General features: G+C 37.2%; 1 protein-coding gene across 1 annotated transcript; it reads right to left on the reverse strand.

Moving 5' to 3' along the window:
• Nucleotides 1-44,549: 44,549 nt before the first annotated feature.
• Nucleotides 44,550-47,590, reverse strand: C1H2orf69 (chromosome 1 C2orf69 homolog). The gene is made up of 2 exons (XM_053690966.1): nucleotides 47,357-47,590; nucleotides 44,550-46,014 (listed from the first exon to the last, which is right to left on the reverse strand). The coding sequence occupies exons 1-2, from the start codon at nucleotides 47,588-47,590 to the stop codon at nucleotides 45,160-45,162; spliced, it is 1,089 nt and encodes a 362-aa protein (XP_053546941.1). The 3' UTR covers nucleotides 44,550-45,159.
• Nucleotides 47,591-72,089: the final 24,499 nt, after the last annotated feature.

A 72,089-nucleotide genomic window follows, 5' to 3' on the forward strand; every position in this document is an offset into this window, starting at 1 on the left:
ACTATGTTATTTTAAAATATGGATTTTAATTTGCTCCTGAGGGTTTTTCCTATTCAATATACTATCTGTATTATGTTCTAAAGAATGGTTTATCCTGATTCCCTTTTGGGACTATACTACTATTTCTATGGAAATTGGTAGTTATTTTTAGGATTCTTTAGAGTTTGAATATAACCTTAGTAGAGCATATTCATGTACTGTTTATATTTTAGCTCAGCCTTTATCTGTGGCTGACATTACTATTCTTTCAACCTTTTTTGTTGTTGTAGTTATAAGCAGTTTCAGATTCTCAAGTATATAACTCTGTTTATTTACTTCTGATGTATTCATTTTATTATGTTTACTATATCTATTATTATGATTTCAAGTATATTGTATTATCTCTAGCTTGTTAGGATAATAATTTGTTTGATTTCAATTATCTCCACTATTTCTGGAGGTTAAGAGTTTTTTCTGCCCTACTTTTAGTCCGGTGATGTAGATCAGTTGGTGAATGTCCTGACTACAAATGCTTGTTCTAGATCCAAGGGTCTTGGATTCATATCCTGGCAGGGTTTATACAACCCTTTGGCCTTTTTGAGGTCAATTTATTGTGTACCATTTTTTTGGGTAATAACAACAACTGTTTTTTTCAGCTGCTAATTTGGTTAACTCCGAGTGCAAGCACTGAAAAAGCGTTTTTTTCTTTATCCTTCTGGGAGAAAACGCTATAAAATTACTTGTTGTTCGACTGCATGAAGGTACGGTTCTAAAACCAGTTCTTCTGGTGGGGGGCAAATTAAATTGTTTTTGGATGATTTCAGTCCAAAAACTTTATTCTTAGGGTCTGAATAGATTTTTAGAATGAGACCTTCTATGGGAAGATTATTTGTTTCTTTCTCAGTACACTGTGAATTTTTTTCAGGAGTGTTTATACAAGTTATTTAGCAGGAACAGGGATTGGGTTTCTATCAAGTTCTATTCTTTGTCCCAAAGAAGAAAGGTTAATTCAGTCCAATCAAGGATATGAAGACTTTATATGAAGAGTCTCAACTTTCAAGTTAGGGACTATAAGGACTATTATGCCTTTTGCACAGTAAGGTCATTTCATGCCCATTAAATTTTACAGAACGTTTATCCTCATATTTTATTTAATGCAGACCATTTTTAGGAAAAAAAATTTAGATAAGCTTTACCAATTTGTCGCTTTTCCATTTGGTCTAGCAACAGCTTTATGAATCTTTTCAAAAGGTTCTGGGTGCCCTTCTTTCTGTAATAAGACAGTAGGGTATTGTGATGTTTCCTTATTTGGATGGTATCTTATTATCAGCTTAATCATTTATTTTATTAGAATCTCTCGTGAATCAACTAGTTTTGTTTCTTCAAGTCATGGTTAGAGGATTTTTTTTTTACCTAAGAGTTTTGTGAGTCCTCAGACAAGGGTCACCCCTTTTTGGGTTTCTAGATGGATTCTGTGTTCATGACTTTGTCTTTATTGGACAAAAGTCAATTGTATTTGGTGTTAGCCTGTCTAATGTACAGTCTAGAACATTCCTTTTAGTGGCTATGTGCATGGAAGTTTTAGGTCTCATAACTGCAGCTTCGGACGTGGTTCCCTTTGCTCGTTTTCCATCTGAGAACTCTTTTGCTTTGCAAACTGATTCAATGGTGCAGGGATTGTTTTCAGATATCACAGTTGATATTCTTAAATCCCAACACTCAACTCTCTCTGATTTGGTGCTTAGACTATCATTGTTTTATTCAGGGGGCCTCCTTTTGTTCATCCTTCCTGGACTGTATTCTTAATGGATGCAAGTCTTAAAGGTTGGGGAGCTGTCTCAGGGTCTCTGACAGCACAAAGGGTTTGAAAACTTCAAGAGGTGAGGTTTCCAATCGTTATTTTAGAACTCCATGCTATTTTCAGAGCTCTTTCAGGTTTGGCCTCTTTTAGGAGAAAACTTTTCATTTTTGCTTTCAGACAGACAATATCACAACTGTGGCATATGTCAATCATCAAATAGGGACTCGCAGTTACTTAGCAAATAAGAAGTATCTTGAAAATTTTCTTAGGTGGAATTCATCTCCTGTCTAATTTCTACGATTTATATCTCAGGTTTAGACATTTGGGAGATGGGTTATCTCAGCCATCAGTCTTTACATCCGGGAGAGTGGTATCTCTATACAGATGTGTTTTCTTAGTTTCCCAGGTACCTTTTCAGGTTCAGGGATCCTCAGACGGAAATGGTGGATGTATTAGCAGTGTCTTGGTTTTGCAACCTGGCTACATATTTCCGCCTCTGGTTTTTTTCTTCCAAGGGTGATCTTCAAGATCATATTGCAACAGTCATGTGTTTCTGATAGCATCAGCATGGCCTCACAGGTTTGGTATGTGGATCTTGTCTGGATTTCTAGTTGCCATCCTTGGCAAGCCCTCTTGTTTCAGGGGCCTTTTTTCCATCGCAATCTCAAATTACTAATTTGAAGGTATGGAAATTGATTAGTGTTTAGTCATAGAGGTTTCTCTGACTCAGTTTTTATCACTATGTGGAAGGCTTATAAGTCTGTTTCAAGGAACATGTATTATAAGGTTTGGAAAACCTATATTTTATATTGTTCTTTTCATAAATTCTCTAGGCATTCTTTTAGAATTCCTAAGATTTTTCAGTTTCTTCAGGATGGTTTGGATAAGTTTGTCTGCAAATTTTTTGAAGGGACATAAAATCTGTTCTGTTTTATTTCCTATAAAGATTGTTTAAACTTCCTGATATTCAGACTTTTGGTTTGTATCAAGCCTGTTCATTTATGAATTCTCCTTTCTGGAGTCTTAATTTGGTTCAAGGATTTTGCAGGCTCTTTCTTTTAAACCTATATTTTCTTTAAAGATCATCTACTTTCTTGGAAAGTGTTGTTTATTTTGGCTCTCTCTTCTGCAAGAAGAGTTTCTGATTTATCAGCTCTCTCTTCTCATCTGATTTTTTTAATCTAGATAAGTTTTTTGTGGACTTCTTTTTTTCCTAAAGTTGTGAATTTGAACAACATTAGTAGAGAAATTGTTGTTCCTTCTTTGTATTCTAATCCTAAAGAATTCTTTGAGAGTTCTTTACATCCTTTAGATTTGGTAAGAGGTTAGAAAGCCTCTGCCATTTCTTTGGCATCCTCATGAAAACTTTTGTTTTTCAAAGCTTATATGGAGGCAGGGCAGGTTCCGCCTCAGAGATTTACAGCCTATTCTGCTAAGTTCAGTTGCCATTTCTTGGGCTTTTTCAGAATGAAGCTTTGGATGATCAATTTGCAAAGCAGTATTTTGGTCTTCTTTGCATATGTTTATTGTTTTTTACCATTTTAATGTATTTTGCTTCTTCTGAAGCAGTCTTTGGTAGAAAATGTGGGAGATGAAATCTTTCCCAGAGTTTGATTACACCTATATGAAAATATACACCCTTGCTTTGTTAATTGCACCAATCTGTCAACAGCAGCTAAAAGGGGAATATGTTTTTTTTTTTTTAACAATGTTACATATTTGCCTGTATTGTACAGAATAGTTGGTTACAATTGTTAGACCTTCAAAACGATTTGGCTTTTTGGCAGTTCCCAACAATAGTGAACTATTATCTAACATATCCTCACATCTAGCCCTCTTCACAACATGGGCCTTCTAACCCCTCTGACAGAGTCTAGATTTTAACTGTGTTGCTTTGAAAGCATAATCAATCAGATCCGTGCAATTGCATTTCAACCTTAGGAATGGACCCTTTGCCACTGCATGGGGTACATGGGATGGGTGGCAGCTCCTAGCATATAACAGTGTATTTCTAGAGATAGGCTTCCTATACACACTTGATCAGAGTCAGACCACCTATGTTGAGGAAGCTAGAAGACAGTTAAATGACCCAATTAGTTATGAGACACTTGACCATAATCCCACATAAGCTTTTCAAAAACTTTCCCATTTTCTTCCATTATCAAATTGTGCAGCTTTTTTTATATGCACATTTTTTGAGGCACCCGCTTCTTCTGAGCAGGTGCAAGAGTTCACAGTGTATATGTATCTGTAATTGGCTGATGGCTGTCAGACATAATCTACTGTTCATTTGAATTTAAGAAAGTGGTGTTGCATTGTCTTTTTATGATGCATATGTTGATTATGCAGTTCTACTTTATTTAAATTGACAATCTACTTGGAAAATGTTATTGTGTAAAAATATAGATATTTTTTTATTACCCATTCTGCAGTTTTGCATAACCAATACTGTTATATTAATATACTTTTTACCTCGGATTACCATGTATCGAAGCCTCTGTAGGCTGCCCCCATTATCTCAGTGCTTTTTACACACTTTCATTTTAGCCAAATAGTGCTGGTTCATGAATAACTCCACAGTAGAGAGCACAATGTTTTCTATATCGCACACATGAACTAGCACTGTCTGGCTGTGAAAAGCTAATACAATGCACTGAGATAAGAGGCACGTTTGGAGGTTACATAACATTCACATTAAAAAATGTTTAGTTGGGGAAGGAGTCGACCGCCGAGCAAGTGAGGAGCTCTCTGTCCAAAGACTTAAAATTAGACATTTTCTCCATCTAAAAGATCAGAAGTCACCTACAAATACTAAGAATTACTAATAGACAATAGTAGATTCACATCTGCAACCACTATCTACCAGCTATGGACGCCGTGGACACAGCTACTGAGGTGCTTGAGATAACAGGGCTTGCACCGGACGTTTGCTAGTACCTACAACATTCCAGTAGAAATTTGGATGATCGGGACTGCATTCCGAGGTTCACATTTCTTGGTATATTTAACTAGCATTCAAACACTAAAGAGGGAATTATCTCTCGGAGATGACAGCTCGGCAGTGGCGCGAGTCGCCATCTTGGATTCCCGACACTTCGCTACATGCTTGGTGAGTTCTTCTATTCAGCACTCTACCCACTAGCTGGAACATCACAGAGTCTAGACATCATCCTCCCTCGATATATCGGGGTAAGAAGCAACCCTCCACTCACACTAATGATCTAGCCTACCTTATATATCACTAAATATGGAAGCATGCATAAGCAAAACGCAAGTTAATTGTCACATTAGAGTCCCAGTACAACACTCTAATACAGAAGCTGAGGTCCGATCCCAGCCCAGTCCAAAGCTGCTACGAGGAACATGGGACAGAGCCTAATGATAATGGGTCTCCACCTGATACTTCAGCCTACTATTATGATTTGGTTCAGCCCGCAGGAAATAATATACTAGAGGATCAGCTGGGGAAGGTAGAATATCTTTTTCCGTTAACTCAGGAGGACTCCTGGAATAATACTGAAGCCTGTCTTACATCAGACTTTCCATGTGAAACATACAGCCACTGGGACTTGATAATCTGGGACTTTCTCAGTTTAATGATGTCGCTGGGTTTACTGCAGTATTTACATCGATTTGCCCAGTCTGTATCACCACTGCTTATATGCTACTTTAAGACTGGCATTGGGTAATGTTCCTTAGGGCACTTTGTTTACTTATGGAGCTACACCCATGTGACACTGATCTTCTAACGGTTATATTGATGATGACTATAATGTCTGATGTTTAGTTCTCCCAATATGTGGATTTATTCTATTTAATCTACAGTTGAGCTTTATAATCGTTTCGCTCCCACTTACAACTGACATTTCGTTTGCATATGTTATGAATACTATTACTGATTCGTATTTACTTAATATCTTATGCTAGTTTAATGACAGCTCCCTTTTGAAATGTTACTTAGCGTTGCAATGTTATATGTCTACATCTTCAAAGCATACATGTGTTATCTTTTACACGTCAAAGATGTTACTGAGTTGTACATACGGGATATAATTATATAACCAGTAGCCTAGAAACTAGGGTTTCTTAGCTAGACAGGATTGATCTATTATATTATTCTATATATTGGAGTGTGTTGCTTGTGGCCAGAGTAGCATACTGTAGTAGATAACTTGATATCTAAAAGCTACCATTAAAGCTTTGCATACATAGTATCCCCTATCTGCTATTATCTAGTTATAGCTGCAGACATCTCTTACTTTATATCAACAGAGCGGAGACACCCTGACATTTCTAGTATTATAGGTACATATTTTACAAGATAGGCTGCATCATTACATTCACGCTCTTTCCGGTATTAATATAGCTTACATGACATTCTGTTACCTCATGTGTAGTAGTAGACCTTATTACAATTTAGATTTCATATTGTCAGTCACTCATTTTCATAAGCTTTACTCCGTTTTGAGTTTCTCTTTTTGCCACAGGTGTATACACGAGAACATTCCTACATACTGCTTCCCAGTTTGAGGAGTATAACCCGCCACTATATTTGTCTACACTCTCAATCACTCATGCTACTAACCAGTAAGGATAGGCTGATAGGTACATATCTAGGCTCAGGACATGTTTCACCATGGTAGCTAACTAACTGATGTGAGATAGTCCACTGGGTTTGAGTTTATATAATATAAAGTCAGAAGAAAATATGCACCAATGAGGCGTAGTATCTGCTGCAGTAGAAAATGTTTATTGTACAATCCAAAAGTAATGTACAGACAAAGTCACAGTGGAGAACGCCTGACGCGTTTCGCGCATGCGTAGATGCGCTTCATCGGAGGCTAATTAGAATCTGAATGTGACAGCTTTTAAACAAACATTCTACCAATCATATGTGAGTTTGAATATGAGCCAATGGTGTGATTGCCCAGTGTAGCTGTTATAAACATAAATCAGTTCAATAGTGAACGGAATATGTTATTTTTATTACCGCAAATTATAGCCGCACTGGGATGTCAGACCTGAAAGAATTCTTCTTCCTGGCTCCTATTAGACATACTTATATGCATATTAGATATTCAATATATTAACAAAAAATGTATACATTCTAAGATATCCGTAGTGACAGGTAATGAATCTCTAAGTGAAATTAACATATAGGCTAAAGACATATGATGAACAATTGTGTATAGTATAAATACTTATACTTAACGTGAAACACTTACTGTCTTAGATGATTACTACATAATGTCTGCCTAAAAAATAACTAGTCACTGCTAGTAAAACAAAACGGAAAAAATATAAAGGACATCCTATCATAAAAAGTAAATAAATAAAACTAAATACATGTACATCGCTCATATTCATAATAAAAAAATCAACAAAATACAAATAACATTCAACTAACTCACTAATTGGACATTCTATTCCTACATTGAATCATATAATGCCCTGAAAGATGATGTAGCCCTTGTCCTATGTGGTTAGGGCAAAATTCACTCTGATTAAGCCATTTATTATTGCCCGATAGTCTAATAGATTGAAACTTAGTCTAATGTCGATATCTAAGGTCAGCTAAACAAGGGGTCCTGGGTAGTCATCTCAAGTGAGTGTATAATCAGTAATAGAGGCTAATAGATAGAAAAATATAAAAATGAATATAGGGAGTGAATAAAATAAAATCTAAATATAAAATGTAAAAATGAAATGAATAATAAAGGATAAAGCAAAATAGTTCAGGGAAAGGAATGAAGGAATAAAGCATATAAAATATGTCATAGAAAACAAAGAATAAAAATGAAATTTAAAGTAAAACTAAGAATGGAGTTTAAAATTCAATTTCAGACTTCAAAGGGAAGACCCTAAGTTGTAATATGATGTATCAATGTATTGTGTGTTTTCAGCTTATATTGAGTGGAAATAAGAGGGGTCATAGAGATAAGATAATGGCCACTAAGATTTAATTGAACTAGCAAGACTTTATCCAATAGATAGTATCATTAAATGAGATTATATGATTGGGAGTGTGTTATGTATTCTATTTTTAAGTTTATGGTGGTATTCTCAGAGGTATTACTTATACAAATAGGTCTACATCTAATCTCCTATTTATACCGTGAGGGTATCTAGTATCTAATTTGAGTATCCAAAACACTTCTCTTTTGAGTAGTTTAGCTGTCTTATCCCCTCCTCTTGCATTATTTATGATTCTCTCAATGCCAGTGAATGAGAAATAATCAGTGCCTATACCATGTTGGCGAAAGTGTTTCGCTACAGGGGTCTTAGGCTCTTTTTCAGTTAAGGATAAGAGATGCTCCCTAATTCGATCTTTAAGTGGACGTGTCGTAATCCCAGTATATTGCTGAAAACAATATTGGCATGTGACCAGATAAATGACATATTGTGATGTACAATCTATCCTCTGTCTAATATTATAAGTTTCTTTTGTATTCATTGATGAAAATGTGTTAGTTTTTTGTGTGTATTCACAGCTTTTACATGGTCTGTGACCACACTTAAAAATAGAATACATAACACACTCCCAATCATATAATCTCATTTAATGATACTATCTATTGGATAAAGTCTTGCTAGTTCAATTAAATCTTAGTGGCCATTATCTTATCTCTATGACCCCTCTTATTTCCACTCAATATAAGCTGAAAACACACAATACATTGATACATCATATTACAACTTAGGGTCTTCCCTTTGAAGTCTGAAATTGAATTTTAAACTCCATTCTTAGTTTTACTTTAAATTTCATTTTTATTCTTTGTTTTCTACGACATATTTTATATGCTTTATTCCTTCATTCCTTTCCCTGAACTATTTTGCTTTATCCTTTATTATTCATTTCATTTTTACATTTTATATTTAGATTTTATTTTATTCACTCCCTATATTCATTTTTATATTTTTCTATCTATTAGCCTCTATTACTGATTATACACTCACTTGAGATGACTACCCAGGACCCCTTGTTTAGCTGACCTTAGATATCGACATTAGACTAAGTTTCAATCTATTAGACTATCGGGCAATAATAAATGGCTTAATCAGAGTGAATTTTGCCCTAACCACATAGGACAAGGGCTACATCATCTTTCAGGGCATTATATGATTCAATGTAGGAATAGAATGTCCAATTAGTGAGTTAGTTGAATGTTATTTGTATTTTGTTGATTTTTTTATTATGAATATGAGCGATGTACATGTATTTAGTTTTATTTATTTACTTTTTATGATAGGATGTCCTTTATATTTTTTCCGTTTTGTTTTACTAGCAGTGACTAGTTATTTTTTAGGCAGACATTATGTAGTAATCATCTAAGACAGTAAGTGTTTCACGTTAAGTATAAGTATTTATACTATACACAATTGTTCATCATATGTCTTTAGCCTATATGTTAATTTCACTTAGAGATTCATTACCTGTCACTACGGATATCTTAGAATGTATACATTTTTTGTTAATATATTGAATATCTAATATGCATATAAGTATGTCTAATAGGAGCCAGGAAGAAGAATTCTTTCAGGTCTGACATCCCAGTGCGGCTATAATTTGCGGTAATAAAAATAACATATTCCGTTCACTATTGAACTGATTTATGTTTATAACAGCTACACTGGGCAATCACACCATTGGCTCATATTCAAACTCACATATGATTGGTAGAATGTTTGTTTAAAAGCTGTCACATTCAGATTCTAATTAGCCTCCGATGAAGCGCATCTACGCATGCGCGAAACGCGTCAGGCGTTCTCCACTGTGACTTTGTCTGTACATTACTTTTGGATTGTACAATAAACATTTTCTACTGCAGCAGATACTACGCCTCATTGGTGCATATTTTCTTCTGACTTTATGTTTCCTTAGCGGTTGGGCTTACCGCTTCTTTGCACCAGCTACCTGCTTTAGCCACTCTTGGGATACAGAACCGGCTCCTTGTCCCTCTGGTTTATACCTCCCCCCCAGGAAATACCAGTTGGTTCAGCCTAAGTAACGTCACGGGTGACGCATTAAGGATACGTCTCTACGCTGGATCTCTCTGAAGCACGCCGAGAAGGGAAACACAGACTGCACCCCCTAGGAAGGGTTTCATCGACCCATTCGAGGAGAAGTACGGAAGTGTTCCCAGGCACCCCACCAACATAGTGGAGGGTAAGAGTTGATCTAATAACATTGTGAACTGGCATTTTCACCCGTGACCATTAGGCTCTGGGACATACTTTAACACTTTGAATGGGACTTCACCTTTTCCATGGGACAATGGACTCTGTACCAATTTGAGTGACTTTCTAAACTGACCGAGGTCCAAAACATTGATACACAGATTATTGGGACCTGAATTCCCCATGTTTATGTGCTTCGATACACGTTTAGAGCACTTGGGGATTTTTGTTCTGAACACACCTTTGCTTTGATGATTATTTGTTGAATATTGTCCTTAGTGTTCAGACACAAGTTAGCAATTAGTAGATCTGCATATTTAAGTATACCTGTTATTACATATTTGTTTATACTTACCTTTATACTCACTTACTTGTTTATTGTACTATTACTTATTTACTCTTCAGTTCAGTACAGACCGTATTTGCTTTACTGGCCTGGAATTATGGCCACTACATTAGTTCCCACAGGGGTAATAAATGAGCAAAAGAGAAAGCAAATTATGGCAACTGCACTGAAAGGACACAGTGAAGTTTTAGAATCTATAAGGGAAGACAACCTAGATATTGCATTTTCAAGCTTAGAAAAATTGAAATATAAGGAAACGAATTTATGGTGGGACATAGAATTCCTAGACTTATATATTTCTGAAAACAAAGTCCCAAGAGGACTTCGTATGAAGAAATATCCCTCTTTTGCCCTAGAAAACCCAGCTTTTATGGAGGAGTGGAATACCAACCTTACAAATTGCTCCATCATATGTATGAAACAACTGCTCAGACATAAAAGGGAAGAGAGGGACAACATACTAGTAGAAATTAACAAAACCTATAACTCATTAAAGAAATTTGAGTCAACACAAAAATACATTGACTATAAACAGCAACTAGATAGTACTATTGACCAACTAGACACTACTCTATCAGACAGAAAAGTGCAGAAATATAATAGGGATAAAAAAGATTATGACCTTGACATTGTTTATTCTTGGCAAAAGACCAGACCTCGAGGCAGGAGAGGGTCACAAAAGAAAAATTCAACAGGTAACAGTAAAAATAAATCACAACATAACAGAAATCAGACTTCTAGGAAGGTTACCTTTTCTAGTATTGAAACTGATAATTTAGACAGTGAAACTACTGAGACAACTTCAGAAGAACCAGACATAGTGCCTACTAATAGCACCACTACAGAAAGACAGAACTTGAAATCTCTGGTTAAACAACCACAGCAAACTAGCACCCCTAAGAAGGGTGAACACACCTATAGATACCCCAGCAGGGACCGGAAAAACAAGAAAAAGTAGCGACAGTGAATCTTTCAGACTTTGCATTATCACCACATCATGTTAATTTGTTGAATAAAGGTTTAAGTTTTGCACCAGCAACTAATTTTGATTTATTTGACACTCTTTTAGACACTAACAAATTGGTGAGAAAAATAGTATTAAAAAAACACTTTTTTAATTCTGAACCAACACCACAACCCACATTGTATACACATACTCCCACGGTAAACATAGGACTTCTCTGTTCTGACCTCACTGATATCACCACCCTCACGTCACTACAACAGCACTCTATCCGCCCATCAGGACAAACAACTAATACCCCTTACCACTACACATTTAAGGATAAATCACATTTTTACCCAGTACATGCACGAGATCACTTAATAGATTTATTTCAGAGATCAGTAGAAAAAGAACTGACTGAACTTAACAAAACTCTACACACCAATACACAATGCAAAGTGAAGGACAACCTGAACTATGGGGAGAGAAAAGCTCTCAAAGACTTAAAAGACAACCCCAATTTAGTCATAACCAAAGCTGATAAGGGGGGGGGCCATCGTCCTCCTCAATACCAGTGACTACTTGGAGGAAATAAACAATCAGCTTACAGATAGTGATCAATATATAAAATTAACTTTTAATCCTACCATATCTTTCAGTAAACAACTGAAAAGTCACTTAGACACAGCCAATGAATATGGATACATGACACAGGATTTAATATCTTTTCTATTGGTTGCAGCCCCTACCGTACCGAATTTCAAAATAGCCCCTAAAATACACAAAAACCTTTCTAAACCACCTGGAAGACCCATTGTGGCCAGCCAGGGTTCCCTGTGTGAGAGGCTTGGAGGCTGGCTGGACCACTTGTTACAACCACTTGTACAAACTTTACCAGGGTACATAAGAGACAGCAGCCACCTCATTCAACAATTAAGTAACATTAAATGGAAGAAGGGATATATTTGGCTTACAATTGATGTAGCTGCACTATATTCTAGTATCCCCCACACAGCAGGATTAACAGCACTGAATGAGATGCTATTAAGACACACTGATTTTGAAACAGGCTTCATTACTTATGTTGTAGAGACAGCAGAATTCTTATTGAAACATAATTATTTTGTACATGAGGGCAATTATTATCTACAGAAACGTGGCACGGCCATGGGCGCTAAATTTGCCCCGGCTTATGCCAACATATACATGGGGCATATGGAACTGAACATGATTTTTACAGCTGATTTCCCATACAAAAACAACATTATACTATACGGTCGCTTTATTGACGACCTCATTATAATTTGGGATACAACAAATAATGAATACACCATAGAACAATTCATATCTTATATCAACACTAACAATATGAATCTAAGTTTTACCTATAAGAGTGATGCTCAAATAATTGAATACTTAGATCTAAAACTCAGTATTGATGATTCTAATTCAAACATCATTACATCTACATATAGAAAACCGACCTCTAGGAATACTATCCTTAGAGCAGATTCATGTCATGTACCACACCTGAAAAAGGGGATACCCAAAGGACAATACCTAAGACTTCGCAGGAATTGTTCTAACCTAGATCTATACAAAGCAGAGGCTAAAGAGTTAACTGATAGACTCATTAAAAGAGGTTATAATAAACACAAACTTCATAATATCAATAAAGAAATTGAGAGATTACCAAGGAACAGCCTGTTTAACAAGAAAGACAGAGGAATCGACAATGACAATATTGTCTTTTCCACTAAGTTTAGTAATCAGTACTATAAAATTTGTAAAGTCATCAAAAGTAATCTCACGGTTCTAAAAAGTGATGACACTTTAAAAGAAATAGTATCCAAAGGGATAAAATTTGTAGCAAAAAAAGCACCTTCATTAGGTGACATAACTAGCAAGAAATTTTCAGAAAAATCACAACCTATAGACAATTGGCTAACCCCAAACCCAGGTTTCTTTAAATGTGGTCACAGACCATGTAAAAGCTGTGAATACACACAAAAAACTAACACATTTTCATCAATGAATACAAAAGAAACTTATAATATTAGACAGAGGATAGATTGTACATCACAATATGTCATTTATCTGGTCACATGCCAATATTGTTTTCAGCAATATACTGGGATTACGACACGTCCACTTAAAGATCGAATTAGGGAGCATCTCTTATCCTTAACTGAAAAAGAGCCTAAGACCCCTGTAGCGAAACACTTTCGCCAACATGGTATAGGCACTGATTATTTCTCATTCACTGGCATTGAGAGAATCATAAATAATGCAAGAGGAGGGGATAAGACAGCTAAACTACTCAAAAGAGAAGTGTTTTGGATACTCAAATTAGATACTAGATACCCTCACGGTATAAATAGGAGATTAGATGTAGACCTATTTGTATAAGTAATACCTCTGAGAATACCACCATAAACTTAAAAATAGAATACATAACACACTCCCAATCATATAATCTCATTTAATGATACTATCTATTGGATAAAGTCTTGCTAGTTCAATTAAATCTTAGTGGCCATTATCTTATCTCTATGACCCCTCTTATTTCCACTCAATATAAGCTGAAAACACACAATACATTGATACATCATATTACAACTTAGGGTCTTCCCTTTGAAGTCTGAAATTGAATTTTAAACTCCATTCTTAGTTTTACTTTAAATTTCATTTTTATTCTTTGTTTTCTATGACATATTTTATATGCTTTATTCCTTCATTCCTTTCCCTGAACTATTTTGCTTTATCCTTTATTATTCATTTCATTTTTACATTTTATATTTAGATTTTATTTTATTCACTCCCTATATTCATTTTTATATTTTTCTATCTATTAGCCTCTATTACTGATTATACACTCACTTGAGATGACTACCCAGGACCCCTTGTTTAGCTGACCTTAGATATCGACATTAGACTAAGTTTCAATCTATTAGACTATCGGGCAATAATAAATGGCTTAATCAGAGTGAATTTTGCCCTAACCACATAGGACAAGGGCTACATCATCTTTCAGGGCATTATATGATTCAATGTAGGAATAGAATGTCCAATTAGTGAGTTAGTTGAATGTTATTTGTATTTTGTTGATTTTTTTATTATGAATATGAGCGATGTACATGTATTTAGTTTTATTTATTTACTTTTTATGATAGGATGTCCTTTATATTTTTTCCGTTTTGTTTTACTAGCAGTGACTAGTTATTTTTTAGGCAGACATTATGTAGTAATCATCTAAGACAGTAAGTGTTTCACGTTAAGTATAAGTATTTATACTATACACAATTGTTCATCATATGTCTTTAGCCTATATGTTAATTTCACTTAGAGATTCATTACCTGTCACTACGGATATCTTAGAATGTATACATTTTTTGTTAATATATTGAATATCTAATATGCATATAAGTATGTCTAATAGGAGCCAGGAAGAAGAATTCTTTCAGGTCTGACATCCCAGTGCGGCTATAATTTGCGGTAATAAAAATAACATATTCCGTTCACTATTGAACTGATTTATGTTTATAACAGCTACACTGGGCAATCACACCATTGGCTCATATTCAAACTCACATATGATTGGTAGAATGTTTGTTTAAAAGCTGTCACATTCAGATTCTAATTAGCCTCCGATGAAGCGCATCTACGCATGCGCGAAACGCGTCAGGCGTTCTCCACTGTGACTTTGTCTGTACATTACTTTTGGATTGTACAATAAACATTTTCTACTGCAGCAGATACTACGCCTCATTGGTGCATATTTTCTTCTGACTTTATGTTTCCTTAGCGGTTGGGCTTACCGCTTCTTTGCACCAGCTACCTGCTTTAGCCACTCTTGGGATACAGAACCGGCTCCTTGTCCCTCTAGTTTATACCTCCCCCCCAGGAAATACCAGTTGGTTCAGCCTAAGTAACGTCACGGGTGACGCATTAAGGATACGTCTCTACGCTGGATCTCTCTGAAGCACGCCGAGAAGGGAAACACAGACTGCACCCCCTAGGAAGGGTTTCATCGACCCATTCGAGGAGAAGTACGGAAGTGTTCCCAGGCACCCCACCAACATAGTGGAGGGTAAGAGTTGATCTAATAACATTGTGAACTGGCATTTTCACCCGTGACCATTAGGCTCTGGGACATACTTTAACACTTTGAATGGGACTTCACCTTTTCCATGGGACAATGGACTCTGTACCAATTTGAGTGACTTTCTAAACTGACCGAGGTCCAAAACATTGATACACAGATTATTGGGACCTGAATTCCCCATGTTTATGTGCTTCGATACACGTTTAGAGCACTTGGGGATTTTTGTTCTGAACACACCTTTGCTTTGATGATTATTTGTTGAGTTTATATAACCCTAGCTAGCGTTTTTCTAATAGAGCGACGACAACTCATAACAATGTTATAGCATAAGATCTGCTCAAGATGCAACAGGCTAAACATATGCAACTAATGTACTTCTCTCTCTCTATAGACTTACAGAATAGCTTCATAAGGGCTACAACAATATGCTATCATTTTTATTTTTAGAGGCTCAAAAGTATTCACTTGTATAACATTCTAGCCGGCTCCGACCTCCTCCTCCCCCTTTTCCCCTTACTTAGAGCAGCTCTCGCCCGCTGAACCTCCCTTCCCCAAAAGCTATAAAGCCAACTCCCCCTTGCTTCAATCTTTTTTGTATAGTTACACTAATATATGTTCTTCCACTGCAATGCAGGGTTTATTTATATTCTTCATTTAATATAAAATAGAGGTTCCATAATTATCTATACAAAATTTCCTTAGACATACTAGCCTAATTTATTCTAGACTGTCAGACCTACTTACTAGTTACATGGCGTAGATTGCTACATCCTCACACAGACAGTTGGAATAATAGCCCAAATTATATGCTATATGGGCGCCAGGGCGTAGTGTCTTCTATGTGTCAAAGGTTTCCAGAATGTACGCCTAGAGTAATTTTTGACCTGCAGTTGTATTATGTTTATATGTTAAGAATGTATGTCTTACCACAATGTTATTATTATATATTGATGATTTTGTATGTAACATTTCTTTCGCACAACCTCAATAAAAAAAAAATTTGGAAATTGGAAAAAGAATCAGCAAGGAACATATACAGTTACCCTGAACATAAAATGATTATTAAGGAAACATTTAGGTTCTACAGTAACAGTACATGAACTAGCATTCTTAAAAAGACATAAAAGGACAATAATATGTCATTATTGCACCGTTGCTTAAACATAACTGTGTTTAACTCCTGTAAAGGGATTAAACAAATAATTAAAGTCAGTTCCAGAGCTGCAATGCACTACTAGGAGCTAGCTGAACACATCTTGTGAGCCAGTGACAAGAGACAATGTGTATAGCCCCCAATAACCATCTAGCTCCCAGTAGTGCATGTTCATATGCTTTTAAACAAAGGATATTAAGATAACGTATATTTGATAATAGACGTAAATTTAAAAGTGACTAAAAATTACATGTTCTATCTGAATCATGACATTTTAATTCTGACTTTTATCTCCCTATAAAGTACTGGTTTTTAAACCTGTCCTCAGGCCTCCCTAACAGGCCAAACTGAGGATATCTTTACTAGAGCACAGGTGAAATAATCAGATGATTAGTACCATGGTTATTTTACCTGCTCTCACCCACAGTAATCCTGAAAACCTGGCCTGTTAGGGAGGTCTGAGGACAGGCTTGAAAACCAGTGCTATAAAGGGTCATTAAACTGCTGGGTACAACCACAGGAGCATGGTTACTACTCATCCTATGCCTGCAGCTATCTTCAAATCTAATCTCTTATTTTAACACTTCAAAAGTGCTGGTTAGTGAAGTTCTGCATCTTCACAATGGATGCCCCATATTGGAATTTAAAGGGGCATTCCGATCAAAATACTTGCATTGGGAAAAATGCTTCTAGTAAAGGTTATCACTCTTTTCTCTATATGTGAAGCATAGATGTTCTCAGTACACCAGCATGTTAAGTACTGCAGCTACTCAGAGTGCCAGTGGGGTTTGTATTATGTCAGCAATTAACTAATTGAGTCATTACCAGATGGTACAAGCACCTTAGACTCTCTGAGCAAGTGTCATGCTTAAAATGCTGGTGCATAGTGCATACTTAAATACACATTTGCTATAGCTTTTATTACATGTATATTACAAAAATACTTATACTCAAAACTGAAATGCACCCATGTAGATTCCAATGTTGGCTAGAATGTCCCTTTATGTATTCTTGTACCCTGCAACAGCAGTAAACATTTACATTGATATTGTTATGATCTTGACAAGCCGTATCATGCACTTCAGTTTGGAGTGCACAATACAAAGCAAGAGCTGTACATTTTTGCAGAGGCTGCATAGCTCTATATTCTTCCTGTTTTGTTTTTTTATATATTTCATATAACTTTTAAATGTAACTATTCTGCTTTCTATTGTGCAAACTAATTGAAAGTGCTATGAAGAGCTGTCAAAAAGCCAGTAACAACACTGAAGTGTGAAAGCACACTGGCACAGGAGAAAATACGTGCATAGCAAGATGGCGAAAGTCAGTATAAAGATACAGAGCTTTACCTACAGAAAAATTAGTAACCATGATACTGTAGTTGTACCCAGCAGTCTAATGCCCCTTTACCTAAATGCTAAGACACATGCACAAAATAGTGTGGTAAAGACAAACAAAAACAAGGATTTCGGCAAATGTTGTAACAAACATTGTGCCAGCTAACTGAGATTTGTGAACATAGGTTGTGCAATGCAACTATATGAAGATGAACAGCTGCCATTGTAAAATAGAGAAAGATGGCACAATGTACAGAGAGTCAGATATTGCCTGACCATTGTGTTTTACAGAGCACAAGGTCTATGCAAGTAAGTGTAAAGTTGGGCCTGGTTTTGCAAAGCTCCCTGGTTTGGCAAGATTACCTAGGAAATAAGTCTTACCAGTACCGCTTGGTTCCACAAAGAATTTTAGAAAGGCAAATTTTAGCTTGAGAGCTGTTTATCTCACTATGCAAGGTTCTGTGTGTGACAGAGATTCCTACATTTAAATACAGGTATACCTCGCTTTACAGCGCTTCACTAATACAGTGCTAATATGGAGCTGACGTTCAACCTCCAAGGATTTTGAAACAGTGCTGTACTCATCTTGAGATTGCGAGAAAGGTGCCTGGCACCATTTTGTTATGCTCAGTTCACTTTGTTTACAGAATTGCAGTGCACTCTATGTTTTAGTGTTGTAGTCTCGCAAATTTTACTACAGTAATTTTCCCTATTTTACAGGTACTGCACAGTGTTTATTGAATACTGTGCTGTTAAAAGTGTTAAACTAGGGGGCGTGTCCAAGCAGCGGCACTGAGTGGTCGCATACTTCCAGGGCTCCAGAGAAATAGCATTAATCCGCCGATTATTGTTATACTACTACAGCATCTATGAGAATTGCGACTGGTCTTGCAATTACCAGCAACAGTTAATGCTCTTTATTACTGAATTTGCTGTATTTATGACCTAGGAGACGGAATAGGACAACTAAGGCAAACCGACAGGCAACGCACCCCCCCCCCCCCCTAGATTCCGGGGTATCTGGCCAGAGCTGGTTGGGTATAGAATCTTTACTGCTACCGAAGGATTCCCCAAGCCTTCATAATCATTAAATATCTGTACAATTGACTGCACGAAACACAGCACTAATCAGCAGCCATGTGGTCTGACAGTGCTTCCGGTAATACTGACTCTCTCTTTACAAAGCTGGAAACCATGCTGCAAGACTTGATAGACAGACTACCTTCTGAGCAGGATCTCCAAAACTTGGCTAATAGAATTGCCCCAGTGAAATATAACAAAATACCATTGCAACATCAGTTTGTAGGAGAACCTCTTGTGATATCACGGCCTGAAAAGGACATGCAACCTGAGAAACCACCAAGCAGAGTGATCACCCACCCAAGTAATAACACGATAACGCCACTGTTGATTCAAAGGCGAGAGCTTATCTTGAATTAAGTTTTGGTGGGCAATACTATCAAGTTATTCACCCTTCCTACGCGGCGTCTGTGGCGGCGTGGGGAGGCACAGCTAACCTACCTAGAATGGTGCCCATAGAGGAGATAAGCAGACCTCAGCACATACAGTGAAAGCTATTACAGCAATCTCCACAACGGATGAGAGGGGGAAACTGCTGTACATATCATCGACTCCAGAGAACAGCGACTCGACATACCGGCACCTAGAGACTGAGCTGCAGCCTGGGACGGTGCTGCTGCTTAGGGAGTTTAGGGGGGACTCCTGGAGGGCAGCTGGCCTCATGCTGTTGGATCTTCCGACATGTATCTCCATGCCAACCATCGGAACACACCCCATTCAGCTGGGTAGTTCAGTCAACATGCCGGATCGCCAAGGGAGCCGGTGTCTACAAACTTCGTCATCAAATGACATTTTTAAAGGGACACTTCGAACTTTTGGTATGCTACGCTCACTCTTATCTCTTCATACTAGCGGCTATCGGAGCTCTGCTTTACATACTAGCAGGCATCAGAGAGGAAGACCAGACATTCAAAATTCCCTAAATTGGAGCTAACTAACATTAAGGCACTGAACTCTTTGCAGATAAGTTCTAGGGACCGTGACCTATTGAACATTGTATAACTGCCAGACTGCTTTAAAGTTTTATTTTATGTCTTGTTTTTCACATGTTATGAGGTTCTTATATATGTGCATATTACGGTGGTAAATAGATATGTTTTAGAAAGGGTTTGTAGCAGTATCTCACACAAGCATAATTCCCAACAGCAAACTAAAACATAGCAAATCGCAATAATTATAGGGCGGGAATTTTAAGCATTTTGCTATAATAATGCTTAATAGTGGGTTGGGGATTCTTTGTAGCTTTCTACACCTAAAACAAGCAAGGGGCAATACGGTAACTTTCAAAAGCCTTATTGGTAGACACAGCGGAGCATGCGCTGTCTGGATGTGGGTGGCTCCTTCTCCCGCCGCCAGCGGCCGGGGTGGTGTGGGGACTGGCTAGCTCATGTTTGGTTTATTGCTCCTGCCTTAGCATAAAAATTTAACATCTATAACGTTGAGATTTAGCCCCGACTAATTGATGTTTAAAATAAACGCTTGACATCCCTATTCCTCAAAGCCCAGCCCACATATGATATGATAATGAAGGTGCGTTTGTATTTTAATCAATCAGTTCTGGTAACTTGCATCTAGTTTTATTTTTATTTTACACCAAGTTCATAATATTCTCCTTACAGATGCAAAATTCTGTGTTACTTTTCATAATTTCTTGTTTATTGTGTTTATGAAAATCCCTCAGCTTTCATTCATAATGTTAATATAGGACCAAAAGTGTCCAACCTTTTTCAGAGAATAGAAAATAAGGATTGCTCTTTTGTGAATACAAGTCTATCTATCAACTATGATGTAAATGTTTGCATAGCTGTATTCTATATTACCAGTTTTATTTTACTTTCTATGTAATGTCCTTAATACAAAAATAAAATATATATAAAAAGAAAAAAGTGTTAAACTAAACTTAACACAATTGCACCCCTAATATATGTTAGTTCAAACATATTTTCAAATTTGTAAACACACTGGCAAGTGAAAAGAAAGATAAAATAGTCTTGTTTCACTTAAAGGGCCACTGTAAGTAAATATTTTCTATGCCTGTTACTAACTAACTACCCCAAATACGCTTTTTATCAATAGCATTTCATTAACATATCTCTACCGTATATCAGAAATCTTGTCTGCAAATTTAATTGTTTTCCAAACCCACTCCGTGGGTATCCTTTGCTCTGTACCAATCCGTTTACAATACCTAGGTTTCAAAATGGCGCTTTAAACACAAAGTTATTGGTTTAAGTATTTTGAACACTCAGTGCTGAAAATAGTGGGCAGGATAACGTGACATCATCGGCGAATAAAAGATATAACTTTTAGAACGTTATGAAACTTCGTTTTGGAGAAAATATAGGTCAGTAGGTTTTAATTAATGTTTGTTAACTTTAATATGTTAGTTGTTTAGATTAAAAATTATAACAGAAAGTAATCCTTTAAGGCAGTCTTCACAGCGGGGCTCCGGTCCCTAACCCGCTGTATGAGCAAGGTATACATTTATAAAGTCTACCCCCTTACTCAAAGGTTTTGGGTGATTTCTCTGAGTTTGTGATCATTGGGCCCTTAGAGAAGAGACAAACACAAGAATGGAGCCTTACTGAAAACACTGTCAAAGAATAGAGTCCCACATGCATAGCATAAAGAAGGTACCAAGTGTAGCAAGAAGCCTAGTCTACTATAAATTAAAGTATTCAACAGATCTATTTGTTTTGCTCTGTAAAGAGTTTGACAGGGATTTAAATAAGGAACCAAATACTAGGTTGAGGCCCAAATGGCTAAAAGATAAGAAAACCTGTTTGAGAGTACTATAAAACCATAAACCATACACCATACACCATACACCATACACCATACACCATAAAAGGAAAAAAATACCAGCCCTCTCCTTCCTTTTTAGTGACTATATGCTAATTTAAATCATAGCCTGTGCCACTACAAAAATTGCCTATCACCTTTTCTTATTCCCAACGACCTTGAACATGTTTTAAGGCAGGCCTGAAATATATATTACCAAACAAGCAATACAAAACTGTCAACTGTTCAAATCAAATTTAAAGTGTAGGAAACTAGCACACCTTAGAAACAAATTTCCCCCCAAAAAAGTTAAAAATTATAGTCTTTGATATAGGTGGCGCAATCTGCTGTTCCTAAAGAATTTTAAAGAAGGGTCACAATGTGTATTCCAAAAAAAGTATATACATTTAAAACCAGAATTTATGATGTAACTTAAAATTGATGTTTATTCATAGATATTTACTAGATTACACACTTAAATTCTCTTAAAATAAATAACATATCTAAGCGTTAATATATGGAAGTAAACAAAACTAAGATGTCTAAAATACTGAAATGTTAATAAAACACCGGTGTTTAAAGGGACACTGTACCCCAAATTTTTCTTTCGTGATTCAGATTGAGCATGAAATTTTAACCCCTTAATGACCACAGCACTTTTCCATTTTCTGTCCGTTTGGGACCAAGGCTATTTTTACATTTTTGCGGTGTTTGTGTTTAGCTGTAATTTTCTTCTTACTCATTTACTGTACCCACACATATTATATACCGTTTTTCTCGCCTTTAACCCCTTAACGACTGAGGACGTGCAGGGTACGTCCTCAGAAAAAAGGCAGTTAATGCCTGAGAACGTACCCTGCACGTCCTCAGTGTGGAAAGCAGCTGGAAGCGATCCTGCTCGCTTCCAGCTGCTTTCCGGTTATTGCAGTGATGCCTCGATATGGAGGCATCCTGCAATAACCTTTTTAAGTAATCCGGTGCAGAGAGAGCCACTCTGTGGCCCTCTCTGCAACGGAGATCGGTTGCTCCCTGTGTTGGTGGGTGGGAGCCGGACCGGGAGGCGGGTGGCGGCCATCGATGGCCCTGTGGATGTGAAGGGGGGCGGGATCGTGGGCGGGGGTGGCTGGGGGCGCGCACGGGCGCGCGCGCACGGGAGGGTGGGGGCGGGCGCGGGCGCGTGCACGGGAGGGTGGGGGCGGGCGCGTGCACGGGGAGGGAGCGGGTGGGAACCGCTACACTGCAGAAAATGTGCAAATAAAAAAGATAAAAAAAAGTGAAAATTAAAATAATCAGCAAGGTGGTGGGGGTTTGTCTGTGGGGGGTGGGGGGGGGGGGAAGCTGCACTACAGAAAAAAAAAAACAAAGAAAAAAAAAGCACTTTTTATTGTAAACTGGGTACTGGCAGACAGCTGCCAGTACCCAAGATGGCCCCCAATAAGGCAGAGGGGAGGGTTAGAGAGCGGTTTTGGGGGGGATCAGGGAGGTTGGGGGCTAAGGAGGGGATCCTACACAGTAGCATATGTAAATATGCTAAAAAAAAATTCATTTTTTTTTTAAAACCCTTTTATTTTAGTACTGGCAGACTTTCTGCCAGTACTTAAGATGGCGGGGACAATTGTGGGGTGGGGGAGGGAAGGAAGCTGTTTGGGAGGGATCAGGGGGTGGGATGTGTCAGATGGGAGGCTGATCTCTACACTAAAGCTAAAATTAACCCTGCAAGCTCACTACAAACTCCCTAATTAACCCTTTCACTGCTAGCCATAATACACGTGTGAGGCGCAACAGGATTTAGTGGCCTTCTAATTACCAGAAAGCAACGCCAAAGTCATATATGTCTGCTATTTCTGAACAAAGGGGATCCCAGACAAGCATTTACAACCATTTGTGCCATAATTGCACAAGCTGTTTGTAAATGATTTCAGTGAGAAACCTAAAATTGTGAAAAATTTTACGTTTTTTTTAATTTGATCGCATTTGGCGGTGAAATGGTGGCATGAAATATACCAAAATGTGCCTAGATCAATACTTGGGGTTGTCTACTACACTACACTAAAGCTAAAATTAACCCTACAAGCTCCCTAAAAGCTCCCTAATTAACCCCTTAACTGCTGGGCATGATACACTTGTGGTGCGCAGTGGCATTTAGCGGCCTTCTAATTACCAAAAAGCAACGCCAAAGCCATATATGTGTGCTATTTCTGAACAAAGGGGATCCCAGAGAAGAATTTACAACCATTTATGCCATAATTGCACAAGTTGTTTGTAAATAATTTCAGTGAGAAACCTAAAGTTTGTGAAAAAATTTGTGAAAAAGTGAACAATTTTTTGTATTTGATCGCATTTGGCGGTGAAATGGTGGTATGAAATATACCAAAATTGGCCTAGATCAATACTTTGGGATGTCTACTAAAAAAAAATATATAAATGTCAAGGGATATTCAGGTATTCCTGAAAGATATCAGTGTTCTAATGTAACTAGCGCTAATTTTGGAAAAAAATGGTTTGGAAATAGCAAAGTGCTACTTGTATTTATGGCCCTATAACTTGCAAAAAAAGCAAAGAACATGTAAACATTGGGTATTTCTAAACTCAGGACAAAATTTAGAAACTATTTAGCATGGGTGTTTTTTGGTGGTTTTAGATATGTAACAGATTTTGGGGGTCAAAGTTAGAAAAAGTGTGTTTTTTTCCATTTTTCCTCATATTTTATCATTTTTTTTATAGTAAATTATAAGATATGATGAAAATAATGGTATCTTTAGAAAGTCCATTTAATGGCGAGAAAAACGGTATATAATATGTGTGGGTACAGTAAATGAGTAAGAAGAAAATTACAGCTAAACACAAACACCGCAAAAATGTAAAAATAGCCTTGGTCCCAAACGGACAGAAAATGGAAAAGTGCTGTGGTCACTAAGGGGTTAAATGGACTTTCTAAAGATACCATTATTTTCATCATATCTTATAATTTACTATAAAAAAAATTATAAAATATGAGGAAAAATGGAAAAAAACACACTTTTTCTAACTTTGACCCCCAAAATCTGTTACATATCTACAACCCCCAAAAAACACCCATGCTAAATAGTTTCTAAATTTTGTCCTGAGTTTAGAAATACCCAATGTTTACATGTTCTTTGCTTTTTTTGTAAGTTATAGGGCCATAAATACAAGTAGCACTTGCTATTTCCAAACCATTTTTTTCCAAAATTAGCTCTAGTTACATTAGAACACTAAATATCCCTTGACATGTATATATAATTTTTTTAGTAGACATCCCAAAGTATTGATCTAGGCCAATTTTGGTATATTTCATACCACCATTTCACCGCCAAATGCGATCAAATACAAAAAATCGTTCACTTTTTCACAAATATTTTCACAAACTTTCGGTTTCTCACTGAAATTATTTACAAACAACTTATGCAATTATGGCATAAATGGTTGTAAATTCTTCTCTGGGATCCCCTTTGTTCAGAAATAGCAGACATATATGGCTTTGGCGTTGCTTTTTGGTAATTAGAAGGCCGCTAAATGCCACTGCGCACCACAAGTGTATTATGCCCATCAGTTAAGGGGTTAATTAGGGAGTTTTTAGGGAGCTTGTAGGGTTAATTTTAGCTTTAGTGTAGTGTAGTAGACAACCCCAAGTATTGATCTAGGCACATTTTAGTATATTTCATGCCACCATTTCACCGCCAAATGCGATCAAATTAAAAAAAACGTTAAATTTTTCACAATTTTAGGTTTCTCACTGAAATCATTTACAAACAGCTTGTGCAATTATGGCACAAATGGTTGTAAATGCTTGTCTGGGATCCCCTTTGTTCAGAAATAGCAGACATATATGACTTTGGCGTTGCTTTCTGGTAATTAGAAGGCTGCTAAATCCTGCTGTGCCTCACACGTATATTATGGCTAGCAGTGAAGGGGTTAATTAGGGAGTTTGTAGGGAGTTTGCAGGGTTAATTTTAGCTTTAGTGTAGAGATCAGCCTCCCACCTGACACATCCCACCCCCTGATCCCTCCCAAACAGCTCCCTTCCCTCCCCCACCCCACAATTGTCCCCGCCATCTTAAGTACTGGCAGAAAGTCTGCCAGTACTAAAATAAAAGGGTTTTTTAAATTTATTTTTTTTAGCATATTTACATATGCTACAGTGTAGGATCCCAACCTCCCTGATCCCCCCCCCCCCAAAACCGCTCTCTAACCCTCCCCTCTGCCTTATTGGGGGCCATCTTGGGTACTGGCAGCTGTCTGCCAGTACCCAGTTTGCAAAAAAAAAGTGCTTTTTTTTCTTTTTTTGTTTTTTTTTCTGTAGTGCAGCTTCCCCCCCCACACAGACAAACCCCCACCACCTTGCTTATCATTTTTTTTTTTACTTCTAAGACCTTTTTTTAACATTTTTTATTAAAGATTTTCTGTAGTGTAGCGGTTCCCACCTGCTCCCTCCCCGTGCACGCGCCCGCCCTCCCGTGCACGCGTCCGTGCGCGCCCCCGGTCACCCCCGCCCACGATCCCGCCCCCCTCCACATCAGCAGGGCCATCGATGGCCGCCACCCGCCTCCCGGTCCGGCTCCCACCCACCAACGCCGTAAGCCACCGATCTCTGGTGCAGAGAGGGCCACAGAGTGGCTCTCTCTGCACCGGATGGCTTAAAAAGGTTATTGCAGGATGCCTCCATATCGAGGCATCACTGCAATAACCGGAAAGCAGCTGGAAGCGAGCAGGATCGCTTCCAGCTGCTTTCCACACCGAGGACGTGCAGGGTACGTCCTCAGGCGTTAACTGCCTTTTTTTTGAGGACGTACCCTGCACGTCCTCAGTCGTTAAGGGGTTAAGCAACTTTCTAATTTACTCCACTTATCAAATTTTCTTCATTCTCTTGGTATCTTTATTTGAAATGCAAGAATGTAAGTTTAGATGCCGGCCCATTTTTGGTGAACAACCTGGGATGTCCTTGCTGATTGGTGGATAAATCCATCCACCAATAAAAAAGTGCTGTCCAGAGTACTGAAACCAAAAAAAAAGCTTAGATGCCTTCTTTTTCAAATAATGATAGCAAGAGAACAAAAAAAATTGATAATAGGAGTAAATTAGAAAGTTGCTTAAAATTGCATGCTCTTTCTGAATTACAAAAGAAAAAATTTGGGTACAGTGTCCCTTTAACTATATTAAAACGGACATTTCCTAATATATGCTGCTTTATGTCTTCTTACTGCACAGTGTATTTATGTGTGCATATGCACACTGCTCAATGGTTCTCCGTATACAATAGATATTGATTACTATATCTATTAAATATCTATTGTCCGTTTGGGGGACTATATTGAACTCTGCTAATACAGCTATGAGCCCATAATCTAAAAGCTCTACTGACACCAAAGGCAATAAGATTGACATTTAAGATTTATTACGATCGGACTATATCTATTGGTTACCGCATTTATTTATCTTGAATAGAATAAGATACATTGTTTACTAAGTGATGCAGACTGATTGCATATATATATATATATAGAAACATTCGCCTAGATTTAGAGTTCTGCGTTAGCTGTCAAAACCAGCGTTAGGGGGTCCTAACGCTGGTTTTGGCCTACCGCTGGTATTTAGAGTCTTGTAGGTAAGGGTCTAACGCTCACTTTCCAGCCGCGACTTTTCCATACCGCAGATTCCCTTACGTCAATTGCGTATCCTATCTTTTCAATGGGATCTTTCTAACGCTGGTATTTAGAGTCGTGGCTGAAGTGAGAGTTAGAACTCTACCGACAAGACTCCAGCCGCAGAAAAAAAAAGTCAGGAGTTAAGAGCTTTATGGGCTAACGCCGGTTCATAAAGCTCTTAACTTTTTGCTCTAAAGTACACTAACACCCATAAACTACCTATGCACCCCTAAACCGAGGCCCCCCACATCGCCGCCACTCTGTTAAATTTTTTTAACCCCTAATCTGCCGACCGCACACCGCCGCAACCTACATTATCCCTATGTACCCCTAATCTGCTGCCCCTAACATCGCCGACACCTACATAATATTTATTACCCCCTAATCTGCCCCCCCCAACGTCGCCGCTACCTATCTACACTTTTTAACCCCTAATCTGCCGAACGGACCTCGCCGCTACTATAATAAATGTATTAACCCCTAAACCGCCTCACTCCCGCCTCAAAAACCCTATAATAAATTTTATTAACCCCTAATCTGCCCTCCCTAACATCGCCGACACCTAACTTCAAGTATTAACCCCTAATCTGCCGACCGGACCTCGCCGCTACTCTAATAAATGTATTAACCCCTAAAGCTAAGTCTAACCCTAACCCCCCCATAAGTTAAATATAATTTAAATCTAACGAAATAAAATAAATCTTATTAAATAAATTAATCCTATTTAAAACTAAATACTTACCTGTAAAATAAACCCTAATATAGCTACAATATAAATAATAATTATATTGTAGCTATTTTAGGATTAAAGGATTACTTTCTGTTATAATTTTTAAGCTAAACAACTAACATATTAAAGTTAATAAACATTAATTAAAACCTACTGACCTATATTTTCTCCAAAACGAAGTTTCATAACGTTCTAAAAGTTATATCTTTTATTTGCCGATGATGTCACGTTATCCTGCCCACTATTTTCAGCACTGCATGTTCAAAATACTTAAACCAATAACTTTGTGTTTAAAGCGCCATTTTGAAACCTAGGTATTGTAAACGGATTGGTACAGAGCAAAGGATACCCACGGAGTGGGTTTGGAAAACAATTAAATTTGCAGACAAGATTTCTGATATACGGTAGAGATATGTTAATGAAATGCTATTGATAAAAAGCGTATTTGGGATAGTTATTTAGTAACAGACATAGAAAATATTTACTTACAGTGGCCCTTTAATATTTATTTTACAGGCAACTTTGTATTTATTTTAACTAGGTACAATAGCTATTAAATAGTTAATAACTATTTAATAGCTACCTAGTTAAAATAATTACAAAATTACCTGTAAAATGATTCCTAACCTAAGTTACAATTAAACCTAACACTACACTATCAATAAATTAATTAAACTACCTACAATTATCTACAATTAAATCAACTAAACTAAATTACAAAAAATAAAAAAGATTACATGAATTTTAAACTAATTACACCTACTCTAAGCCCCCTAAAAAATTAACAAAGCCCCCCAAAATAAAAAAATGCCCTACCCTATTCTAAAATAAAAAATTAACAGCTCTTTTACCTTACCAGCCCTTAAAAGGGCCTTTTGCAGGGCATGCCCCAAAGAAAATAGCTCTTTTGCATTTAAATAAACATACAATACCCCCCCCCAACATTACAACCCACCACCCACATACCCCTAATCTAACCCAAAACCCCCTTAAAAAACCTAACACTAAGCCCCTGAAGATCTTCCTACCTTATCTTCACCACGCCGGGTATCACCGATCCGTCCAGAAGAGGGTCCGAAGTCTTCATCCTATCCGGCAAGAAGAGGTCCAGAAGAGGGTCCGAAGTCTTCATCCTATCCGGCAAGAAGAGGGCATCCGGACCGGTAGACATCTTCATCCAGGCGGCATCTTCTATCTTCTTCCATCCGGTGCGGAGCGGGACCATCTTGAAGCAGCCGACGCGGATCCATCCTCTTCTTCCGGCGACTCCCGATGAATGAAGGTTCCTTTAAGTGATGACATCCAAGATGGCGTCCCTCAAATTCCGATTGTCTGATAGGATTCTATCAGCCAATCGGAATTAAGGTAGGAAAAATCTGAATTCGAATTCGAGGGACGCCATCTTGGATGACGTCACTTAAAGGAACCTTCATTCGTCGGGAGTCGCCGGAAGAAGAGGATGGATCCGCGTCGGCTGCTTCAAGATGGTCCCGCTCCGCGCCGGATGGAAGAAGATAGAAGATGCCACCTGGATGAAGATGTCTACCGGTCCGGATGCCCTCTTCTTGCCGGATAGGATGAAGACTTCGGACCCTCTTCTGGACGGATCGGTGATACCCGGCGTGGTGAAGATAAGGTAGGAAGATCTTCAGGGGCTTAGTGTTAGGTTTTTTAAGGGGGGTTTGGGTTAGATTAGGGGTATGTGGGTGGTGGGTTGTAATGTTGGGGGGGTATTGTATGTTTATTTAAATGCAAAAGAGCTGTTTTCTTTGGGGCATGCCCCGCAAAAGGCCCTTTTAAGGGCTGGTAAGGTAAAAGAGCTGTTACATTTTTATTTTAGAATAGTGTAGGGCATTTTTTTTATTTTGGGGGGCTTTGTTATTTTTTTAGGGGGCTTAGAGTAGGTGTAATTAGTTTAAAATTCATGTAATCTTTTTTTATTTTTTGTAATTTAGTGTTTGTTATTTTGTAATTTAGTTTAGTTGATTTAATTGTAGATAATTGTAGGTAGTTTATTTAATTAATTTATTGATACTGTAGTGTTAGGTTTAATTGTAACTTAGGTTAGGATTTATTTTACAGGTAATTTGTAATTATTTTAACTAGGTAGCTATTAAATAGTTATTAACTATTTAATAGCTATTGTACCTAGTTAAAATAAACACAAAGTTGCCTGTAAAATAAATATTAATCCTAAAATAGCTACAATACAGGGAGTGCAGAATTATTAGGCAAATGAGTATTTTGACCACATCATCCTCTTTATGCATGTTGTCTTACTCCAAGCTGTATAGGCTCGAAAGCCTACTACCAATTAAGCATATTAGGTGATGTGCATCTCTGTAATGAGAAGGGGTGTGGTCTAATGACATTAACACCCTATATCAGGTGTGCATAATTATTAGGCAACTTCCTTTCCTTTGGCAAAATGGGTCAAAAGAAGGACTTGACAGGCTCAGAAAAGTCAAAAATAGTGAGATATCTTGCAGAGGGATGCAGCACTCTTAAAATTGCAAAGCTTCTGAAGCGTGATCATCGAACAATCAAGCGTTTCATTCAAAATAGTCAACAGGGTCGCAAGAAGCGTGTGGAAAAACCAAGGCGCAAAATAACTGCCCATGAACTGAGAAAAGTCAAGCGTGCAGCTGCCAAGATGCCACTTGCCACCAGTTTGGCCATATTTCAGAGCTGCAACATCACTGGAGTGCCCAAAAGCACAAGGTGTGCAATACTCAGAGACATGGCCAAGGTAAGAAAGGCTGAAAGACGACCACCACTGAACAAGACACACAAGCTGAAACGTCAAGACTGGGCCAAGAAATATCTCAAGACTGATTTTTCTAAGGTTTTATGGACTGATGAAATGAGAGTGAGTCTTGATGGGCCAGATGGATGGGCCCGTGGCTGGATTCGTAAAGGGCAGAGAGCTCCAGTCCGACTCAGACGCCAGCAAGGTGGAGGTGGAGTACTGGTTTGGGCTGGTATCATCAAAGATGAGCTTGTGGGGCCTTTTCGGGTTGAGGATGGAGTCAAGCTCAACTCCCAGTCCTACTGCCAGTTTCTGGAAGATACCTTCTTCAAGCAGTGGTACAGGAAGAAGTCTGCATCCTTCAAGAAAAACATGATTTTCATGCAGGACAATGCTCCATCACACGCGTCCAAGTACTCCACAGCGTGGCTGGCAAGAAAGGGTATAAAAGAAGAAAATCTAATGACATGGCCTCCTTGTACACCTGATCTGAACCCCATTGAGAACCTGTGGTCCATCATCAAATGTGAGATTTACCAGGAGGGAAAACAGTACACCTCTCTGAACAGTGTCTGGGAGGCTGTGGTTGCTGCTGCACGCAATGTTGATGGTGAACAGATCAAAACACTGACAGAATCCATGGATGGCAGGCTTTTGAGTGTCCTTGCAAAGAAAGGTGGCTATATTGGTCACTGATTTGTTTTTGTTTTGTTTTTGAATGTCAGAAATGTATATTTGTGAATGTTGAGATATTATATTGGTTTCACTGGTAAAAATAAATAATTGAAATGGGTATATATTTGTTTTTTGTTAAGTTGCCTAATAATTATGCACAGTAATAGTCACCTGCACACACAGATATCCCCCTAAAATAGCTATAACTAAAAACAAACTAAAAACTACTTCCAAAACTATTCAGCTTTGATATTAATGAGTTTTTTGGGTTCATTGAGAACATGGTTGTTGTTCAATAATAAAATTAATCCTCAAAAATACAACTTGCCTAATAATTCTGCACTCCCTGTATAATTATTTGTTATATTGTAGCTATATTAGGGTTTATTTTACAGGTAAGTATTTAGCTTTAAATAGGAATACTTTAGTTAATAAGATTTATTTTATTTTGTTAGATTTAAATTATATTTAACTTAGGGGGGTGTTAGGGTTAGGGTTAGACTTAGCTTTAGGGGTTAATACATTTATTAGAGTAGCGGCGAGGTCCAGTCGGCAGATTAGGGGTTAATACTTGAAGTTAGGTGTTGGCGATGTTAGGGAGGGCAGATTAGGGGTTAATACTATTTATTATAGGGTTTTTGAGTCGGGAGTGAGGAGGATTAGGGGTTAATACATTTATTATAGTAGCGGTGAGGTCCAGACGGCAGATTAGGGGTTAATAAGTGTAGGTAGCGGCAACGTGGGGGGGCAGATTAGGGGTTAATAAATATAATATAGGGGTCGGCGGTGTTAGGGGCAGCAGATTAGGGGTACATAGGGATAATGTAGGTTGCGGCGGTGTACGGAGCAGCAGATTAGGGGTTAATAATAAAATGCAGGGGTCAGCGATAGCGGGGGTGGCAGATTAGGGGTTAATAAGTGTAAGGTTAGGGGTGTTTAGACTCGGGGTACATGTTAGGGTGTTAGGTGCAGACTTAGGAACTGTTTCCCCATAGGAAACAATGGGGCTGAACGCTGCTTTTTTGCAGGTGTTAGGTTTTTTTCCAGCTCAAACTGCCCCATTGTTTCCTATGGGGATATCGTGTACGCGCACGTTTTTGAAGCTGTCCGCGTCCGTAAGCAACGCTGGTATTGAGAGTTGCAGTGGCGGTAAATATGCCTGTACGCTCCCTTTTTGGAGCCTAACGCAGCCCTTCTGAGAACTCTAAATACCAGCGTTGTTTAAAAGGTGCGGGTGGAAAAAACCACGCATAGCTAACACACCCCTTCTTAAGCAAAACTCTAAATCTAGGCGATTGAATACTTAGTGATGCGTAGATTGACTGCATAGCTAAATTGTATACGGAAAACCATTGAGCAGTGTGCACATGCACACATAAATACACTGTGCAGTTAGAAGACAAAGCAGCATATATTAGGAAATGTCAGTTTTAATATAGTTAAACACAGGTGTTTTATTAACATTTCAGTATTTTAGACATCTTAATTTTGTTTACTTCCGTATATTAACGCTTAGATATGTTATTTATTGTAAGAGATTTTAAGAGAATTTAAGTGTGTAATCTAATAAATATCTATGAATAAACATCAATTTTAAGTTACATCATAAATTCTGGTTTTAAAAGTATATACTTTTTTGGAATACACATTGTGACCCTTCTTTTAAATTCTTTAGGAACAGCAGATTGCGCCACCTATATCAAAGACTGAAAAATATATATATATATATATATATATATATATATACACATATATACATATATACATACATACACAGGCAGTCCCCGGGTTACAGACATCCGACTTAAGTACAACTCGTACTTACAAACAGAGACCTAGATTTGGAGTTTGGCGTTAGCCGTGAAAACCAGCGTTAGAGGCTCCTAACGCTGGTTTTAGGCTACCGCCGGTATTTGGAGTCACTCAAAATAGGGTCTAACGTTCACTTTTCATCCGCGACTTTTCCATACCGCAGATCCCCTTACGTAAATTGCGTATCCTATCTTTTCAATGGGATCTTTCTAACTCCGGTATTTAGAGTCGTTTCTGAAGTGAGCGTTAGACATCTAACGACAAAACTCCAGCCGCAGGAAAAAAGTACAGTAGTTAAGAGCTTTATAAACCGGCGTTAGCCCAGAAAGCTCTTAACTACTGTACTCTAAAGTATACTAACACCCATAAACTACCTATGTACCCCTAAACCGAGGTCCCCCCACATCGCTGACACTCGAATAAATTTTTTTAACCCCTAATCTGCCGACCGCCACCTACGTTATCCTTATGTACCCCTAATTTGCTGCCCCTAACACCGCCGACCCCTGTATTATATTTATTAACCCCTAATCTGCCCCCCACAACGTCGCCTCCACCTACCTACACTTATTAACCCCTAATCTGCCGACCGCAAAGCGCCGCCACCTACGTTATCCTTATGTACCCCTAATCTGCTGCCCCTAACACCGCCGACCCCTATATTATATTTATTAACCCCTAATCTGCCCCCCACAACGTCGCAGCCAGCTACCTACAATAATTAACCCCTAATCTGCCGACCGCAAAGCGCTGCCACCTACGTTATCCTTATGTACCCCTAATCTGCTGCCCCTAACACCGCCGACCCCTGTATTATATTTATTAACCCCTAATCTGCCCCCCACGTCGTCGCCTCCACCTGCCTACACTTATTAACCCCTAATCTGCCGACCGGAGCTCACCGCTATTCTAATAAATGTATTAACCCCTAAAGCTAAGTCTAACCCTAACACCCCCCTAAGTTAAATATAATTTACATCTAACGAAATTAATTAACTCTTATTAAATAAATTATTCCTATTTAAAGATAAATACTTACCTGTAAAATAAATCCTAATATAGCTACAATATAAATTATAATTATATTATAGCTATTTTAGGATTTATATTTATTTTACAGGTAACTTTGTATTTATTTTAACCAGGTACAATAGCTATTAAATAGTTAAGAACTATTTAATAGCTAAAATAATTACAAATTTATCTGTAAAATAAATCCTAACCTAAGTTACAATTAAACCTAACACTACACTATCAATAAATTAATTAAATACAATTCCTACAAATAAATACAATTAAATAAACTAGCTAAAGTACAAAAAATAAAAAAGAACTAAGTTACAAAAAATAAAAAAATATTTACAAACATAAGAAAAATATTACAACAATTTTAAACTAATTACACCTACTCTAAGCCCCCTAATAAAATAACAAAGCCCCCCAAAATAAAAAAAATGCCCTACCCTATTCTAAATTACTAAAGTTCAAAGCTCTTTTACCTTACCAGCCCTGAACAGGGCCCTTTGCGGGGCATGCCCCAAAGAATTCAGCTCTTTTGCCTGTAAAAAAAAACATACAATACCCCCCCCCCAACATTACAACCCACCACCCACATACCCCTAATCTAACCCAAACCCCCCTTAAATAAACCTAACACTAAGCCCCTGAAGATCTTCCTACCTTCCTGCCAGGTTCACCGATCCGTCCTGAAGAGCTCCTCCGATGTCCTGATCCAAGCCCAAGCGGGAGCTGAAGAGGTCCATGATCCGGCTGAAGTCTTCATCCAAGCGGGAGCTGAAGAGGTCCATGATCCGGATGAAGTCTTCTATCAACGGCATCTTCAATCTTCTTTCTTCCGGATCCATCTTGCAGACCTCCGACGCCAATCGGAATTCGAGGGACGCCATCTTGGATGACGTCCCTTAAAGGAACCGTCATTCGGCTAGTAGGCGTCGGGAGAAGAGGATGTTCCGCGTCGGAGTTCTGCAAGATGGATCCGGAAGAAAGAAGATTGAAGATGCCGTTGATAGAAGACTTCATCCGGATCATGGACCTCTTCAGCTCCCGCTTGGATGAAGACTTCAGCCGGATCATGGACCTCTTCAGCTCCCGCTTGGATGAAGACTTCAGCCGGATCATGGACCTCTTCAGCCCCCCGGTTGGGCTTGGATCAGGACATCGGAGGAGCTCTTCAGGACGGATCGGTGAACCTGGCAGGGTGAAGATAAGGTAGGAAGATCTTCAGGGGCTTAGTGTTAGGTTTATTTAAGGGGGGTTTGGGTTAGATTAGGGGTATGTGGGTGGTGGGTTGTAATGTTGAGGGGGGGTATTGTATGTTTTTTTTTACAGGCAAAAGAGCTGAATTCTTTGGGGCATGCCCCGCCCCGCAAAGGGCCCTGTTCAGGGCTGGTAAGGTAAAAGAGCTTTGAACTTTTGTAATGTAGAATAGGGTAGGGCATTTTTTTATTTTGGGGGGCTTTGTTATTTTATTAGGGGGCTTAGAGTAGGTGTAATTAGTTTAAAATTGTAATATTTTTCTTATGTTTGTAAATATTTTTTTATTCTTTGTAACTTAGTTCTTTTTTATTTTTTGTACTTTAGCTAGTTTATTTAATTGTATTTATTTGTAGGAATTGTATTTAATTAATTTATTGATAGTGTAGTGTTAGGTTAATTGTAGGTAGTTTATTTAATTAATTTATTGATAGTGTAGTGTTAGGTTTAATTGTAACTTAGGTTAGGATTTATTTTACAGGTAAATTTGTAATTATTTTAGCTATTAAATAGTTCTTAACTATTTAATAGCTATTGTACCTGGTTAAAATAAATACAAAGTTACCTGTAAAATAAATATAAATCCTAAAATAGCTATAATATAATTATAATTTATATTGTAGCTATATTAGGATTTATTTTACAGGTAAGTATTTATCTTTAAATAGGAATAATTTATTTAATAAGAGTTAATTAATTTCGTTAGATGTAAATTATATTTAACTTAGGGGGGTGTTAGGGTTAGACTTAGCTTTAGGGGTTAATACATTTATTAGAATAGCGGTGAGCTCCAGTCGGCAGATTAGGGGTTAATAATGAAAGTTAGGTGTCGGCGATGTTAGGGAGGGCAGATTAGGGGTTAATACTATTTATTATAGGGTTAGTGAGGCGGATTAGGGGTTAATAACTTTATTATAGTAGCGCTCAGGTCCGCTCGGCAGATTAGGGGTTAATAAGTGTAGGCAGGTGGAGGCGACGTTGTGGGGGGCAGATTAGGGGTTAATAAATATAATATAGGGGTCGGCGATGTTAGGGAAGCAGATTAGGGGTACATAGGGATAATGTAAGTAGCGGCGGTTTACGGAGCGGCAGATTAGGGGTTAATAATAATATGCAGGGGTCAGCGATAGCGGGGGCGGCAGATTAGGGGTTAATAAGTGTAAGGTTAGGGGTGTTTAGACTCGGGGTACATGTTAGAGTGTTAAGTGCAGACGTAGGAAGGGTTACCGCATAGCAAACAATGGAGCTGCGTTAGGAGCTGAACGCGGCTTTTTTGCAGGTGTTTGGGTTTTTTTCAGCTCAAACAGCTCCATTGTTTCCTATGGGGGAATCGTGCACGAGCACGTTTTTGAGGCTGGCCGCTTGCGTAAGCAACTCTGGTATCGAGAGTTGAAGCTGCGTTAAAAATGCTCTACGCTTCTTTTTTGGAGCCTAACGCAGCCATTCTGTGGACTCTCAATACCAGAGTTATTTTTATGGTGCGGCCAGAAAAAAGCCGGCGTTAGTTTTTCGGGTCGTTACCGACAAAACTCCAAATCTAGCCGAGAGAAAATAGAGCTTTATCGACAATCCTTCTTTCCAGGATAATCCAAAATACTGAAAATCCAATTGTCACAAGGACAGAAAGTGATGTGAAATTTTCCGAACAGGGGCACAGATAGCAAAACAAACTTTATCCTATGCTATCCAAAACTAAAAAAATGTTTGGCTAGAGTTTCACCTAAAAAAAGTGCCTGTTCCAACTTACATACAAATTCAACTTAAGAACAAACCTACAGAACCTATCTTGTTCGTAACCTGGGGACTGCCTGTATATATATATATTATTGGCTTTACATATTGTAATTCTTATTCATATTATACTAAAAGTAGAATACTTGGGACTCATTTTGTCTATTGTTTGTTGGATTATTGAAACACTATACTATGATGCAATCAGCAACGCTAGTCACACGTTCCAGCTGTGTAACTAGCGCTGCTGACTGGATCAGCAACAGTTTTTGCTCGGGACCAGCAGTGCTCTGTGGGTCCCATACAGTACTTCTATGTGTTTAGCACCTTTGCGGGGGTAAACATATAGAGGTGGTGCAGGGTCACTAATCTTAAAATGACATGCTTTAATGAGAGCATGTATCATTTTTTTTTTTTTATATATATATCTAAAAAAATGGCGCTATAATTAATAACAAATCTGGCAACACATTTTGTCTGTGTAAATTTTAATACTCACATGTGGGTGTTCTTTGTGGTGTAAAAACAAACAAATGTACAGTAAACACTACCTGCATACTGTCAGGGTATCTGAATGTTATTAAATATATATATATATATATTTTATATAATATATATATGGCTGTATACACCAAATGATTAATTTATTTATGAAACTGGTTACAGCAATTATATTTACTCTGCCAAATCATTCTTGGCTGTGTAAACAAACCCCCTCTCTCATTCATAAATGGTTTGTAGCAATAATTAATGTGAGACTGTATTTGCGGTTGTCTGCTGCCCCCCTAGGGGATTAAAACTGGTATGACAGCCAAATAAATTAACTATTGGAATACATACAGAGCCAGATGAGCCAATCAGGGAGGCATCTCCCAAATAACCAATGAGAGGGACAAGCTCCGCAAGCGCGAATCAGAGGCAAGCTCCGTTAAGGGCCAATCGAATTCAGGTCACCAATGATTACAATAAGAAAAGGGGGAGGGATATCACATGATATAACCTATCGCAAGGAGAAAAAAAAAAAGAAAAAAGTATTTTTGTCTGCTGCTGAACTCTTGACTGAAAACTGGGCTGCCATATTTGGGGCACAGTCACTTTAAGCAAAAGCCGAGACCATTTTTTTAAAATCTGATTGCAATACCTTTCTTTATATGAGGTGACCTGAATCTACTTGAAAAAAAAAACACATTTAATTTGATTTGTCGGTGATATGATTGTTCTATATTTTAAATATTTTAAAGCAAATACATTCATTATTGATACAATCTAATTGCAGTTAGATTTAAAAGGACACTTTGTATTTTAGCTTGCATTCATAGTCCTGTATAGTTTTAAGCTTGTCTTTTGTATGCTAAGTAATTTATCTTTGCAAATATATATTTTAGAATGTATCTAAATTGTAGATAATTAAGAATTTCAGCTTAGATAAATTGGCATATAAACTGGCTGTTTACATTAAGAATATATAGAACTTCTGGTGTTTTAATTAGAGTTGTATAGAATCATGTGTGGGCTAAATAGCTTAATTGTACTGGTCTGAAGGACAGTGGCTCATATCTCGGTATCTCATTATGGTATTTTAATGCAACTCTGATTTGGGAGATTATTGTGAGTAAAGTTAATTCTAAAGGTATATTTGGTTTGCTTTGTAAAGAATATTGCAACAGTTTACACTTGTATAGTTTGATTCATAATCTGGTTCCTATAGATATAATTTAATGTGTCTATAAATTTTAACTAATATAAAGAATTTAGGAATTTACATTAATAAATTGTTTTGTATATGCATTTTATTGGGGGTTAATTTTAAAGAATAAATATTAAATATATTGCATTATAACCCGGCTATATACGGACAATACATTTTGCTTCTGAACACAAATATAACCAGTGTCTTTGATGGAACAAAAGTCTACCTATAAGACAACATTATGAAATATAGAATTGCTAGAGAGAACCTTTTGTTTTTAAATGAAGAGATTCCAGGTAAGTTGATGCAGTTAACGGTCTAGTTTTCATTGCACACAATGTACTGGAGAGAACTAAGATTTATACAGTTTTGATTTCATTTTGTAGAATGGAACTATTTTTGGGCATTTTAAACATACACATGGGAGAAACGGAATACATGACATAACCCTTTGGCATCCAGTAACACTTTTCTGATTAATCCCATGGCAGTGACATAAATGCAAAAGCAAGTTATTTTACATTTAAATTATTACAGTAAATGCTGCTCATTCCACAAGGAAAGTCTGAGATTAACAGATGTATGGGACCCTCACCATTCAAATACCCCAGGTCACAGGTTTAAGCAGGGAGCAGTCTACACCCACATGAACCTTGTTGCACTACCAGCCACAATTCCTCACCTAGATTAGACACATTTCCATCCCTCTGCACCTAAGCAAAATCATTTGGTGTTATGAAGAAGTGATGGGTCAGCTTATACTTTATTTTAACCTTTATTAAGGAATTATTAAACAATACAAGATAAAAATGTACAATGAGATGCTATTACAAAGAGTTATTGGTTCAAAAATATAAAACAAACATCTAGGGTAGAAAGTCCTTCAAAATATGCCAAAATGTGTAGTTGGTCAGCTTATAAAATGAGACCGTAACACTTCTCCCATCACCAGGCCAGTGTTATAGACCTTATTTCCTGTTTTATGTTGGTTCTGGAGTTCAGCCAATTGGTGACAGCTTTAGACAAGCCTCTAAATCAGGACAAGAGGCACAATTATCAGGGAATACAAAATGCAGGACCCAAAGACATGGACTGGACCTAGCTGTCATCTATCAGACAGCTCAGATGACCTTGACTGCACACAAAGATGTAAATGGAATCTGTGGTGACGTCAGGTACTTGGAAAATGTGACTGCCATAAAAAAGCTTTTTCCCCCCAAGAATAATTTTAACTATGAGTTTAAAAACAAAAATTAACCAATGGAGTCTTTAGGGACAGAGTAATGTGTTTCCACTCTGACGATACATTATTCTCAAAAAAGTACTAAGGGCAGAGGAAGAATTGACATGGAGAGTAATGAATCTTCCCCATCCCAACATTTATAAATTACCCAGAAAATTAAATCTATATAATCACCTGTTATTTATGATGTTTACTCGCATCTTCTGTTTATATGTATAAGGGGAAACTTCTGAGCTCAATCAGAATACTGGTTAACTACTTTATGATGGAGGCGGACAAATTACAAAATATTCGGGACACACACACATCTTCAGGAATTATATCATATTAACAACACAACTTTTAAACTTGAAGTTACATTTACAACAATTAGCTCTTACCAGTTTGAAAAGTCCCAATGGCTACTTTTCTAAATTTGTTCTATCGTGCCACAAGCTTAGGCACTAACAAGTCATTCATTTTAATACATATGGTTCTTTAAATATGCCTTTTGAGCCAAAATATACAATATTACACTGCAGAAGTCTTGTGAAGTATTCAAAAGGTATGGGCACCTTATAAAAATCCAAAGGCCATGATGGATCTGATAGCCACTAGTGGTACTTAACTTGGTCACCTGCTCGATAAACTTAATTTGGAAGACAAATCGTTAAAGGAATTTACTATCATCTTGAGAGATCAAATTTTCTTGAAAGATATTTGGAATGTTCTTAAAGAAACAGTAAAGTCAAAATTAAATACAAATTTTCCAATTAACTTTTACCTATTTACTTTGTTCCTTTAGTATCCTTCGTTGAAAACCATGCTTAGGTAGGCTCTGGAGCAACAAAGCACTACCTATATGTCATTGTCTCACTCCATGTGCTCACCTGGCTCCCAGCAGTACATTGCTGTTACTTTAACAAAATATACCAAGAGAATGAAACAAAGGTGATAAAAGAATGTACAATTGTAAACAACTTACAATTTATTTCTGTGTCAATCATGAAAGAAAAAAAAAAAAAAGTGGATTACCCTTTAATTTGACAGTGGTGAATATCAAGATTTAGGTTCAAATCAGTTTGCAAAATACTAACTAAACAAGCAACTCATCTAAATAATAAATCAGTAATGTGCAATCCTTTTTCCAATATATACCATAAATATTAAAAGTAAAGTCGTGAAGTGGAGACCACAAAGGGTGTGAAATACTAAGATCTCTCCAGCTTTACCAGGGCCTATGTTATTTTAAGCAGCTGATTCCCTAAAGCTCAACCATATCTTCTTTCTTTGGTAAGTCTGCTACATAGACCAATACAGGTTTTGGTGGAGATGGGAAGGGCAGAAATACCCCAGTGATGTTGGACTACTTTGTGTCTACGGATTCCTCCAAAAATCTCTATCATGATCTGTAACTTTGCAATCCTACCAGTTGCCCTAGTCTTTTGTTTTAGGATATGCCGCATGCTCCCTTATTTTTGTAGAATGGTTCAAAGCAAGGATGTTTCTCTGTATACATGCATGACTTTGAATCTTGAAAACTAGTTATTTCCTGTGTTTCTAATAGTCCCCAAATTGTACTGGCCATGCCCACTTTATTATAGAGATCACAAAGTAACTTTAGCAGCTAATATATATTCAAACCTATTCCACACTATTGTTTTTAAATGTAGCTACCTAACAACATATTTCCCCCTAAAGTTTGGATGCCAGCTCCCTCCCCACTTTTAGCCATGTTTTAAAGAAAATTAATTTTGATCGGAATCATGAAACTTTTCTTTTAGATTAAGAAGATAAACTGCCTTCCTCTGCTTAGTCGAGTAATTGTTGGTTATCAGATAAATATGAAGGAAAAAAAAATAAAATAAAAATAGTACTGGTGATGACTGGTTCAAAATGAAAAATGTTCACCTAAGCTTGTGGATATAGTTTAGAACATTAGAACCTTCCGGGAAGTTCTCTATTATAGTACCGGTTGCTCCCATGTAATGCCTGTATATTTCATTGTGTGTCTTTTAAAAAAAAAAAAAAAAAAAAAAAATCACAATAAAGAAAAAACATTTGCAGCCACACACACACACAAACAATACAGGACACTGCACCAAGCATTCATTATCCTTCAGGCTACAGCACCGTACAGTCCAATATCCAGAACTTCAACTCACCTAAACTTCTACTGCAAAATCACTTATGAGCATGTTTGGATTATAAGAGGCAACTTTAAACCTTTATAGCTCAGCAACTACTGGTCATTTTTCAACTAAAACAACAGCACCTACTAGACAAAATATATCTGCATATCACATTTCCACCATACAGCAATAATTATATAAAGAGTGTTCAATAAACCAGGGCTCGACAAACCCTGGAGCCAAGGGGCCACTGGCTCCTAAAATTTTATCCCTGGCGCCTAACTTTTTGGGCTACTCTCCACACATCTGTATACAAATACCACTGTTTGGCTGCTAAAAGTATGTCTGATCCTAAATATTCTTACTGGCTCCTACATTTTCAACAGATTTGTCGACTCCTGAATATACCACTGTACATACTATGGTAAAATAGGCTGTGCCACAATAACAAATACTGACAATTCTGTTGTGATGCACGATGTACATATAAAAATGGACTTTAAAGCTCTCTGAGCACAATTACAAAAAATCATGTTATGTTGGTTCCTGTTTTACAATCAAGAATGTTTATTTTCATGTGTGAATGCTAATGATACAGAAACAGTTTGCTTTGTTGAACTAGACAAACATTATTTGCCTAGCACACAGTGTTCTCCACAGAAAATGCTGCCATCTGGGTGACATTATGAAGTAGACAGATGGGGGTAGATTAATACTTTGCAATATTATAACATTTTCTGTCATTAATAAAGGTTGTGTAAGCTATATAAAGATTAAAATTGCAAATTAATTTAATGAAAAGGTTTGCTACCAACACTGAAAAAAAAGAGTTAATCTTAGCTTAAAGGGATATGAAACACAAAACTTCTATTTTGTGATTAAGACCGCGCATACACTAAAAAAAAAAAAAAAGCTTCCAATTTACTTCTATTATCAAATTTGCCCATGGTATTCTTTATTGAAGGGATACCTGATTAGGTGTCTAATGCTCTTGCAAAAGGATAAAATGATTGCAAAACTGCGGCCATATAGTGCACCAGGCATGTTGCCCACTCCTGAGTTTACGTCCCTACTTTTCAACAAAAGATACTAAGAGAATAACAAAAATGTGATAATAGAAGTAAAATTAGAAAGTTGTTTAAAATTGCATGCTCTATCTGAATAATGGCAGAAGAAAAAAAAAAATTGTGTTTCATGTCCCTTATTATCTTAAATTATAGCCGGGTGATATGACCATTAAATAGGTCCTGAGGAGAACATTGATGCATTTTGATGCATTTTCAGAACCTATGATACCTCAATGAAAACAAAATACATTACACAAAATTAAGCATATAAAAAATACTGTGGAATGGTGCTAGCTCTAAAAGATGTAAACAATCATTTGTAATACCAGCGATATGCAGCCATGAAACTATGGTGTTTATTTAGAACAAGGTGAATGCCCCTTTTGGTTGCAGATTCCCTCATTTGAGCAGCCAACTGATATTTATGAAGCAGTGGTTTAAACCCTCTAAACTGTTTGTCATATGAAAAAAAAATCACCCCATGGCAATTGACAAGCCCGCTGTTGCACAACTGCGATGCAGAAGTGTTTACTTATGTAATGCTAATTATGGTAAACAAACACACTCCACTATTTGAAATTAAATGTGGTCATGTTCACAACATGTGAACCTTGCCTGTCCCCAAATTGATAAATCTAGACCTGTATATGCATAATGACAATGCATAACTTGTACAAAACAATCAATTTGTGCATTATAACCTCAGCCCTTAAACAATGTTTGAAGTTTAGATAAAGGCTTGACAAAGCCAGGCGCCAGAGAGCCACTGGCTCCTTAAAATTAGGCCTTGGCACCATGGGACCCCCCCCCCCCGACTTCCCACTGCATTTCAAATAAAGATACCAAGAGAATGAAGACAATTTGATAATAGGAGTAAATTAGAAAGTTGCTTAAAATTGCATGCTCTATCTGAATCACGTAAGAAAAAAATTGGGTTCAGTGTCCCTTTAAGCAGCCAGTCAAGATGCTTGTTCCAGGACAAGCTAGGGAGTGAGCATCTGGCATGTGCAGCCATAGTAATGTTATTTTCCTATTCAGTTTAAGTTCAGTGAAATCTCATGAGAGCACAGCAAAGGCAAAGCATTACCTCAGAACTGCTGATGCTGATTGGCTATTTTATTTATTGTTTTCAACTTGCAGCTGGACAGCAGCTGAATTATAACTGTTTACACAACACTTACTCTGGTAAGCTGAAGACATTTTTACATAGAGATGCTTTTTACATAGAGATGCTCAGGTGATATTTTCTTGTCAGCTTTTTACAGTTATGCTGCATCACTTTGAGGTGATTTAGCATATAAGTATTATGCCCCTTTAACAGAATGCTGCAATAAAGTGCAGATGGTTTTGCATCTTTCCTAAAAAAAAAAAAAAGCAAAAAAAAAAAAAAAGCTCTAAATTACTTCAAATAAATCATATCCACTTAGATCAAAACATTGATGAATATAGTAAGGATAATTAGTAGTTTATGTCCATAATTCCAACAGTCAGACTACAGTAATAATTTTATATCACATGCAGTAGGTGCATGCATAGATTCTCTCTTTTTATTGCAGTCTAATAATACATTTACTCAATATCTGTTGCATAGTATAATAAGGGTTTATGGTAAACATCCATTAAACATCCAAACCCTTAACCAAAGGAATCTGCTACGATGATTACTCCATTTAACTAGAATTCTTAATTTCTATCCTGCAAGTTAATTTCAGAATACATCATGAACTCTAAAATGATTTTCCAGTGATGGCATTTCATATGAAAAATGCACTTGGCTTTCAACCGACATATTGTTTTCTTTCAGCATCTGAACAAATTTTGAATGTTCCTTTCCAATCCAGGAACGCATTGGGTCCCGAATTTGGTATGGTGTTACATGAGTGTGAACTACAATTCCAGTTTCAGCAAAAACTTTCAGAATTTCTGGACTTGTGACCCAAGTATCGATCCCTCCAGAATGCCCTCCGTCCAGCCAATACATGTCCTTTATGTTATAAATAAAATAATGAAGATCTTTATGCTTTTTGGCATCTTCGAGTTCGTGAAGTAGTTGATTTAATACTACGCATCCTTTGCTGAATCCAATCAAAGTAATAGATACAGAATCTTTAACAGCTGGGAAACCAAAATTAGTAGTAGAATTATCAGCATGATGATTTGCAGAATTTTCTGTACAGTGATTTGTGATGTCCTTCTCTGAGGGACTGCCATATGTAGTGTAAGTAGCACCCATGTCACTCACAGGCAGATTGTAGTCTCTCTTGATTCCATACTTGCTAGTTCTTTCTATCAAAACATGCTGTGCCCTTGTAAAAGCATGTACTAGTAATGCATGAAGTTGTTTGAAGGCACCTAACTCAGTAGTATGATTTGGTGCTCCAAACATATTGCTGTCCACAAAGTTATCATAGCAGCTAAACTTGTGCAGGTGCATTCGGGAAGACTTCACAATCCAAATGTAACTGCTAGGGAAGCGATGAGATAGTATGCCAGCGATGTCTTCCAGGCTCCAGTGATTCCATCTGAAATTCTCAGCATGACTTAGCATAACATCCCGATAATTCTGAAAACAAGAAGCACAGATCTCACTGAGTACAATATATTTCCAAGTATGGGAGTGCTTACAAATGATGCTTTCTGCAATTAAAATAAATAAATCCTGATAAATTTCCAATATTTATCACTCCTAGAAAACCTAAATGATCTCAAAGTCAAAAGGGAACATAAACAGTCACATGCATATGGTTATATTAAAGGGACACTATACCCAAACATTTTCTTTTGTGATTCAGATTGAGCATGAAATTTTAAGCAACTTTCTAATTTACTCCTATTATGAAATTTTCTTCATTCTCTTGGTATCTTTATTTGAAATGCAAGAATATAAGTTTAGATGCCGGCCCATTTTTGGTGAACAACCTGGGTTGTCCTTGCTGATTGGTGGATAAATTCATCCACCAATAAAAAATTGCTGTCCAGAGTACTGAAACCAAAAAAAAGCTTAGATGCCTTCTTTTTCAAATAATGATAGCAAGAGAACAAAGAAAATTTGATAATAGGAGTAAATTAGAAAGTTGCTTAAAATGGCATGTTCAATCTGAATCACAAAAGAAATTTTTTGGGTACAGTGTCCCTTTAACTTCAAATCTGATCAATTTAGAGGGTTTTTTATAGTCTTTTTGAAAACTTTTGGAAAAGTGGCAGGACCAAAAGAAATTGTATTATTAAAAGCCTGGAAAAAAAATGTTAAATCATTATCAAGATGTTTTGGACACATAATACAAATAAGCATCTCTCAAAACTAAATGTAGATCCTTTTTAGTTTATTTTTAACATATATGGGTATGGTAAGAAAACACAAGAAAAGTTTTGGAAAATGTGAAATATATATGCTACAGCTATTTTAAATTTTTTGTGTTGGTACTACCTATGTAATCAAGTAAATAATGAGATTTAGTTTTTTGTCCCTTATTAGCCTAAAACTGTTTTAACAATCTGTGTGGAACTATGTATGTTTCGCATCCAACACCTTACTGAAGTTTCTTACAGTAGTCTTGTTTTACAATTATTTTAATAACAAAGATAAAGACATTACAAAAGTTTATATGTCTATTTCTGAAATGCTTATTTCTTTCAAAGAAATGTTTAGGCTCATTTTCACAAATGCTTTGTGTGATATAACCAAACTGATAAATAATGGGATTGTGGGGTCTTCAATTTATTTTTAAAGCCATTCATGAACTACAAGTTAAAAAGTAATATACACTTGTAAATATAAACAGACCATTTGAAAAAAAATGTTTGTAAGAACAGTCATTATTCAGTGATCAACCTATTCTATTGGACCAGTTGCACACAAACTTGAATGTTGTATTAGTTTCAATGTTGCCTAGCCATGGACGCACCTGCACATCACCAGGGAAGTACACTACATGATGCGGCCGCAGCACAGGCTCCCGACTCAGGCAAAGCAGCACATCATTCCGCTTGTCAGGCTCAGAACCTTGCACTGCTGGCAGCTTAATAACGGACGTAGGCACAACCACCGAGCTCACACCAGCACACATAGTGATAATCCCGGCTACCGTGTGCAGAAGCAGCCGGCGGGCTGAACAGAAGGCTCGGCTAAGGCAACGCATGGAGCAACGGTTACTAAGGCATGCCTGATCCTATCACTAAGGGCCGTACGCGTGACGCAAGCACGTTAGGGGCAGAGCTGCGATTGTGCAGTGACGTTCCCATAACTATAAAAGAGAAGCATGGAAAACGATTCTAATTCTAACTAGAGGTTATACGATTACGAAGTGCTTGATTTTTCTGCAGACTTTCTCATTAGATTAGGTTTATTCTCTTCAGGATACAGTGTCACTAACAGGCGTTTATTAGAATTAAATATCGCTCATTTAGGCAGCAACCATTGAGGCCTTTGAGGGGTGGTGTATTTTTAAATGTCATATAACGCAGGCTTCACTCTATTTAGAAGTGACTGCTACAAATCACCAAGCTTCACTGCATCTTTAGGTCAAGCTGTTTATGTGTATTTTGTGGCTGAATTACAAAAAAAATCTAAATATATGTGACTGTGAAAATATGCTCACTTAAAGGGACATAACATTCATATGCTAAATCACTTGAAACTGATGCAGTATAACTAAAAAGCGACAGGAAAATATCACCTGAGCATAGGGTTGCCACCTTTTGCCCAGAAAATTCCTGGACACCTTTTAAGTGGGCGTGGAAAGGGTGTGTCTAAGGGCGTGGCTTGGGGCGTGGCTTCTCACGGCCTCAAATTCATTATGAAATCAATATATATATATATATATATATAATATTATATTATATATATATATCTATCTTATTGTTAAAATCCTGTATTTGGATTTGCAGGCATTACCCAAAAACTTTAAAATTTTCCAGTCTACTTCAATATACATTATAAGGGTGAACTTTCCTTCAAAGACAAATAAAAAGAGACCAGAGAACCTTTTGTATATATTTAGACAGTATCAGCTTTATATTAATCACCTTAGCATTCTGTAGGTGTAATAAAGCAAAAACAATGCAAAAAATATATATATTTTTTTTTCCAGGGGGTCTTTGACTCCATACAAATCTTCCCGTTATTCAGGTAGAAGTTCCAGCCTTTAAATAAACTCAGTATTAACAGTCCTTAGAGAGCACTTCAGGACAGATTTTATAATCCCCTTTTTAGGGACCTTGTAATAACTCACTTCTTTAGGGCTTATTATTTTAGAACACAGAACACCTCTACCTCCACACCTGAACTCCCCTTGGGATATCATATACTGGGGCACACAGAGGGAACTGTTAGAAGTCAGCTACCTTGAGCTTACAACCCAGAACTTAGTGCAATTAGGATTACCACCGGAATATGTATTTTTATATTAGCACAATTGTTAGGGTTACCCACGGCACAGAAAACCAAATACTTGCGATTTCCAACATATGCTTGAGCGGGTCAAATTCCCCAACTTGCCATGTAGAGTTCTGTGTACTACATGTGTTGAATTCACTACCCCGTGTAGATGGGGTATATCTTCCCCTATACTGTAGATCCTAAACCTCCGTCCCGGCATGGATGCCACAATGCGGCCAACTTTCAGCAAGGTCTCAGCCTGTGCAACTTGAGTGGCCTTAACCACAAGCTTCGCCTCCAATTCAAACACTGACTGCTGTAAGGCCGGACAGCCCCCATTCCTGTCACTTCCTGTACTCACAGTATGGGGGGAGGCGCCCTGTTTACTCACACATGTCAGACTCACAAGATCTAAGTTTAAAATAATAAAATTAAAAAAAAATTGTTGTGTGTGACAGCGTGAGTGACAGGTAGCTGGGCAGGCCGGGACATTGGAGGCTAGTTCCGGGACACGGGACATACAGTCCCAGACCGGGACTGTCCCGGTGAGACCGGGACAGGTGGCAACCCTACCTGAGCATCTCTGTAAAAAAGGAAGATATTTTACCTCACAATTTCCTCAGCTCAGCAGAGTAAGTGTAAAAAGTTATACTCAACTGCTGCTCAGCTTCAGGTAAAAAAATAAATAAATGAAATAAACAGCAGCCAATCGGCATCAACAGTGCTGAGGTCATGAACTCTTTTACTGTGATCTCATGACATTTGACTTAACGCATGAGATTTCATTGTAAACTTCCTTAAGCTGAATAGGGAAATAAGATGAGCGTGCACGTAAGCTCGCTCCTTCCGCTGTCCCGGGACAGACATACTGATTTGTTGCTTAGAATGGGAAGTGGCTACTAGAGTTGCCACCCATCCCTTAAAATACAGAACACTTATAAGTTACACATGCTGCAGGGAGGAATATGAATAGTGCTATCCAGAAACACAATACATGTTCCTCCCTGCACACTCTGCAGCATGTGTAACTCATAAGTCTCCAGGAAAACATGGCTGAGGTGGCAACCCTAGTGGCTACTGAGAAACTTTTAGGTAAAATATATTTCTTTTTTACATAGAGATGTTCAGGTGATATTTTCTAGTCAGCTTTTTACAGCTATGCCGCATCACTTTCAAGTGTTTAAACATTTGGGTATTATGACCCTTTAAGGTCACTCTGCTGCTGTTGTGGTACAGTAGAAAATTTATTTTAAAATATAAAGCTTCCTGACTTGCATACCATTGGCAAGTGTTGGATTGGATCTCTAGTTCTACCTGCACCCTCAGTCTCATACAAAAGACCCTCAAAAGGCATATATCGCAACAATAAAGCACACTCACTGCTTACTGGACATATTAACACTCAGTATGTTGTTGTTCCTTTGTAATAAACAGTGATATACTCTGTAAAGCCAGCAGACAAAGCAGTGATACTTAGGAGGGGAGAGGGAGTCTGTTCTGCTCTCCCATCCTGACATTAACCCTTTTAATGTTATGTCTGACTGCTATATAGTTAACTATGGAAGCCTTGAACATACAACATCACTAACAATGGGAAATCACATGATAGAGCTACGTTCCATATAATACAGATAAATCAGCAATTGGGCATCAGTGGGTATAGTGGCGGTGGTCACGCAGCCCATGCTCACTAATACAATTCTCCCTCTGTGCTGGATGTTGTTTTTCGCTGCAATTGCTTTCAAAAGATTTCTCCAGCTAGAGAGATAACATAAGGATTAAACTAAATATTTGTCTCCTGCTTACCCAATCATCACCAACAACCACCTAACTTTTCTGTGATCCACCATAATTATACCATATAGAGAAAACAAAATATATGCTCTAGTTTGTTAGATAATGTAATTTTAGCACTAGTGATTCTGCAACTCTGTAGCAGTAGTTTAACTATGTGTTTAATTCCTTTGCTGGGGTTAACCACAGATAGTTGCAAGGTCAGTAGTGCCAAAATTACATGCTCTGATGAATTAAAGCATTTGATTTTTCAACTATAAGGGTCCTTTATCTAAAATAAACACCCAGGCACTGAATTAGTTTTGGCAAAATATAACATTGGTGGATTAGGTTCATACATTACATATTAGATTAGTGAGACAATGAAGCCTTAGCAGTTGTCAAAATATACATCCTATGGAAAAAATAATGTGAACAGTGTTGAGATCCACCCATCCATGCATGAGTGCATGCATGCTCCCCCTGAAGTTTTTTCTACTCAGATTTAGCAGTCCACAACTCCAACGTGCAAGTAGAGTGCCAGCCAACTCTGTTTGTATAGGTGTGCTAGCCTGCAGACTGTTCTGACCCCAGGCTTGCTATTTGCACCCATGTTTTAGTAACCGGCTAAGGATTTTTTAAACAACTGTTTGTTTTTTTGTGTTTGTTTTTTGTGTGGGAACCTGCATTTACTTTATAGGAATGTTAGCGGCCTCCTTACATTTAGACTTTAATTTAAGGGGATGTTGTTTGCCCTCTGCTATGCAATGTGCTTGAATGACTCTTTGCCATGAGGAAGCTCTCCCACTGATTTCTAACCCCTGGTGATTGGTCTTATAACAAGTATGTATTGAATTTTGAGTGTGTTTTTTTTTTTTTAATTTTTTTTTATTTATAAGAGTTTTATTAAACAGTATCAATACTTTACACATGTCTTGTACAGTGCTTCTTTACACGTTATAACTTTTGCTTTAGAAACAGCACCGAAACAAGAGTTCATATTTGACCCCAACCAAGAGGCTGCTTATGCCTCAATGTCCATAGTTTGTTGTGGATTTTAGTCTTGTCTGGATGGGTGCCATTTAGACGTAATAAACAAACCTTAACATCTCTACAAACCATCTTAAAAATAAAAATACAAATGAAAATTAATTTAAAATTAAAAGAGAAGTAATAGGAAAAATAACGGGAAAAGACCTGTCAGCTGCTTTAATAAATGTTAGATATGCTTCTTCTCAGTAGGGAAACATGCTCAAAGCTCAGGAAAGTCACCATCTCTCCACCCGTCCCGTCCCCCGGAGAACCTAGCCTTGACCAACTCTCTCATTTTGATTTCTCCAGGCTCCACAAAAGGTGGGAGAAGGAAATGAGAATACGATAATAAGATAAAATAAAAGGAGGGTACTAAACGGAACGGGGCGAGCTCCAACTATCTCTGGTCATCCATTAATGCTAGAATTGGTGTTTGCCTGGACAGGGCTATGACGGTTCACTTCTTCCCATAAAAATCTCATGTCGGCTAACATTGGTAACCTTCCCCTTTTGGTATAGCCATACTCTTCCAAGATTAGTAAATCTGTTACTTTGTCTGTCCATTGTGATAATGTCGGTGAGTGTGGAGTTTTCCAGTGTAATGCTATTAATGATTTAACACCTGTCAAGCCTATCTGAAGCAAAGCCAATCTCAGCTTGCAAGCTAATTTTGGCAAGTCGTTTAACAGGGCAACTCTAGGTGTCAAGGAGATTTCTCCCCCTAGCATCTGTCGAAAGACTCCCTCAACAGCTCTCCACAAGGGTTGGACTTTGGGACAGTTCCACCACATATGGAGGTAGGTGCGGTACCAACGTGACAAAACTTTAAAATTGAGCTCCAATGCCTGGGGGGACAAAGATTTCTTTGTGTGTGTGAAAATTGCTTTCCACTCATCTATTTGGATATCAGTCTCTAGCTCAGTGTGCCAGTGTAGTGTGTATGAGGGGAGCTTTGACCACTGGTCACTTTGTATTATTTTCCTGGCTAGACAGTGAATGTCTTGCCAGTCCTTCGGTGTAGCAGTAGTTTTCAAATGGGGTAAGTTCTCTCATGTATTCGTGTTTGAAAGGCGAGGTGTGTACAAAATGCGCTAACTGTGAATATTTTAGCCATCCAGTGTATCTGCCTCCCATAATGTCCGTTAAATCCTCTCTCCTCTTAAGTCTACCTTGTATGGTAAAGTCTCTTAGCGGCGTGGTGTAATCCCACTCTCTCAGTCTCGTCTGGCCTATATCTAAACCCCCAATCAACTCGGCGTTTCTCGGAATAGGAAACAATGGTGAGCGAATGCTCGAAATGTGTTTTTTCTGTTTTATAATCGAGTCCCACGACTCAAATATTCTATGATGCACTGCCTGTTCTGTAAACTGGGGCGGTCTAAGTTCCCTAGGGACCCAACACAGGGCTCCCACGTCTGGGACTTTAAGAACACAGCTTTCAGTTTGCTCAATTGTTTTATGACGGAAAAATTCCGTCATATGTCCTTAAAAGGTTAAGGATATTCAAGTCGATTGCTACCCATGCTTTGGAATCTACAGATCTGTGCCAGTCAATGACCCTTTGTAATGTTATTGCATCTAAGTAGTCAGAGATACAGGGCAAGCCCAACTCCCCCCCCCCCCCCACCTCCTGTGTTCTTTATAAGCTGTCTCTGTTTACCCTGTGTTTAATTTTCCCCCAGATGAATAGATTAATATGTTTTTGTATTTGAGCTATAAACCATTTAGGTACTGGGATTGGGAGTGCTTGAAACACATACAAGATCCTGGGCAAGACAGTCAATTTAACACACTGACACCTACCCCACCAAGTGATCGGTTTTGCTGCCCAAGTATTGAAGTCTGTCTGTATTTTACGGGAAAGTGCCAAGTAATTCTCATCAAAAAACTATGACATTGGGGAGATTTGGATACCCAGATACTTCAGGGACTTGTCTTGGAGTTTAAGGGGCAAATGTTTTTTATATAGTTGAAGACTACGCTTGATAGTGATATATTTAATATTTCGATTTATGTTTGTTAACTAGGAAATTGGAATAGGTGCCAAAAGTGTCTATTTCTTTCAATACATTTGGAATGCTGGAGAGAGGATCCGCAAGAGAGAATAGGATGTCGTCTGCATACATAGCAATCTTTAAATTGTGTGGGCCTATGGGAATTCCTTTTATATTTTTATCTAGTCTAATGTATGCAGCCAAAACCTCCATTGTAAGGATAAAAAGTGTTGGGGAAAGGGGGCAGCCTTGCTTCGTTCCATTATGGATGTCAAAAGGTGTCGATAACATCCCGTTCGCCTTGACAATTGCAGTGGGGTGAGAATATAGACTAAATATGCGCTTTATCATTTTGGGGCTGAATCCTTGAGACAACAATGTTTCCTTGAGGAAATTCCAATTTATTCGGTCAAACGCCTTTTCGGCATCTGTCCCTATGAGGATAGCTGGGATCTTATTGTGGATAGCATACGATGTTAGTGTAACTGCTCTAATCGTGTTGTCCCTGGCCTCCCGTCTAGGAACAAAACCCACCTGATTTGTGTGGACCAAAGTGTGTAAATTCCCCTTTATCCGGGTGGCCAGGATTTTACCCAGGATCTTGACATCTGTGTTTAAGAGGGATATAGGTCTGTAACTGCCTGGATCAGTCGGGTCTTTGTTAGGTTTGGGGATAACAGATATATGCGCCAACAACATGTCCCGAGAGAGTGTAGAATCGTCGTCGAGGGCATTATATAGACATAGTAAGTGAGGGGCCAAGATATTCCTATAAGCTTTGTAATAAGCGTTAGTAAAACCGTCCGGACCTGGGCTCTTCCTAGAGGGTAAATCCTTTATTGCCTTAAGCACTTCTATAAGTGATATTGGAGTCTCTAGAGAGTCCTTTTGGGTTTGATCAAGTGCTGGCAGATTTGCTCCTTTTATGTATGCCTGCATGCCGATTAAGTGGTCTTGTGAGTGGTCGTTATCTGACTTATAGAGTTTTGAGTAGAATTTACTGAAGTGATTTGCTAATTGTTTACTATCATATAAATGTTGGTGCTCTGTCGTAATTAATTTCTCGACCTGGGATCTAGTAGCTGGGATTTGAGTAGTCTAGCAGCTAACAGTGGGCCAGTCCGATTTCCTTCATACGCATATAGCTTCCTAATATTAAGGGCTTTTCTCTGTGCTTCTCTCATTAGTATGTTGTTAATGTCTTTTCTAGTTTTTACCACTAGTGTGTATGTCGTAGCGTCTGATGGTGTGTTTTTGTGTTGGAGTTTCAAGATGCCCAACTGATCTGTCAACTCTTTTATTTTTGCATTATATGTTTTCCTTCTATGTGCCGAATGTTTGATGCACTCTCCCCTTAAAACCGCTTCCCATATAACATTGGGTTGTACGTATGGTGTAGAATTGATCTGAAAATACTCCTGTAGGGATTTAGTTAAGGTCTCTTTTATAGCTGGGTCCTGGAGAAGCGAGTTCTCCATTCTCCATATGAATGGGGTGATAGGCTGATTAGGCCACTTAAGGTCAATACTGATCTGAGAGTGGTCCGACCAGGCAGTCGGTTGAATATCTGAATCTGTGGCTATGGCAAGGTGGTTCCTGTCAATTAATAGATAATCTATTCTAGTGTACACTGCCCAGGGGTGTGAGTAAAGAGTGTAGTTTCTTTGAGTATTATGTTATATTCTCCAGACATCTATCAGACCCAACTGTGATAGACATTTGTAAATCGCATTGGGGGGTCGTGTCTGTGGTAGTGGCTTCCTTGAGGGGGAGTCCAAGGTGGAGTCTAGAATGGTATTTAATAGGGTTGCACCGATACCATGTTTTTATGACCGAGTACAAGTACCGATACTTGTTTTCAAATACTCGCCGATACCAATTACCGATACTTTTTTTTTAATGTCATGTGACAGTTTACCAAGCACAATACAGATTAATTATTTAAGATTCCTTCTTTATAATTATAAAGGGCTGTAATTCAAAAGACATTATGAAATAATAAAAGTTTTATTTGTCACAAAGTTCACTGAACATGTTTATAAATAAAAAAATATTACAATAAAATATTAAATTTAAAGGGGTGATACAATTGGGTTGTAGGGCTGTTATATAACATCAATTTGACATTTGTATGGAGGTTCGACTCTAAGCTGAACAGTCTTTCACTTTCCACACTACTGCATGGTGCAGAAAGATATTTTTGGGCCATTTTAGCCAGAGCTGGAAATCTGTTTATTAACTGACCAGTACTTCAGGGGTTTGTCTGAACGAGGTACAGTGATCTCTCGTACAATAATACAAATAACAGCAATTTGTATTGGCAGAACAGTAGTAAACAATTTTTAGTTTAGTCTCCACTCCAGCTGAAAATTAAATGGGAACATGCAGTTTGAAAAAAAACACCACAAGATAGCATATGGGTAGGAAGTGGAGGTATCGGTTTAAGTATCGGTGCATTTGCATGAGTACAAGTACTCATGCAAATACTTGGTATCGGTACCGATACCGATACTAGTATCGGTATCGGTGCAACCCTAGTATTTAACTCCCCTCCCAAAATCAGGGTCCCTTTTTTGTTGTCATTTATTAATTTGCAGAGTTGTTGAAGAACTTGAATTTGTTGTTGTTGGGGGCATACACATTCACTAATGTTATCGGGTTGTTAAATAGTGTGCCTATTAAAATAAGTACTCTACCCTCTCCGTCTGTAACCTTATTTAAAAGTTTGAAGTGTATATTTTTGTGTATTAATATTCCTACTCCATTAGCTTTTTTATCTTTTAGGGAGCTAAAAAAACCAACAGGATGTGATTTTGATGAAAATTTAGGCTCTCCATTCCCCTTAAAATGGGTTTCTTGTATAAAAATAATCAAGTCTTTATGACTTGCAAAACACTTAAGGGCTATTGAGCGTTTAGTGGGTGAGTTCAGTCCTTTCACATTTTGTGAAATTATCGTTAATGTATTCTCAGTCATTAGTGGAGGTGTCAAATATATTGGTTAGATCTTACCCCTTGAGGTTGGTGTATGTAGAGAGGCGGTAATTCTTCATAGAGAATACAGTCGGCCAGAGGGGGGGGAATGAGGGAGAGACAGGCTGAGTGATGTGACCTTTTTCTTTCCCTGAGAGCAAAGCTGACACTTAAAAAAAAAAAAAAAAAATTAACATCATAAAGTAACAAATGGAACACAAATTAATAATAACATTTAACCAAACGGGTTGAGTGACCGTGTTTGAAAGTTAGAGTACAATTCAATGAACATTCCGAGTAAGTACCCGAAAAAGTTTGCAGAAGGAACCTGAGGTCTCTGAGTAACCTTGTGGGGAGGGGAGAGGGTGGTTAAGGTTCAGGTAGGGAAGAAGGTAAAGGAGGATTATAGGAAGAAAGAAGGGGGGAGTGAGCAGCTGGCTGAAAAGGAACAAACAAAGGGAAAAAGGATGAGTTGAGTAGAAACTAGAAAAGGAAAAAGTCAAGGACAAAAAAAAAAAAAGCCAACTCAGTCACGGGGCAGGTCGCCCAGATGGGTTCAAAACAGTGGGTGGTGGATGATAAGTGGTCTACACGTTTAACATATCACATTCTAAGTTGTTATAGAAAAAGTTTGCTACTATATGTTAAACCTCATTATAAGAGCCTTTATAATAGTGTCACACATAAAACCTGCTTGGCAGCTAAACCAAATATGTCCCAGATGATCCAATTTAGAATCAGCCGGAACAAGAAACTTCTGCTGTCAATCTGCAACTTCACTTAACTGGTGAGAGGAGATCTAGAGACCATGGTTGCTTGCTTCAGGTTGGATCCTCTTCTTCTCTACATTGAGTGGAAGGACTGAGTGGTGTATTCTTTTCTTTTTTTGGGAATTGTCCATTCCGGACGTTGTGGCCTGGGTGGTAAGTTTATGCTTGCTTTCTTTGAAGAATCTGGATCTTTCAAGGATGGAAGAGAAGGTTGAGGAATATCAAGCTGCTTACAGAACACTTCCAAGTCCTCCGGGTCTCTGTAGGTGATAACTTTGTCTCCTTTTGCCACCTTTATGGCGAATGGGAATCCCCATCTGTAAGGGATATTCAAGTCTGTTAAGTGTAAAGTCAAGTAACGTGCCTCCTTGCGTTTTGCTAAAGTGATGTTGCTGAGGTCTGCGTATACTTGTATAGAGTGCTCTCCGAAGGTAATAGGTGATTTCCTCCTTGCTGCTTGCAAAATTCTTTCTTTGTCAGTGAATTTGTGACAACACAGGATAATATCCCTCGGAGGAGCTGTATTTGCTGGTCTTGCCCTCAGGGCTCTGTGTGCTCTGTCTAATAATACTGTTTCATCTGCTTTCAGGTCTAATAGATACTTGAAGAGGTTTTGGAGATAAGATGCAATCTGAGCTTGTTGTATTTGTTCAGGTACTCCCCTAATGCGGAGAATTTGATGTCTGCCTCAATTATCGAGGTCTTTGACTTGTGCTTGCAATTGCAGTATTGCTGTGTTTTGTTGCTCTATTGCCATTGCCATATTATCTGAAGTTTTAGAGGTGTCTTCTACCTGTTCTTCCAGCTGCATTACTCTATGCCCCAGTGCAGTTACTTCCCTTCTTACTCCAGCCAGCCCCTCTTTAATGGTTTGGTTGACCTGGGACATGAAGTATGTAAGATCTTCTTTAGTGGGCAGTGACTTGATATCTGCTTTTGTAAGGGGAATTGTCTGGTCCTCTCTGCCCTGTGAGCTGCTCTCCATATTGTCACTATTATCTTCAAGTGTAGTGCCCATAATAGAGGCATTTAGCCCTTCCTGGGGTCTGAAAAACGCATTAAGCTTATTTGCTGCAGGAGCCGATGATTTAGATAACTTGTCAGCTTTTTGCTTGTTGCGTGAGGCCATGGCTCTTATTTGTTTTATATCGGGGTAATGAGTTCTTCTGATACTCCTAGAATTAAGTGATTGGAGTGTGCTCCCTTAATTATATCTAGTTGTAGCAACAGTTGCACCCTGGAACAGAGTCCTGATCGTGTCTTAAGTTACTTTCAGGGTCTTTTGCGGCTAATTCCTAGCAGGCCTTGTTAAGCTTAGGCCGCAACCTCCTAGTATTATGATCTCAATTACTCTTTATAGGAGCGGTTTGCTTGTACAGTGTCTTATCCTAGCCCTTGGCTGCAGAATATGCTAGTGGGTTATCTCTTAAATAGTGATTGTCTGAAAAAGGCTAACCGGTAGCCATCCAGCAAGTCTCGTGCTGCAGGGTTCACGCTGTCTCTGGGCCACCCTCTCTGTGATATCCCTCTACTTGCGATTGCATTGTGTGGTGTTCAGGTGCGGTATACTTGCGTGTGGCTCCGTGGACAGCTGCTCCCTTTTTCCGGCAGCCCTGTGTATCAGATACTCCTTCTAGAAGTTTCGTGGTCTCTAATGCCAGGATTGCGCTGTTGCGATGTTGCTCTCATCTGGCGACTCTCACTGCTAACATGGCAGCTTCTGTATAGGCCGCAGTTTCTGTCGGGCGATGCCGGTGCGCAAATTTTGTGATTTCTGCACCAAATTAGTTTTGTTTAGGGTTCAGTAGGCTTTCGTCACCATTTCACTGTGCTTTTGAGGCTTTTTATTGCCTGGGGACGACCCACTTCCGGAACCTAAGGTCTCCAGAGCTTTACAGACATGCGGCCATGTTCTTCCCTAGCCGGCTCCGCCCCTCTTGAGTGTGTTTTTTAATGAACAATGCAGGGCTAGATTACAAGATGCATGCTAACTGTTGCTTGCAAGTGAAAATGGATTTATCACGGCTGTTTGCATGCATCAAGTTTTTCGCTTGTACTACAAGATTAACGTAAACACTATCGCTTGAGTGCAATTGATGGTAACGTGCGTCGATTTAGCGCAACCTCAGAGCTCTGGTTAACTTTTTCGCGAAACAAAAAAGTGTCACAAAGCACATCTAAAATTCATTACAAAGTACAGTTACACTCAGAATAATACAATCTAATAAAATTATTCTTAAAAGATATTGTACAAAAAAGTTATGAGGGCTCAAACATTATGAGGTCTCAGGTGTTAAAAAAAAGAAAGACAGGCAAAGGGCTTTAACATAGACATACATACACATGTCTAAATATGTATGTATATATGTGTGTGTGTATATATATATATATATATATATATATATATATGTGTGTGTGTGTGTGTACATATGTATTTATATGTGTATATATGTATTTACAGACATATACACATACAGTATAAACACATAAATACATATGTAAACATATATATATAATACATATGCAAATATGTAAGTGCAATGGAGCCCTTTGCATTTAAGTAGATGAAAACATGAAAAGCATATTTATGCAATGTTCATATTTAATAAAGGTTTTAACTATGTATTTACTGTAAATATTTCACATTCCAATGTTCTGCACATATCAGAATATGTTCTAAGTATTTCTAAATATATGTTCCTATATATATATCTGTATATATCTATACCTATATATAATTATATACAGTATATAGATATTTATATATATAAATATATATTTTACCAAATACCATCAGATATATACAGTATAGAAACATGTATTTATAAATGTGAAGAACATTGTGATGTAAAATATTCATATAATTCCTATATGGTAGCATTCTGCTGTAAAAAATTGAGTTTGAGATTCCATTGGTTATAGAGCTAAGTCTAGTAGAAACCTAAAGAAAAGCCTACTTTATAAATGCATTTTGAGAAATGACAAGATGTAATATAAGCATAAGAAATAATAAAAATGAACAGTATTTTACACTAATTATGTTTATGATTGACATACAATAGCTTATGTTTAAGAGCAAGCTCTAAAACGTTACTACATTTCATATTGTGTATACGGAATTTTGTGGCGCTATACAAATAAATGATAATAATAATAATAATAATAATAATATTGGTAACAGTGAAGCATGATCGATCATGTTGGTGCAGGAACAAACATAACATTAGGGTACGAAGACTTGTCTCTGCATGTCTGGCTATGCCCAAACCTGCAAGTGTATGGACACAGCTTGTCAGTGTGTTGGCTGCATTCTTGTGAGTTAGATGCTAGGAGCTGAAGTGTGTTAGCTTCAATTTATGAAGGAATAGATTTTATCCAAATATGGAAATACATTGTTCACTTGGGTGTTTTACAAATGAACAGTGTCATAAGCAAAGCAATGATAATGTTTCTCCTGTGATAAAAGCAGTAAGTGACTACAGTTTAGATGAAAAATAGTTACTGTGTTCAAAGGTAGGATGTGATGTTACATCAGTTTGTAAGTACCATGAAAACAAATTTCTCTTGAAATATCAACACTTATTGGTAATAGTTGTAATCTCTTGGAATATCACAGCAAACATATTACAAAAGCACTATGAGAAATTTGATTAGAGCACATATCAAAGGAAAAGAACTATCCTCTAAAACTTGTCACTGGTAGTTCACTGTGTCCCACCTGCTACAAAAAAATGCTTGTGATTGAAAAAAGAAACATGTATGGAGCAAAGAGAGAGAGAACTATGTATTACCCAAAGATTCTCTATTTATAAGGTTGACTCCACTTGTGCTGCTCTTCGTGTAACCCCTGCATCAAAGTTTAGGAAAATAAGTACAGATAAAAGACAAAGTGGTTTGAGAGCGAAAGTAAAAATGATTTCTGAAGCTTTGAAAAGAAAGCTGTAAAAATTGCTTGATGAGATGATTCCAGGGTATAACAGTGCTAAAACTCTGACAATAGAAAAATATGACAGATTAATTAAGGTTCTTAAGGAAAAGTGTGCCATAGCAAACAAAGTTAAAATGCTCAGTCTATTACCAAGCTCATGGTCCTGGAACAACATCAGAAAGGAATTCAATGTCTCAAAATTAATCTTGAAACTAAGCAGAACACTAGTGAAGGTACAGGGGATCCTTCCCAAGACAGGAAAGAGTATCTATTTTTCTGATGCACCTGCAAGCCAATATAAAAAACAAGAAGAATGTTTCCAATCTGTTTAAGCATGGGAAGGACTTTGGTATAAAAGCCAAACGGAACATCTTCACAACATCCCATGGCAAAAAATGAATGTGATGGGGTTGGAGGCACAACTAGGTGGGAAACAACAAAAGCCAGTTTGTAGATTACAATAGAGGGTCAAATCCTCACCACTGAAGACATATTCCTCTTTTGCAACAAGAAGATTAAGGGGTTTACATTCATCTATTTCAAAAGCAAGGCAGTAACTGATTTTTATTAACTGAAACTCAAGGACAGGTTTGATAATTGTGAGAGAATTCCAGGTACAACATTTTTCACTGTTTTGAAGCATTATTAGAGAGTACTATCAGATGATTCTTTACATCTGCATTGCAAAAGTTTGAAGAGCATGCAGTGATGAAATTTGTCCCATTGGTCCTATTAAATAATGACAGTGTCACTTGTCGTTATGATGACAAGTGGTGGATAGGCTTGACTGATGGCATTTTATTGAGGAAAACTGTTATTTTTTTGTAAAACATGGACCAAGAGAATCATTTAATATATCTACTGTGGACAAAGCATGAGTTTCCATGAACAATGTTCCCCGAAAACCGACACCTGCTGAGTTGACTACTACCACCGTACACTCCCACAACATATCCAAGAGACTGAGTGAGGGAATCCCACAGCTTCTGATCAAACATGTAAGTTTAAATTGTGGTGTGTCAATCATAAACATAATTAGTGTAAATACAGTTCATTTTCTATTATGCTTATATTACATCTTGTCATTTCTCATGAATAATTAAAATAGGCTTTTCTCCAGTTTTTAACTACCTCTGTAACCAGTAGAATCTCAAACTTTTTACAGCAGAATGCTACCATAGATGAATTATATCTGAAAAAAAAGCTGGTTCCTGTCTGGTCCCCCACCTCTTTCAACCTGAAAGAGAGGAGAAATTTTAAAAAATTGCACTTTCTTGCTCCCATAAAAATAAAATAAAAGAAGCCTTATACCTGAAATGTTCTGCAAGCACACTTTACTTATCTAGGTGCCCCTAAACAAAATGTAGGAGACTCTAAGCCTTCCCATTAGAAATTGACCCTAAAAGTGGAACTTTCAGCAAATTTCTTCATTACATTTGGACTTAAAGGGACAGTCTACACCAGATTTTTTAATATTTAAAAAGATAGATAATCCCTTGATTACCCATTTACCAGTTTTGCATAACCAACACTGTTATATTAATATACTTTTTACCTCTGTGATTACCTTGTACCCAAGCCTCTGCAGACTGCCCCTTATCTCAGTGCTTTTAACAGACATGCAGTTTAGCCAATCAGTGCAGACTCCTAAATAACTCCACGGGAGTGAGCACAATATTATCTATATGGCACACATGAACTAGTACTGTCTAACTGTGAAAAACTTTCAAAATCCTCTGAGCTAGGAGGCGGTTTTCAACGGTTTAGAAATAAGTTTGAGACTACCTAGGTTTAGCTTTTCAAAAATACTACCAATGTAACAAAGCAAATTTGATGATAAAAGTAAATTGGGAAGTCGTTTAAAATTGCATGCCCTATCTGAATCATGAAAGTTTAATTTTGACTAGACTGTCCCTTTAAGTTCTAAGTCTAAGGAATCAAAAATGTGCAAAATGTTTATATATGAATATGTACCTTGTAATATGATCTATAGATCAGTTTTTGTTCCAAAATGCTAGGAGCATCCTGAGGTGAGATATTGAGGTTTCTGTAAACATCTGAATAACCAAATTTGGCATGCGGCCTGACACAATATGGCTGCTGTGGTTAAACCAAGTGAATTAAAAATAAAAAAAACTTGTGGTTTTGCAATACCAATACATAGATGTAATCACAAAAAAAAAATTAGGAAAATTAAAAATGGTCAAGCAACCAACTTTACAATTATTGGATCACTTGAGATGGACTGACTCATAATTGTGTCTTGTTTTTTTTATTCCGTGGTTGCACAAGAGACTTAGGGGCCTAGTTATCAAAGGTCTTGCGGACCTGATCTGACAGTGCGGATCAGGTCCGCAAGACCTCGCTGAATGTGGAGAGCAATACGCTCTTCGCATTTAACATTGCACCAGCAGCTCACAATCGGCTGCCAGCAGGGAGGTGTCAATCAACCTGATCGTAGTCAATCGGGTTGAATTCCGGCGATTCCTGTCCGCCTCATCAGAGCAGGTGGACAGGGTTATGGAGCAGCGGTCTTTAGACCGCTGCTTCATAACTGCTGTTTCTGGCGAGTCTGAAGACTCACCAGAAACACGGACCCACAAGCTCCGTTTGGAGCTTGATAAATGGGCCTCTATACATTAACTGTTGTTTGAATAGCACCTTATCTTTTGTCATATCTCATCATATTGACGTTGCTAAGGTCCAATATGTGGATTTTGCAACCCGAACAACACTTACAAATCAAAGAACATTTGTCAACCTATGAGCATTTATAAGTGATTAACGATATACATCACTATGGTTTTGACATGTGTATTGTCATCAATATTGTTTTCTATTTTTGTTAAGACATTATTATTATATTAATTCCTCTTGTTTCAAGTCAATCTATTTTCCTATGTTTTTTTCACCTTGTAGGGAATTTTTCAACCACCCATGCTTACCTTAGTTTACCTTTTTGTCATCTCGTTTTTTTTTTTCCATATTACATTTTATCTGCATGTACAGAGAAATTGAACCTTGTGCCTTTATGAAGAAGTGGCACGTCAACCTTTTTCTTTTATCCAATTGCCCTTTCAAATAGGAGAGGTGTGATTATATTAGTTAAGCTATGTTAAGTACGGCAACAACTTAAACAAGTAAGCTTTCTTTTACTGACCATGTACCATGTTTCATCAAGTTGTGAGCTCTTAATCGTTTTATACTATGGGAGAATAAACTTTGTTTTATATTGATGCTTACGGACTCTTTTACTGAAACTAAGTACACAACCCATGAATTATCTATCCAGAATAGAACCTTTTTTTGTTCACTGTTTGTGCCATATTTCAACCAGCTACTATGGAAAATAACTTTTTTTGTCTATGCCTTCTGTGCCCACACACCAATGCATCCCTAACCTTCAAGGTGTGCACCAAAGTCAATGGTCCCTGCTGCATCTGTAAAGATCTGCAGTTGCTGATTAGAGTATAGATTCTGCCAAACTCTTATCCAATTGAAATGGTATAGCTGCTTCCAGTCTTTTGTTTTGTATTCTTCCTACTGGTATCATGCAGCAAGCAAAATTTTATAACCCTGATGTGGACTGCGCTTTAGTGAAATATTTGTTGTTTGTACCAAGGAAGACACTTGTTTCAGACCTTCTTACTAAGCACAGTTTATAAACTAAATCTATCTATATACCAAGGAACTTGTTGTGGGACATGCTTCTTTTTCTCAGTTATAGGGACCCAATTCTTCCTTTGTGACCATTCCCCTCTCTAAACTACTGGCTATCATTCATTTTATGATGGTACTACTTTGTGTGTATATGTGTGTATTATATATATATATATATATATATATATGTATGTATGTATGTTATAATTTACCCAGAAACTTGTAACTGTATTGTTAGAAGGCCTCTATTTGAATATCTGGTGGCTGAAGGTGCTGTGTATCAAACTAAATTAACTAATTATTCAATGAAGTTTATGGAAAAAATATACCATATAAGCACTCAAATGTTTCCTAATATATATGTGTGTGTGTGGTGTATTAAAACATAACTTTAAAGGATTAGAAAAGTCACTTAGTTTATAACCTCTAGATCGTCATAGAACTGCAATATAAATACTTCCTTAATGTAAAGTTATTATTTAAATCGTTACCTTCTATTTTTACATTTCAAGCAGCCGTTTCACGCTTCAGTCTATCGATAGCTGACAGCCCCGTGAGCAAGCAAGTCAAATGGGTGTAAGCTATCGACCAATCGTTGGTTTTCCTATAATGTGTGCAGTGAATATCATGATGGCAAAGCGCGATCCCGTTCGCATGCGCAGTAGTATCTCCACACTAACACTACCACACTAACCGCTGTAGAGAGAGTGAAATATTTACTCCTACTACTGAAATCAACTAGAACAGAATGAATGATGGGATTGAAAATGGCGATGCGCACTCCGGAGTGCTATATGTAGAGCCATCTGTGAATGGCTTTGCATAATGAGGTAAATGGAGGGAGTGCAAATGATAAAAAGCATAAAGCGATTTTTTATTATTAAAACTGAAAAAAATGAAAAAGACAATATATTATGAATATGAAGGTATATATCTGTTGGTTTGAATGCTTTAATTTTTTTTCAAAGGTTTACTGTCCCTTTAATATTTCAAGAAAATAATTTGGTACCTAAGGGATTACGACTATTGAAAGATTGCACCGTTGAATTGCAAGATAGTTTGACTAAAGAATGTTATGAAACTTTACAAGCGGTATCATTTAATTTAATGAGGATTATTATTAAATCGAGAAATCTCTCCTTAGCTGATTTTGAAAAAGAAATAGAGAAGTACAAAAACAAGTTAGAAAACTTGAATTCAATTTAAGACAATCAGATATGATAAAAAAAATAGGTGAATTAAAAGAAATTATAGGATTCAAAAACAAAAAAATTAGATAGATGATTAAGATTATAAATGTGAACCTCCTAACTCAACAAGTGAAAATATAGAAGAAGATCCTGTGGTTCCATTGTGTAACCAAGATGTAACTAAAAATGATAACATGGAAAAAACTAAATAAAGTTTATAAACAGACAAACAGCCCTAAAGAAGTATTTAATAGTCAAAGAAGGTAATATACTTATTTTGGAAACAATTACAAAAGATCTGATAGTAAAGGGGCATTAAACACTAAATAAATGCTAGATGGAATGATGCAGTCAAATAAAATATGTCTGTGAATAACATGAAGATGCATTTTTTTAAGTTTCATTAGCTGTTTAAATATTGACAATATAATTGTAAAGTTTTAGTGTCTATAAAACAACGAGAGCTGCCATGTTGTAACTTACAGTAGGTTACCTTCTCTGCTGTGGCCAATTAGAGACCGTTATAAATAGGTCACTAGAGTGCAGCCAATGGCTGCATGGAATATAACAATCTTCTGCACTTCTATTTCTATCAGGAACTGAAAAACTCACAGCAGTTTCAGAATGGAATTACAGGAAAAGGGGACAAAATAAATAATGAAAGTATATTGTAGAGTTTTATATATATATATATATATATATATATATATATATATATATATATATATACGATTTATCATTTTATATTACTATCTCAAAGTGTTTAATGTCCCTTTAATACTAGAGTCCTTAGTACAATCCAGCACCAAATTTATGTAGGTGTGCACACCAAAAGATTACTGCATACCTTGAAAAGTAGATAAAACATCCAAAGAAAGACAGCACCACCATGAATTCAAGAATACACTTTTATTCCATTCACCAGGAGCAGGTATAATAAAGCAAGACTATGTTTCGGGTAACATAACCTTAGTTATGTCTATGTAACCCGAAACGTACCAAAAAGTTTTAGAACAGGAACAACGAATAAAAGAGAGATTAAAAATGGGGAAAAAAGCAAGAGAGGGTCTAGGGGAGGAGGAAGAAAATGGGACTGTAAAGAGAATTAAATAAATGAAAAATTTGTTTTTAACTAAAGTAATAAGAATTTAAATTCGGAACAATATAACATTTTAAAAGGAGGATTATCCTACGACTAAAGTGAATAAACTAGACACTTTAATTAATGTAAATAGATTCCTTAGGAATTTAACGTTTAAATAAAATTTTCAAAAAAATCCAACAGAAATAAATATTAATGAAAGCAACCTATCAAATAAGAAATAATTTTTTTTTTAGACATATTGATTTTAAAGCTAGATCTCCCTTCTTTTCAACCAATGATAAGAGTAAGAACATTGAGATGTTAAAAAAATAGTAAAAAAGATAAAGGAAATTGAAATATAAATAAGATTAAAAAATAGAATTTGTCCAAAAAAGAAACATACGTTTTTAGAAGATTACAGCATGATAAATCCATAGTGATAAGAAAGGCAGATAAAGGTGGAGGGATAGTTATACTTAACATCAAAGATTATTTTAACCCCTCTCTCTGCCGCAATCTTGCTAAAAGTAGCAAGATTGCGCTATTTCTGCATGCCCCACGAGTGGGGCCGTGCAGAAATAGATGTGCAGAGTAACCAATGCACTCTGCATCGGGCAGAGGTGGGTGGATCGTTGGTGGTGTGGAAGGGTTAGGTTGGAGGCGAATAGGCGGCCCATCGTTGGAGTAGGACAGGCGGGGGTGGGATGCTAGGCTACAGAAACAAAAACTCTAAGAGTGGCAGAGAGGGGACGAGTAGAGGGTAGGGAAAGGATCTTGGATGGGGAGGGGGTAAATGAGGGAGTGGGGGAGTTGGGCAGCTTCACTACAGAAAAAATGTTTTTTTTTAAAATAAATTTAAAAAAATAGAAAACTGGGTACTGGCAGACAGATGCCAGTACCTAAGATGGAGGGAATTGGTTAGAAGAAGGAGGGTTAAAGAGCTTTTTGGGAGGGATCAGGTAGGTGGGAAGGTAAGGGGGTAGTCCTACAATAATACATTTTTTGTAAAAAAAAATTAAAAGGTGTAAAACTGCATAATGGCAGACTGTCTGCCAGTACTTAAGATGGGGGTGACTATTGGGGGTGGGGGAGGTAAGATATCTGTTTGAGAGGGATCAGGTAGGGATCAGGTGGTAGGAAGTGTCAGGTGGGAGGTTAATCTCTACACTAAAGCTAAAATTAACCTTAAAAGCTACCTGATTAACCCCTTTACTGCTTGGAATAATAAAAGTGTGGTGCACAACTGCAATTAGCGGCCTTCTTATTACCATAAAGCAATGGCAAAGACATATATATCTGCTATTTCTGAACAAAGGGGATGCCATAGAAGCTTTTACAACCATTTGTGCCATGATTGCACAAGCTGTTAAATAATTTCAGTTAGAAACCTAAAGTTTGTGAAAAAAGTAAGTTTTTTTTTTTTTTTTAAATATACCAAAATGGGCCTAAATTAATACTTTGGGTTGTCTACTAGAAAAAATAAATATAGTTTTGATAGGTAAAATAAAGGCTCTATTTCTGTTTAAATGTAGTGATGGCAAAAATGCTAAAATGGTCTGGTCTTTTGGGGAAGTTTTAGTCTGAAATGCCTGGTCCTTAAGGGGTTAACCCTTTCCAGTCGTATGTCGAAATATATCCGACGAAGGACTTTAAAAATTGCGGTCAAATGTCCGATATATTCGGACATGACTTTTTCAGACTGGAGTGTGGCCACAGAGCGATTGGCTGCTTTCAGCACTTATCACTCCCACATAAACTGCAGCCGCTCAAAATTAGAGCTGTAGTGATAGGGGACGGGAGAATGATGTACGTCCCATGCTCTGTCTGATGCATGCGGCCTGCCGCATGCCCTGTAGTGTACAGCCTGCAACACAAGGGGGAGGGGGAAGCTGAGCTTTCTGGAGGCCACCCACACAAGATAGAAGCTGAGACTCCTGCGCTCTAAACTTGGATTGCAATTTGTATTATAAACATATATATATACACATTTATAAACTTTGATTGTATTAGATATTATATATATTATTATTATATATTATTATTATTATATATATTATATATTATTATTATTAGATTATATATATATAAGCAGCTGTTCTATCAGAACTAAACTAAGAAAATAGGTTTATAAGAAAATAAACCTAAAAGTATGTGTTTTTCCCCCCTAAAACTAATTAAGATCTGCCGGCGCACAAAATGAAAATTAATAGGACCGGAAAGGGTTAAGGAAGCAAACAGATTATTAGGTAACAAAGACACATAAAAAATGTAAATCTAATCCTTTAAGAAAACAGCAGGTTAAATTAGAGAATAATTTTAAATAGGCTTATAATACAGGAGTACTTTCTTGAAACGAATATGACTTTATATGGCTAAAGTTTCCTAAGACACCTGTCTTCTATTATCTTCTAAAGATACACAAATCTTTAACAAACCCCACTGGAAGGCCTGTAATCTCTGTGATTCCATCTTAAACTTCTAATGTTTCCGAATATATTGATAATATATTATAACCATATGTAGTCAATCTGTCATTTTTGAATGTTTTAAAATAAATTAATTGTAATCAAGATTATTTAGATATAGACATAGAAGTCAAAGAAGGGTGATTAGTTACCAAAACTCAATTCAAGAGTGTTGATGCCAACAATTATGTAAATAACTATAGTTGTCACCACAGGAAGTGGATTGAAAATATATTTTGAAGTCAGTTTCCTAGAATACAATTTTATTTTACTTATCTGCAAGATTATGAGAAACAAGCTGATATTCTGGGAAAATATATAATAGTGAAAATATAAAAAAGCTAGGGAATTCTCTAAGGAAAAGGAACAAAATAATTTCTTAGAAATTAATATTTTTCACAATTCCAATAAAAATGAGGACAACTTTAAAATACCTTTTATAACAGAGTATAATATACATCATACGTAGATAAGATCAATTATTAATAAATACTGGCATTTGATAAGAAGGGATCCATACATTGTAGATTTAGTAAATGACCACCCTAGTGTGGTTAATAGAAAATGAGTATAGAAAGAGATTTTTAATGGGGAAGAAATTACAAGGTTTTTTCCATGTTTAGGTTGTAAGGCCTTTAAATTTAGTAATAAAAAAGACAATGGTATTTATTCTACCACTGGAAAAGAGCTTATAATTCAAGAGTTGTGTACTTAATACAGTGTCCTTGTTATAGGCAATATTTTGGATAAACTTCAAGTTTCTTGAGGGATGGTATAAAAGAGCACCTCCTCTCCTCCTCTTGCATTTTAAGGAAGTACATAATCAAAACCCTAAAGGACTGTTTTTCTGGGGAATTAAAAAAAAGTTAAAAATGACTGGAGAGGATGGAACCTGAAATTAAAATTATTGAAGGCGAAAGCTGAATTTATTTAATTTCAAAACTTTAGAACCTGAGAGTTTGAATGCGGAATTGGATCTTAATCTGTTTATTTAACAACAAAAAAATTGCTCTGTAGATTTAATTGAGAAGATAAATGTAATTGTATGAATAAAATAAACTTATATTTTTAACCTGTGATTGCATTTATATTTTGAATCTGTGATAGTATCTGTGATAGGATTCCTATTTTGAATCTGTTATATGATTTGTGTTTGTTTACAATTCTTAAATAAGGTCCCTTTAAATAATTAAGGAAGTTATTTAGGCATGAGCTATTTAATGCTAAAATATAGTAGCTAATCACATCTTGCTAATCGAGGCGAAACACGTTGATGTGGATCAGACCCTGACTCCTTTGTGAGTTTTGCATACAGCACATGGATTACAAATAACTGTTTGCTCTTATCGCATTTGCAAGAAGAGTACACACAAGTGCTCATGCTTTTAGACTTAAATTAAATCCACATCTAATAACAAGCACTCAGCTACATTAACCGGCTTTCCGGCTATCTAAGTTGATGCCTTATGTCACATGACCCGTTACGCCTGTGGTTGTGCAGCTGCACCGTGAAGTTTTAACTGGCATTGGGGAAGAAAACACTGTTCTGCTAAAATGTATTTACAAACAGATACCTATAGAAGGGAGTATAAAGTAAAGGTTAAAAATCAAATAAGTTCCTTTCTGGCTGTGCATGATTGCCATGAAGTGTAAATGTACATACAATTAACTATAAATTCCAGTTACTTTAAAAAATAATAATTATATAATAATCATTTGCGACTTTTTACTAATAGACTTTTAGTATTTTAGGCCAATATAACCACTGGTGGTTCTATAGTATTTTTTTTTTATTTTCTTTTTATTGAGGTAGCAATAACACATTGTTACAAACACGGCACCTAGGCAAACAGAAGGTATCTCAGAAGTTTACAGCACAATGAACAATGTTTCATGATGATACGACATATTATAATCTTATAGGCCGAACTTTTCTGCTCCTCATTTTGTTTTTAACCTTCAGTGTGTCCTCAATAGCAGACCAATCCTCTGGTGGGATCACACTGTCCAGGATACAAGGAGGACATCACCAATATTCTTAGTCAGCATTAAGTAGCATCAGACAAAGTGATATTAATAAGATTGTTGTGACAGAACAGACTTCAGATATCACTGCTTGCATAATAAAGTAACAACAGTTAAAGTTTTTGTAGTAAAGATAATATTGAAAAAAAACTGTTAAACAACCCTCAGACAACATGTAGAGCACAGTGAACCATTAAAACATGCAGACCATAGATATATAATAGAAAACAAAAGAGTAAACATAGCATTTATTATTTTATATTATGACCTGAAGAACCTTTTTACTTATATAGGGGAAAAGCTTACTCAGCGGTTCTTCAGGCTAGGCAGAGGCTACGTAACTCTGCCAAAGCAGATGATGCGGAGGA

The sequence above is a fragment of the Bombina bombina genome, chromosome 1 (assembly GCF_027579735.1).
Source record: "Bombina bombina isolate aBomBom1 chromosome 1, aBomBom1.pri, whole genome shotgun sequence".
Lineage (NCBI taxonomy): Eukaryota > Metazoa > Chordata > Amphibia > Anura > Bombinatoridae > Bombina > Bombina bombina.

What these genes read in the sequence shown, in the direction of transcription:
- C1H2orf69 (XM_053690966.1), bottom strand. Translation starts at nt 47,590, where the DNA reads ATGCGTTGCCTTAGCCGAGCCTTCTGTTCAGCCCGCCGGCTGCTTCTG. An exon ending in ACTTCCCTGGTGATGTGCAG is followed by an intron (nt 46,015 to 47,356) that starts GTGCGTCCATGG and finishes TCTTGTTTTCAG; the next exon opens with AATTATCGGGATGTTATGCT.